Raw genomic sequence first — 55,715 nt, 5'->3', positions numbered from 1 at the left:
TGATACAGATTGCAGAATATATCTGCAAGGAATCGACAAATCCCTTCACTGCTGAGGATGGAGGATATCCTTCCTGTTCCCTCGGTGTACGTTTAAAATCTCGTGATCACTTTACTGTCAACGTCCAATTTAGCAGTATTGGTGCCACAATTACCTCGGTAGAATAATTAATATCATAATTTTTTAAACTTTAGAGATACAGCGCATAAACATGCACTTCAGCCCACCGAGTCCACGCCGACCAGTGTCACCCTGTGCACTAACCTACATACCAAGGACAATTTTACAACTTACCAAAGCCAATTTACCTACAAGCCTGCACGTCTTTGGAATGTGGGTGGAGACCGGAGCACCCGGAGAAAACCCATGCGGCCACAGGTAGAATGTACAAACTCTTTATACACAGCACCCGTGGTCAGGATCGAACCCGGGTTTTTGGTGCTGCAAGGCAGCAACTCTACCGTTGTGCCCCTGTGTCGCCCGACTCTATCTACTCAATACATATTTCCCCATGTGTAAGTGACAGTAGATTGGCACTTTTTCAAATATGGCAAAAAGTTAATTACAAATTTATGTGCACCCCATATTTAGAAACATTTCGGCACCTGTAGCATCCAGCCTATGGCCACTTGATAGATTAACTTTTGCAGGTGTCATTCAGAAAACATTTTGACTTATGAAATTGCTGAAAACTAACTGTAAAAAAGCCGTTCCTCATTGAATCTCCAGTTAATTCCCTGAGAAAGAATCCCGCTGTCTGAAGGCTGCTTCAACTCAAACACTTATCAGTTAGTAGAGAAAAAAACTGAATGAAACAAACGCCAAAACATTGGTCTGCTATTTTCACCACAAATTCATGGTTTATTGATCAAAAATAATTAGTTAGCAGAGAATTTTAAATTTCTGCAATTCCTTCATTACCAAATATGTGTCTTGACTCTTCATATCTTCGCAGGTGGATGACTATCTCTGAACATTTGGCTTCTGTTATTTTCCACATCGCGAAGAAGTACTGCAAAGCAAGGGGAAAACACATACACACGTCTTTAATAATTCACTTTTCTCAAGAAAGGCTCGACTTTGGCATCATTGCATCAGGTCTATTCTCTTAAATGCTACTTACGCTCCACGTGGCAGGCTGCTCTGGAAGGCTAGATCGCATGGGATCGAAGGATAGCTGAATGGATAGCAAATTGGCTCCATGGAAGGAAACAGAGGGTGATATGGTTTTGCAGATAGTGAAGATGGTTGTGGAAAATTGCAGCAGGATTTGGATCAATTGGCCAGGTGGGCGGAGGAATGGTTGATGGAATTTAATACAGAAAAGTGTGAGGTGTTGCATTTTGGGAGGTCGAACAAGAGCAAAACCTGCACAGTATATGGTAGGCCTCTGGGTAGTGTTGTAGAGCAAAGGGATCTAGGAAGATGCATGGTTCCTTGAAAGTCGAGTCACATGTATTGTAGATAAGGTGTCAAAAAGGCTTTTTGGCACTTTGGCCTTCATCTGTCAGAGTATTGAGTATAGAAGATGGGAGGTCATGTTGCATTTGTATAAGACACTGGTGAGATCGCATTTAGAATATTGTGTTCAGTTCTGGGCACCATGGTATAGGAAAGATATTGTCAAGCTTGAAAGGGTTCAGAAATGATTTACGAGGATGTTGCCAGGACTAGAGGGTGTGAGCTACAGGGAGAAATTGAGTAAGCTGGGTCTCTATTCCATGGAGCGCAGGAAGATGAGGGGAGATCTTATAGAGGGATATAAAATCACGAGAAGAATAGATTGGGTGGATGCACAGAGTTTTTGCCCAGAATAGAGGAATCAAGGACTAGAGGACATAAGTTCAAGGTGAAGGGGAAAAGACTGAATAGGAATCTGAGAGTTAACTTTTTTACACAAAGGGTGGTGGGTGTATGGAACAAGCTGCCAGAGGAGGTAGTTGAGGCTGGGATTATCCCATCGTTTAAGAAACTGTTAGACAGGTACACAGTAAGTACAGGTTTGGAGGGATATGGACCAAGCGTAGGCAAGTGGGACTAGTGTAGCTGGGACATTGTTTGCCGCTGAAAGTTGCAACACGAGTAGATAGAGTGGTAAAGCATGCTTGCTTTCATCAGTCGGGGCACTGAATATGAAAGTCAGTTTGTCATGTTGCAGCTTTGTAAAACTTTGATTAGGCTACATTTGGGACATTATGTGCAGTTCTCGTCACCTCATTACAGGAAGGATCTGGAGGCTTTGGAGAAGGGATTCTCTAGAATGTTGCCTGAATTGGAGACTATATACTACAGAGATTGGACAAACTTGGATTGTTTTCTCTGGAGTATCAGAGGCTGAGAGGTGACTTAATAGAAGTATATAAAATGATGAAAGGCAGAGAGTCAGATTCTTTCTCCCAGGATCGAAATGTCAAATGCTAGATAGCACGGCTTTAAGGTGAGAGGAGGAAAGTTTAAAGGTCGGCAACCTACGGCCCTTCGGACGAATGCGGCCCGTAACCCGAAACCTCCGGCCCGCAGGCGTATTTTTTTCCCTGTAATCATCCGGCCCGCAGACTTCCGTCATCTCCGGTACCTCTCGAGCCAGAGTTTGCTGCGCCCAAGCGTGGTGATGCAAGGACACAAGGAGGCCTGCGCTAGGGGCCACAATGGTGGAGACAGTGAGCGCAGCCGCACACCTTCTGTGTCTGGGCTTCACTGTCGGTATCGGGGTTGTCAATAGGCCGGGGACGAGTGAGTATGAGTATTTGAGCCACTGCCTTCAGGACAGAGCCAAGGTAATAGTCCGTGGGTGCTCCATGTTCGTGAGCACGCGTAACTAGGGGCGAGTGCTCTGGGTGGCGTCCTCGAAGGGGCAGGATCTATGTGAACACGTGATTTGTTGCCTGCCATCCGGGGCGGGATGGGGTCGGGATCCATGTGTACCAAGAAATTGTGTGTCCCCTGTCCCCCTCATGTTTTGATAGCGATTTCCGTGCCTTGGAACAGTGAGCGCAATATCATTGGGCTAAAGGCCCTGTTCCATTTGCTGCATTACCTATGTTCTATGTTCTAAGAGTAGCCATTTGATTGTTCCTACAATAACATGTTCATAAACTCTAGGAGCAGAATTAGACCATTTGACCCATCGAGTTTACTTCACCATTCAATCATGGCTGATCCATCTTTTCTTCTCAAACCCATTCTCCTGCCTTCTCCCCATAACCCCTGACATGTTATGGTATCAAGTAGAGGGCAGGCTATTTTAGATCATGCAATGTGTAGCAAGACAGGAGTAATCTATGAACCCAAACACATAATAAATGATGCACGCGAAAAGTTTGACCGCGGCATGAAGAATTCCAAAAAATCAGCTTGGGGGTGAGATATTTAAGTTCTCAATTAGTGTTGTTTCTCAGGACCAACAGCCTTAGCAGAGGAGGAGCCAGAACAGTTTTAAAGTTCACGAGCAGGTAAGTGTGTCCTGTTTTTCAGGACTGACAGCCACATCCACAGAAAGTTTGTCCAGCTGCTGTTCCTCTTAGAAAGCATGGATCGGTTGGACAGGCTGAGGAGCATACAGGAGGCAGAGAGGGTTTATGAACAGGAGTTACAGTACATGGCCACACTAAATGTTTAATCAGAGAGAGGGGTGACCACCAGGAGAGGCAGGTAGTGCAGACGTCTCCTGTGGCTATCTCCCCCCCACTGTCTTATTTTAGTGTTTTTGAGGGTGATGGCCTGTCAGGGGCAAGTAGTGGGAGCAAAAGACACAAAGTGCCACCAGATAATTACAGGCCAGTGTGTATTACATTAAAGGGAGGGAACCAATTAGAATTACAAATTCTAAGGGGGCAGTGTTTATCTTCAGTGGGAAAAGTGGAAATTGATCTGCAATATAGAGGCCCAAGAGATTGCAGATGCTGGCATCTGGAGTAAAACAAACGAGAGGCTGGAGGAACTCAGTGGGTCAGGCAGGGAAACGGACAAGGGGCCAAATCTCATTTCAGTCAGTCGTGCAGCATAGAAACAGGCCCATTTAACCCAACCCATACAAAATCATGAGAGGAGTACATCAGGTAGACACACAGAGTCTCATGCCCAGAGTAGGGGAATCGAGAACCAGAGGGCATAGGTTTAAAGTGAGGGGGGAAAGATTTAATGGGAACCCGAGGGGTAACATTTTTACACAAAGGGTGCTGGGTATATGGAACAAGCTGCTGGAGGAGCTGGAGGTAGTTGAGGCAGATACTATCGCAACACTGAAGAAACATTTAGACAGATACATGGACAGGACATGTTTAGAGGGATAAGGGTTAAACGCAGGCAGGTGGGGCTAGTGTAGATGGGACATGTTGACAGGTGTGGGCAAATTGGCCTAAAGGACCTATTTCCACTCTGTAAGACTCTATAACTCATCTATGCCGAGCAAGATGCCCATTTAAGCTAGTCCCATGTGCCCGCGTTTGGCCATTATCCCACTTATTAATCCCTTAATTCGGGAAAAAACAGTATGAGAAATCCAGTTTCACAAATTTTATTGTGTGTTTTGAAGAGCTAATCGGGCATATCAGTGAGTGCAGGATTCATATTGTCTGCATGGACTCAGGAAAGCATATTTTTTAATATAAGGTTGTGCGTGGCGGGCTGGAGCCAATGAGATCCAGAGCAAGCTGGCAAAGTAGACCCAAACTTGGCATAGTAGGAGTAGGAGTGTGGAACAAATTGAACGAGGAATTAAAGCAATGTACAAACATGAATCATTTTAAAATGATATATTAAAAAATAATTTTCAAGGGGTACCGGAGGGGATGGTTGACAAGTGGGGGTTAATGTTTGTCTATTGCTTTACAATTGTTTACTTATGTTTGGTTATTTCATATATGAAGTTTGTATGTGTATAATAGTTGTATGTATATATATGTCTGTAGGTATTTTGGGAAATTGCCTGGGGTAGTATTATTATTAATTAATTGATTTTTAAATATGGTAGAAGTGTTGGGGAAAAGGGGTGAGATTTAATAAGTTATTCTTCTTCTCACTCCTTTTCGAGCTTGTACAGACACAGAGTTGGACATTGGAAATTTGCTTTTTGTTCTTTTCATTGCTTGTAAATATTGATTGTAATGTCCAATTGTTTGATAATTTCGATTTTGTTACTATTAATGTCTTTAATGTCTTTACTTGTTCGGAATAAGAAAAAAAACAAAAAAAACAAACAAACTTGGCATAGAGATAGGAGGCGGAGCGTGTTGGGAGTGGGTTATTTTTCTGATTGGAATGTATGAGCAATTGTGTACTCCAGGGATCAGCATAGAGGCCTTTGATATTTGTGATATACATTAATGACGGATGTGAATGTTGAAGGTATGATAAGGTAGTTTGCAAATGATACGAAAAGTGGTATTTTGTAGATAGCGAGGAAGGCTGTCTAAGACTACAGTATGATATAGATCAGCTGGAAGGTTGGGTGGAACAATGGCAAATTGAATTTAATCCTGAGAAATATAACCATATAACCATATAACAATTACAGCACGGAAACAGGCCATCTCGGCCCTACAAGTCCGTGCCAAACAACTTTTTTTTCCCTTAGTCCCACCCGCCTGCACTCATACCATAACCCTCCATTCCCTTCTCATCCATATGCCTATCCAATTTATTTTTAAATGATACAAACGAACCTGCCTCCACCACTTCCACTGGAAGCTCATTCCACACCGCTACCACTCTCTGAGTAAAGAACTCCCTCCTTTCTTAAAATGCATATCTCCAGATTCAGGGACAGTTTCTTCCCAGCTGTTATCAGGCAACTGAACCATCCTATCACCATCTAGAGTGTGGTCCTGACCTATTCTTTTCTCCTAGAGATGCTGCCTGACCCGCTGAGTTACTCCAGTATTTTGTGTTCATCTTTGGCGTAAATAAGCATCTGCAGTTCCTACCTACCCATTCTCCTGCCTATCTCTCTCTCTCTCTCTCTATACCCTTTGATGCTCTTTCCCAAAGACGCGGGTCCCGCTGAGTTTTTATTAATCATTTTTGCACTATTGTTTGTTCATTCTCTTCAATGTTCTAAATATCCTAACAGAAAAATCCATCAACTTAGTTTAAATACATCCACGGCTCTAGTTATTCAATTTGCTGGGGCACTGGTCCCAGCCCGACTCTAGGGAAGCCCAAACCAATGCAACAGCTCCCCTTTTTTGCCAATTTTGGATGCCCCATGCAGAGAAATCTATGTCACTCACTGGTCTCGAGCCGCTTTTTTATCACATTTATCCTGTGCCAAAATTTACATGGTACCGTAACTAAACAGAATTGTTAAAGACCAGGTACTTACTGTCCAACATGGTCCTTCCCAAAATTTTCTTCTCTATCGTTTTCTTTACCTCTCCCATCAGCCAAGGCAGGAACACATTCTCCACATCTAATAAAGAGCCAAGAGTGTTTTATTGTCATGTGTTCCAAAACAGAACAATGAAATTCTTACTCGCAGAAGCTTTACAGGTTTGTAAACATAGTATTCAGTAAAAATGAAGTTATGTACAGCATGTTAGCAGGTACAGAAACAAACCCCAGAGATTAAGAAAATACTTAGTAACACTTAAAAGACACAACTAAAGTGATTATTTGAAATTTGTGTACTTTCACCCGAGGTAAAAATTTAGATGGGCTTTCTCTCAAAGCGTCAGCATTACACTGTCTTATCAGATGCAAGAAGTGAAATATTGGAAGTGGCACACCTTTTTGTACCACTTTTAGCCTTAGGGCATTAAACGCTGCACATTCATCCTTATCTCCCACGTTGGTGAAGGACATCATAATTCACTAATGAATGCAAATTAAAAATATCACTGGCAAAAATTGGGGCTGCACAATGGCGCAGCGGTAGAGTGGCTGGCTTACAGCGCTAGAGACCTGCATTCAATCTTGACCTCGGGTGCTGTCTGAACGGAATTTGTACGTTCTTTACTGTGATTACGTGGATGTCCTCGTGGTGCTGTAGTCTCCTCCCGCATCCCAAAGAAATGCGAGTTTATAGGTTAATTGGCTTCTCTAAAATTGTAAATTGCCCCTAGTATGTGGGATAGTACTAGTGCATGGGATGATTGCTGGTCATTGCTGACAGAGTGGGCTGAAGGGCCTATTTCCACACTATATCTATAAAATGTCTAAAATAAAATGAATAAATGATCAGGAGGAAGAGTGGTACATGAAGGATATTTCAGTTTTAAGAATGCAGATAATCCCTCAAGGTGTATATCCTTTTATTTTTATATATTGAGAAAAAAATATAAAACATTCTCTCAATATTTTATTTAGAGAGAATAAAAGATTGATTATTCTCCTGATTTCTGAACTGAACATTTGCAGGTGGATTTGCATTAAAATTTACAGCATTCTGATGGCTTGGTTGTGATTATGTATAGTCTTTTCTTTGACTGGACAGCACCCAAACACTGTACCTTGTTACATGTGACAATAATAAATTAAACATTAGAGCAGTGGGACAAGTCAAGATGCTGAGAGAATGGGTGCCCGAGGAGTAAGGGGATAGACCAAAGGGAAAACTAATGCACAGCCTAAATCCATTTCAACTGTGTTATTGCAAAGCTTTATATAATTGCAAAATAAATCAAGGACAAACCTCTCTCCACTGGGTCGTAGAAGTAACCATTATCCCGAAGCGTACTGAAGACTATGGGGATTAGATCAGCCAGGTAATTCTGGGCAAATGCACGTGCCGCAATCTTATCTGCAGTTTCTTTCTCTTTGTTCAACACATCTTGTTGTTGTATCATACGATGTTTCTGTAAAATACAACAATGTGAAAGTGAAAACTCTAATGCAGGTCCACCACCGATTTTACGGCACCCATGGTTCCAGAGCTTAGTCGGATTATCAACAGAGATCACAGCTTCCGAGAGGAGTTGAATGCTACTGGAACGATCAGCCTAGGCTGACGGGGGGGGCAAGATACCAGCCGCAAAGTCGGCCTCGGAAGTTGGCTATGGGAACAGATCTGTCTGCTCCGACTGTGCCGGAGTTCCAGGGCCCTTAGCTGCAGGGGAAAAATCTGACTCGCAAAATCGGATGTTCGGCCACAGAAGTTGGCAACGGGAACGGATCTGCCGGCTCCAGCAAGGCCATAGTTCCAGCCGCAGACATTCCGGTGAGGTCGAGATCAGCCCACTCACCCAGTCTAGGCGCAAAATTCTGGTGAGGGGAGACTTCCGGAGGTGGGATTTTGTAATCTTGTGTGGATTACAGGAGGTGCCGGACCATCAGATGCCGGAAAATCAATGGTTTTCCGGACCTGCAATGAATGTGGGAAATAAAGGGAATGATATTTGTCAGGGTTATCTGAATTTTTACAAATATTTTGTGAAGTTTAGTGGCATAACGTGGCAAGGTGATCTCACAATACTGGGGCATAGATTTACATCATAATTCCCTGATATTGCCATATCAGTGCGTGATATACAGACAGTAGTCACTTATTAAATGCAGAGTAGTCAGTCTTGTGCAGTAGGATTGCTTTAACATTTTCAGCATCAAGTTTTGTAAGAAACTTACAAAATTCTTAAGGGGTTGGACAGGCTAGATGCAGGAAGATTGTTCCCGATGTTAGGGAAGTCCAGGACAAGGGGTCACAGCTTAAGGATAAGGGGGAAATCCTTTAAAACCGAGATGAGAAGAACTTTTTTCACACAGAGAGTGGTGAATCTCTGGAACTCTCTGCCACAGAGGGTAGTTGAGGCCAGTTCATTGGCTATATTTAAGAGGGAGTTAGATGTGGCCCTTGTGGCTAAGGGGATCAGGGGGTATAGAGAGAAGGCAGGTACGGGATACTGAGTTGGATGATCAGCCATGATCATATTGAATGGCGGTGCAGGCTCGAAGGGCCGAATGGCCTACTCCTGCACCTAATTTCTATGTTTCTAAGTTGATCCCTCATCATATACAGACCACCAGCGGGACATTTACCTCACACACATACTCAGATAAAAGGAAGAGCAGAATTCCTTGAAAATATTTAAATCTCCTCACCTACTCAAATGAATCCCTGGCTGCGAATCATCGAAATGGAGAAGAAAAGCTGAGATGTGTTGTGCACCTCGTCTTTCTTGCTGAGCACATTTGGAAGTCCAGTGAAAACGATAAAAGAACCACACCGCCTCACATATCACAACCCTATCAGAAATCTCCTGCCACAACTGTGGCAGTTTGTTGTTCCCACATTGGCCTCATCACATGCGAATAACTTATCCTTGATGCCAAGGGATTAGTTCAGAAGATGATTGTTAGTGTCATCTGCCACCATCCCTTATACCAAATTACTATTTCTCCTACTTCAATTTCAAACGTTTCAAGTTCAAGTTCACATTTATTGTCACACCAAACTAAGTGGATCCCGTTGGGTCGTCAAACAGGAGGCCTGGTTCCCCATTGCAACCTGTTCCACAACACAATATTCCACCACTCACGCCTATCCCACTTCCCATGATATCCACCCCTCCCTGTTCTCCTCTGCCTCAACACCCCCCTCTCCCACCTTGCCCATCACCCCAGACCACTTCTACCCCCCTCCCTATCCCCGTGCACTCCACCACCCCTCTACCCCACTCCATCCCTCTCTTCCCCCCCTTACTGCCTCCCTCTCTCCCCCCTTCCTCCCTCATCCCTCTCTCCCCTGCATCCCCCCTCCCTCCATCTTCTCTCATAGAAACATAGACATAGAAATTAGGTGCAGGAGTAGGCCATTCGGCCCTTCGAGCCTGCACCGCCATTCAATATGATCATGGCTGATCATCCAACTCAGTATCCCGTACCTGCCTTCTCTCCATACCCCCTGATCCCCTTAGCCACAAGGGCCACATCTAACTCCCTCTTAAATATAGCCAATGAACTGGCCTCAACTACCCTCTGTGGCAGAGAGTTCCAGAGATTCACCACTCTCTGCGTGAAAAAAGTTCTTCTCATCTCGGTTTTAAAGGATTTCCCCTTTATCCTTAAGCTGTGACCCCTTGTCCTGGACTTCCCTAACATCGGGAACAATCTTCCTGCATCTAGCCTGTCCAACCCCTTAAGAATTTTGTAAGTTTCTATAAGATCCCCTCTCAATCTTCTAAATTCTCCCCCCCCCCCCTCCCCCCGTGCCGTGGGCCGGGCTCCCTCTCTCTGTAATGGTGCGGTGCGTTAGGGCCGCTCCTAGAGTCCGCGCCTGCGGACAGGAGTCACTGGAGCGCTGCCCTTCCCTGGACCCGCAGTGTCCCTCACCAGCGCATAGACAGCGGGGCTCGGTGCTGCTCACCGCCCCCCCACCATCTCCCTCTACCACCCCATCTCCTTCCTTCCCATTTAGCTCATCTCCCCTCACTCCCATACCCTGCCCCAGCACCTACCCAGGTCATAGAACAGTGCCAGGGACTCGGCCTGGTTCTCGGACTCGGCCAGGCCCGGCCATGGCTGTAGGCGGCCGAATCACATGCGGACCTGGGCCTCAATGGAGCCAGGCTCGCTGTGCTGGGGGCGGGGTAAGCTGCCCAGAGCAGGAAGCGGAGGCTGTGCTACAGGATGGAGGAGGCCAGATGGCCCCTGAGGCGCTGGTACACCTTGACCCAGGCCCCGGGCTTGGGCACGACTCCACCCCTCAGCTCGGCCGCCGCCTGGGCTCCAGTCCACGCCCCGACTTCATCCAGCCGATTGACAGCGGACAGGGCCAATCAGTGCAATGATGGTGCTGGCGACGCCCCTTCCTGACTGACACGAGAGGAGACCAATCTGCGTGGCGGCGACTGACAGCAATCTGCGCGTGCGTGTTTAAAATTTTTGTTTTTAATCGTAATAATTTTTACAATATACCATCGATTGGAATGAAACTTGTTGCACTCGCAGCACAGGAGAAAGGTGAGTAAGTTGGCAAAAAATAGTGCGATCACATACCGTTTTTGTTATCTTCCGGTTTGGCGGTCACCCTATTTGCGCAAAAACGGTTCATGATAACACCACAATTTTTCGCCAGCTTACTCACCGTTCTCTTGTGCTGCGATTGCACCAGGTTTTGTCCTGATTGGTTGAATGTTGTAAAAGTTAGCGAGGTTTAAAAATCTTAAAAAACGTTTGTGCGCAGATTGATCTCTTCTCCTGCCTTCCGGCGCCACGTGGATTAGTCTCTTCTCCTGTTGCTCCCCGGATGGTCAGCCCCTTCCTGTGCCTCCCCGGATGGTCCGCCCCTTCCACCCCCCCCTCCCCCGTGATGCCCCCCTCTCTAACCCCCGTCTTTTCTCCGAGCTCTCTCCCCCTTGCACACACACCCCTCTCCTGCCCACACCCCCCTCCCGCCCACATCCCCCTGCCCAAACATCCCCCCCGCCCTCATCCCCCCTCGCACACACACCCACTCCCCACCCACACGCACCCCCCTCCACACAGACCCCCCCTCACACACACACTCCCACACACACACACTGACCCCCACCCCCGTCCCCACAAGCCCCCTTCCCCCGACACACCCCCCCCACACACATGCCCCCCCACACACACCCCCCGCCACCCCCACAACCCCCCCTCACCCACAATCCACCCCCTCCCCCACAACCACTCCCTCCCCCACAAATCCTCCTCCCCTACACACACCCCTCCCGCCCCCATAACCCACCCCCTCACCCCCATATTTCATATCCCTTGATGGTCATAGAGTCATACAGCGTGGAAACAGGCCCTTTGGCCCAACTTGCCAACACCAACCAACATGTCCCATCTGCCTGTATTTTGCACGTATCCGTCTAAACCTATCCTATCCATGTACCTATCTTAAACGTCGCGATAGTCCCTGCCGCAACTACCTCCTCTGGCTCGTTTCATACACCCACCACGCTCTGTCCCTCAGGTTCCTATTAAATCTGGTCCCTCTCACCTTAAACCTGTGTCCTCTGGTTCTCGATTCCTCTACTCGGGGCAAGAGACGCAGTGCGTCTACCCAATCTATTCCTCTCATGATTTTGTATACCTCTTTAAGATCACCCCACATCCTCTTGCGTTCCAAGGAACAGTCCTAGCCTGCTCAACCTCTACCTATAGCTCAGACCCTCAAGTCCTAGCAACATTCTCGTAAATCTTCTCTGCTTGTAGTTTATACTGATTTTCCATTTTCTCCCTCTTAATTGATTTTTCAGTCACCTTTTGCCAATCAATCATTGGTCCACATCAACTCAGGCTAGTAGAGTTAACACCATTTCAACTTAAAAACCTTACCGGTTAACTACAAAGATAATTAATTTCCAAATTATCGGCATGCCTTGATCAACAGTGACAGGATATGCATTCTCTCTATGAGTTTCGACTGGAGTGAGCAATACCTTTTCTTCTCGGTAACGTCTCTCCCTCTCTTCCATGCGCTGCACTTCTGCAAGCTCCGCATTGCGAATCTCTTCAAACTCACGTTGGAGAGCACGCAGATTCGCCAGCTCCTCCTCCTCCAAAACCTCCAGCAGAGCTTGCTCAATGGTTTTCCCCACCAGCACTTCCAGCATTGGTTTCACTTCAATGTCAAAGTCAAAGAGCTGAAAAAAAGAAGAGCGTTCAATCACCTTTAGCCTTTAGATCTACAGCGCAGAAACAGGCCTTTCGGCTACCGAGTCTGCGCCGACCAGCAATCACCCCGTACCCTAGTGCTATCCTACTCAAACGAGAGACAATTTACAATTAATAGAAGCCAATTAACCTACAAACCTGCACGTCTTTTGAGTGTGGGAGGGAAACCAGAGCACCCGGAGAAAACCCAGGCGGTCACAGGGAGAACGTACAAACTCTGTAGAGACAGAACCCGTATTCAGGATCAAACCCGGGTCTCTGGCGCTGTAAAGCAGCAATTCAACCACTGCGCCAATGTGCCGCCCAAAATAAAGCATCAGTAATGAATGCAAAACTCTGATTATTTAATCGGAATGAGTATTGTACGTGCAGCCGGCAAGACCACAATGATGGCATAACCTTCGACAAGATTTGAATACTGGTTGCCTATCCGGTCAGATGACGTGTCATGCTTCTTGACTCCATTTCAAGGCTATGTTCCCACTGGCAGTTTCAAAGCTAAGAAATTCATAACTTCTATGAGCAGAATTAAACCATTCGACCTATCAAGTCTCCTCTGCCATTCAATCATGGCTGATCTATGTTTCCCTCTCAACCCCATTCTCCTGCCTTGACCCCTAACACCCTTACTGATCAAGAATCTGTCAATCTCTGCTTTGAAAATATCCATTGACTTGGCCTCCACAGCCGTCTGTGGCAATGAAATCCACAGATTCACCACTCTCTGACTAAAGAAATTCCTCATCTCCTTTCTGAAGGTACATCCTTTTATTCTGAGGCTATGGCCTTTGATCCTAGACTCTCGCACTAGTGAAAGCATCCACTTCACTATTTGGCAAGCTTCAATGAGGTCCCACCTCATCCTTCTAATGTGCAGCGAGTACAGGCCCAGTACTTTGAGACGCTCATCATCTGTTAACCCATTCATTCCTGGGATCATTCTGCTACACTTCCACTGGACATCCTGTAGCTTTTGTCCACTGCTTTTTATCCAAATTACCTGACAATATCATGACACAAAATGCTGAAGTAACTCAGCAGATCAGGCAGCAACTCTGGAGAAAAGAAATTTATGTTTCGGGTCTGGACCCTTCTCCGGATTGATTGGAGAGATGGGAGGTGGGGGGAGAAACAAGAAAAGACCTGAACAAATCAGGGCCAGCAACACATGACCTCAGGCAGGGAGGTTCTCTGATCGACTGATTGTTGGCTAGAGAGGGTGCGATTCCAAGAGGGATACATCATTGCGTGCTGTGGAACTGGTTAACTGACTTTAATGGAGGAAGGGTATTTTTAATTCTTTTCTTCACTACTCCCAGTCATCACTAACTGGCCATTTTAACGTGATTACGTGCTGACAGGCAGGATACCAGGATGATGACCCATAACTAGTGCAATCGTGGATGCATTGGAGATAATTTTCCAATGTTCTCTCGACTCTGGATCAGTTCCTGTGGACTGGAGGGTAGCCAATGTAACTCCACTTTTTAAGAAAGCAGGGAATTACAGACCAGTTAGCCTTACATCGGTAGTGGAGAAGATGTTGGAGTTGATTATTAAAGATAATGTAGCAGCGCATTTGGAAAGCAGTGATGGGATCGGTCAGTCAGCATGGATTTATGATGGGGAAATCTTACTTGACTAATCTTTTGGAATTTTTTGAGGATGTAACAAGTAGAATGGATAACGGAGAGCCAGTGGATGTGGTGTATCTGGACTTTCAAAAAGCCTTTGACAAGGTGCCACATAATAGATTGGTGTGCAAAATTAGAGCACATGATATTGGAGGTAGGGTGACATGGATTGAGAGCTGGTTGGCAGACAGGAAGCAAGGAGTAGGAATTAACGGGCCCTTTTCACAATGGTAGGTAGTGACTAGTGGGGTGCCGCAAGGCTTGGTGCTGGGACCCCAGTTGTTTACAATATATATTAACGATTTAGACAAGGGAATTAAATGTAACATCTCTATGTTTGTGGACGACACAAAGCTGGGTGGCAGTGTGAGCTGCGAGGAGGATGCTATGAGGCTGCAGGATTACTTCGATAGGTTGGGTGAGTGGGCAGAAGTATGGCAGATGCAGTATAATATGGATAAATATGAGGTTATCCACTTTGGTGGCAAGAACAGCAAGGTGTGAATGGTGTCTGAATGGTGTCAGATTAGGAGGAGGGGAGGTGCAATGAGACCTGGGTGTCCTTGTACATCAATCACCGAAAGTAAGCAAGAAAGCCAATTGGCCTTCATCGCAAGAGGATTTGAGTTTAGGTGCAAGAATGTCCCATTGCAGTTGTACAGGGCCCTGGTGAGACCGCATCTGGAGTATTGTGTGCACTTTTGGTCTCCTAATTTGTGGAAGGACATTATTGCTATTGAGGGAGTGCAGCGTAGGTTCACCAGTTTAATTCTCGGGATGGCGGGACTGACGTATGATGAAAGAATGGGTTGACTGGGCTTGTATTCGCTGGAATTTAGGATGTGAGGGGATCATATAGAAACATAAAATTCTTAGAAGATTGGAGAGGGTAGATGCAGGAAAAATATTCCCGATGTTGGGGGAGTCCAGAACCAGGGGTCACCAGGGGTCACACAATAAGTGGTCGGCCATTTAGGGCTGAGATGAGGAAAAACTTTTTCACCCAGTGAGTTGTGAATCTGTGGAATTCTCTGCCACAGAAGACAGTGGAGGCCAATTCACTGGATGTTTTCAAGAGAGTGTTAGATTTAGCTCTTAGGGCTAAGGGAATCAAGGGGGAAAAAAGCCGGAATGGAGTTCTGATTTTGGATGATCAACCGTGATCATATTGAATGGCGGTGCTGGCTCAAATGGCCGAATGGCCTATTCCTGCACCTATTTTCTATGTATCTATGATGGTGACCATTCGGTCCATCGTGCTCAACTAACTTCCAACACTGAAGTGCGCTTCTGACCAGCACTAAACCAACATTCTATACGCTATGTATATCATACCTCTCCTTCCTCGATCTGTGTTGCTACATCCTTGCCTGATTTTCCAGGGATAAAAAGAGGTGTCGGAGGCTTATCCAAAAAGGCATCTGTTTGAGTATCAACATCGACTTCCTCTATCCGATCGCTGAGTTCTTCCAGGTACAATTCTGATCAGTACAAATATGAAAATTAACTTTGAACTTTTTTATTAAAGTTAATAATGAGGCAAACTTGATATTCATATCAGACCTGTTTTATATCAGTCTCCTCACTTTGATTATTTTAAATTGCATTTTGGCATTGAAGAGACTTTTGGATAGGTTAATGGAAATGCTGGGAATGGAGGGATATGGATATGTGCAGTTAGATGAGAGATGGTCTTGACATCATGTTCAGCACAGTCATGGTGGGCCAAAGTGCCTGTTCTAGTGCTGCTCTGTTCCATGTTCTACGTTCTATTTCCTCAGGTGCACATCACCTAATTATCAACTGATTAGGAATAGTCAGAGGTAGGATATCAGGGGGTGTGACTATTCTATGGAACAAGAAGCTTGACTCATCAATAAATTGATGCTGATTGGTGTATTGCAATACACTTTGCTCATAACGACAAGGAATTTATTATCCTGAATGTGTATACACCCTATGAATGCCATCAGAATGAGGATGAATATTAAAATAGGCTTGCTTTCATCTATTTCTTTATTCAAAACAATATTTAATCTAGTGTATATGTCATTTGGGATATGAATGCAGATATCTCAGACAGGAACTCATTATTTGCCCATCACATGGCTCAATTCTGTCAAGATAATAATTTTATATTGTCAAGCAAATTGCTTTTACCTACAGATAGTTATACATATTAGTGAGGCCTGGCACACTACGTCATGGCTGGGTCATTGTATTAGTCCAGCTGATGCACATGCCTCATTGGGGTGTATGAGCATTCGGTATGGTGCAGCAATGACTGATCATATACATGTTGCTATGTCAATAAATGTTGACCATCCACCTGTGGTATACAGAGATGGAAATAGTTTTAACACAGAAAAACTGGACTGGTCAACCCTCACAAAGGAAGACATCTTCAATTATCATGCTCATACAGATAAATCCTTAAGCAATATTCATCTACCTAAAGATGCAATAATGTGTAGCAATGTTAATTGTAAGGATATGAAGCAGAGGAGAGATATCTGCTCCATGTATAATTATATAGTAAGTGCTTTATACATAGGCAGTAAGCCCTACTACAAGCATAAAAATAAGACACATAACATCAAGCCTGCCTGGAATAGATTTGTAGCTGAGTATCATGCTGAAGCCCGTGAAGCCACTAAATCATGGGCTATGGCAGGTAGACCTAGACAGGGGCCTGTGTTTTGGAGTACAAGAAGCTCACTAATGCAAGATATAAGTATGCTGTTCGCTTCATCTGTAAAAATGAGCAAGCTATGGGGGCTGATTCCATGGCTAAGAAGCTGCTAAGTAACAATGATACTGATTTTTGGAAAGAAGCGAGAGCTCTTAACAGCTGCAAAACATCTCTACCGTGCACTGTAGATAGAATCTCCGGAACAGCTAATATCGCGGAGTTATGGTGACAACATTATAGTATTTATTCAACTGTGTCCAAGGTGATTTGTATAGGGTGGACAATATTGAGAGTAATGACTCAATGGTGATTATGTCACATGAGGTGTATCAGGCCTTGAACAAGCAATCCAACAACAAAGCAAGTGGCTTAGATCATATTTCTGTTGAACATCTTAAGTATGTGAGTATGAGGTTAGCTCCTCTCCTTGCTATTTGTTTTACTGGCTTGATGATTCATGGCCTGTTACCAGACTCAATGTTGTCTGTTCTGCTCATGCTGGTCATTAAGGCCAAAGCTGGTAAAGTAGGCAGCCTAAATAATTACAGGTCCATAGCTTTAGCCAGCATATTGTCAAAAGTCCTATAAAGACTTCTGCTGGATAGAGTGAATGAGTTTGTTAACTCCAGAGATAACCAGTTTGGTTTTAAAGCTAAACATGGCACTGACTTGTGCATATATGCCCTAAAGGAGATTGTAGGGGTGGAAGATTGCAACCTTCACGTGGTCCGCCCTGTTTCGACTAATGCAATCAACTAGACGTGCACAAACAGAAGATCAAATAGAACAAGTTGTCCTACAACTTTAAGCTGTGCATGCCACACAAAAGAAGAAGAACAAATATAGAGGTAAAAACTCATCAATTCTTATGTGCGTTATTGATGCTTCCAAAGCCTATTATATTGATGATCTGCCCAAGCAATTGAAAGCCTGTAATACTGGGTGCATGATTGGTAATATTTTAGTGAACCATATTATGTATGCAGATGATCTTGTGGTCTTTAGTCCATCTAGCGCTGGTCTCCAGCAGCTCCTTACTATATGTTCTGTGTATGGTGTGGAATATGATATCAAATATAATGCTGGCAAGGGTGCTGTTATGATCTGTAGAACCAAAGAGGATAAATGTCTAACATTTCCTGATTTTAAATTGTCTGACAATAATCTTAGTGTATGTAATAAAGTCAAATATCTTGGACATTTTATTACAGAATGACAGATGAGGATATTTATAGGCAACGACCTTTGCTGTATGTACAGGCGAATATTCTCTTACGTAAGTTTGGTGTGTGTACAGATGTGGTGAAGATGTCTCTGTTTAGAGCATATTGTACACCACTGTATACTGCACACCTGTGGTCATACTACAGAAATACAAGTTTACAGAGACTAAAGGTGGCGTATAATGATACAATGAGAATACTGCTCAGGAAACCTAGATGGTGTACTGCTAGTGAAATGTTTGTGGCTGCAGGAGTCAGAACCTTAGAAGCTATCCCAAGAAATCACATGTATAAATTTATTTGCAGGATTAATGACTCTGAAAATGTAATTATCTTGGTCTTATCAAACATAAGGTTTAACACTACACGCTACCAATCCCAGTTGTCGAGGCATTGGTATAGTTGTCTCGTTGTAGGACACTGATCTTTCTTTTTATTCTGGATTTTAAATCATGTATTGTGTTTTTGTATATAATTTATGATGCTCTTATAAGTAATTTACTTAGCTTTTACATGTATTTTATGGTGTTTTTACATGCAATGTATTTTATGTAATGCCGTCTCTTGTCTGGACCTTGATTCTGAAATAAAGTTTAATATTTATACCTGGAGTTAGAAATAAACCTGTCCTTGTCAACCAACATGAACTTATACTGTGTGCATCTCCAGAAGCCACTGGGTAGCTTGCACAATAGTCCACAATAGTCCAGTGAAACCTCCTCTTTTTTAAATCTGAATTATCGATTTCAGTTGTATTGTTGATGCTGCACTGAATCAGTTAGTTTAGTTTACTGTTCCGTGTACCAAGCTTTTGTTGCGTGCTAACCAGTCAGTGTAAAGACTATACATGATTACAATCGAGCTATCCACAATGTACAGATGAAGGGAATTATAGATCAATTACTATTGCTGATTTGATCCATGTCTGGTTTTGCTATTGCTGACCCGATCTGTAATCCATGTCGGGTTTCCACTATGCCATCTCGTGGAATGTGAGCAGCCATACTTCTCAGTTGAATGTACGACTTTGAGCCTACAGTACTTATGTATATGGTTCCTGTATGTATTCTTATTAAAGTAATGATGAAGTTTTATGGTATCAATAGTACTTTAGACAGGAATCACATAACAGATCAGCACAAGCACAGGACTGAAACTCAGATCCGCTCACGCATTAGTAGAACCAGACCAAATCAGGAGGTACTAATGTTTGAACAAAAATATGAGGGAAGTTGCTAGGCTTGTGAGAGAAAATAAAGGCATAAGTAAATAAGGGGAGGTGGCACACTGGCCTGCATTTGGCCCTTATCCCTCTAAACATATCATATCACTGTATCTGTCCAAATGATTTTTAAACGTTGTTATTCTACTGGAAAAGGAGGACAAAAGAGAAAAATGAAGGTAGTGTACACAGTAGATTTGCAGGACTGGTGGTAGAAAGCAATTAATACACACGGGTATTTTTTTTGGCTCTGACTATGATGATTGACATGTTTATAAAAAAAACAGTATGAATGAATAAATGATACTGTCATTAAAGATACTGGTCACTTTAAACATTCACTTTAAACAAGAAAGGTCCAGACCCAAAAAGTCACTTACGCATGTTCTACAGTGATGCTGCCTGCCCTGCTCAGTTACCACAGTACTTTGTGTCTTGTTTCCAAACAATTTCCCACCTGCTGTAGTTGTTGGATGTGCCACTACATGGTGCTGCAGCACCACCTCCACTGCCCATTCACTCCACTACAGCTAACTAAACCTCTATTCATGCTCACCACAATAAATGCACCATCAATGTTTTACACTTACTACGTTCTCAGATTCCACTCATTTCACAGTAAGTCACACTTCAGTTCCCAACTCTCCGAAATCCATCTCTCTGGATAGGGTAGACAGATCATTTTTCCCCAGGTTGGAAATGTCAAAGACTAAAAGGCATATGTAAGTGTCTGAAGAAGGGTCTTGACCCGAAACGACACCCATTCCTTCTCTCCAGAGATGCTGCCAGACCCGATGAGTTACTCCAGCATTTTGTGTCTACCTTGGCATAACGTTAAAGTTAGAGGGGCAAAGTTTAAAGGAGATGTGAAGGGCAAATATTTTTAGACAAGGTGGATGCCTGGATCATGCTGCCGGGGTTGGAGGTGGTAGCAGATACGATAGTGACATTGAAAAACGTTTAGATAGGCACATGCATATGCAGGGAATGGAGGGATATGGATCACAGGCAGGTAGAGGACATTAGTTTAATTTGGCATAATAATTGGTACAGACATTGTGGACCAAAGGGCCTGTCTCAGTGTGCACTGTTCTATGCTCTATGTCCCCTCGACCATTCGAGCCGTTTCCAACCTGCCAACTCTCTAATTCCAGGTTGCCAACATGCAACTCATCTTAAAATTCAAAATATGCACTCAAAGTTCCAAGACTGAAATCTCTCCTCATATTGTTTCAAATCCAGCACAGACCTCAAATGCCAACATTCCTAGTATCTATAAATTAGCCTCTCCAGTGTTCCAGGAATTGTCCACCAACCACTCTGGTCCTAAGACCCCGGGGCAGTTTTGAGGTCCTAGCCGTTCCCAGGTTTGCTACAAGACTTCCAATTCACAAACAATTTTGGAGATCTGCTGGTGTCTTGAATGAAAATTCACGTTTTGCAATGTTTCTCATCCTTGTTTTTCAAGAAACAGACACAGAATGCTAGGCAGGCGGCACAGCGCCAGAAAACCAGGATCGTTCCGACATTGCAACTTCTAGTTCTGTACTCTCCAGCCATCCATACATCTAGTTAGTCTGTATCTGATAGAATCTTATTTCTATGAGATCTACCCTCCTTCTGTGCATGTGAATGTTGGCCTAACTCACCAAACTCTATCCATACGTCAGGTATGCCATCCCAGCGGACCTTTCTTCATTGACTGAGCAGAGCAAATTGCACATAAACCTTGGGTAAAATCTCAGCAAGACAGATCTACCAAGACCCTCTTGCAACAAAGACTATTGTACCATTTGCCTTCTGAAATGCTTACCACACCAGAGCACTTGTTTCAGTAACCAGTGCACAAGGATGCCCAGAAGTCTTTACTTCTTTTACAGTCCATTATCATTGAGATAATAACCGGGCTTATGTCCTAAGAACTGAAGTGAATAACCCACACATTTATTCTTGTCGAAACGATGTCTGCCCACTCACCCGACCTGTCTAAACTACATGGGAGCCTTTGTCCTTCCTACTCACAACTGACATCCTTCTTCCACCATGCATCCACCACCTCCACCAGACTAATATTTTCCATTTGAAACACACACAGTGTGTGTAAATCTTTCATAATACCAAAGAGTAAAGAATCAAGAAATTAAAATCTGTAGTTCAGCATGAAATGTATTAGTTTATACTCAGAGTGAAGTTGACAGCAGTAGCCAGCCAGTAAGGAAATAAATGTTATTTTGAATTGATCCTTCCCAGTCATACCTGTTTGTACCTCTATATGTATCCTTCCATCCAGAGGGAGTGGAGTTGTGGTCCGCAACTGTGCTTTAGCTCTTCTCCGGGCAACTGCCCTCCTCTGTATTTCTTGCTGTCGCTGGATCTCAATAGGGTCAGGCTGGCCTGTCTATTGGTGTAGAAAAATGGGAGAGAGTACAATTTTTACAGCAACACTGTTACAGTACACATTAATGGAGCACAGTGACACTGAGCATATCTATGAACTTAAAATACATTTCTCAGATATTTTCGGTTCAGGTTTATTATTGTCATGTGTACCGAGATATATCCTTGCAATAAACTAGCATCTGCAGTTCCTTGTTTCTATAAATTAGATATGCCATACATAAATACAATCAAGTGAAACTCCAGTACAATAGGTAAAGCAAAGGTGCAAATATTGAGATATAGTTCTCAGCATTGTCGCGCATGAGTTCCATAGACAAAGTCCAATGTCCGCAATGAGGTAAAGGTGAATCGAACGGTAACCTAGCTTGCGGAAGGACCGTTCAGTGTGGAGCAGAGGGGAAGAAGCTGTTCCTGAGTCTGGTGGAGCACATATTTTAACCACTCAATATTAATTATTCCTGTTTGTCTTAAAATTGTGCCTTACTGATCAATGGAAGCATCAACACTTTACAAACCTGAGGATCCACATTGGGATCACTTTTAAAAAACCCCACAATTATTACCAAACCATATCACGCTGAAATTGTACAAGGCTTTTCTACCAATTTGTTTAATTCTTCAACGGCCTCAGCTCACTAACTCAGGTCCCTGTGTAACAGAGATTTGATTGTGGCTGTTTAACACAAGGGGCGGCACGATGACTAGTGTAGCTGGGAAATGTTGAGCCGAAGGGCCTGTTTCCACGCTACATCATTCTATGACTCTATGATGGCACTGCGGTAGAATTGCTGCCTCACAGACCTGGGTTCGATCCTGACTACAGGTGCTGTCTGTATGGAGTTTGTACATTCTCCCCATGAGCACGTGGGTTTTAACCATATAACCATATAACAATTACAGCACGGAAACAGGCCATCTCGGCCCTACAAGTCCGTGCTGAACAACTTTTTTCCCTTAGTCCCACCTGCCTGCACTCATACCATAACCCTCCATTCCCTTCTCATCCATATGCCTATCGAATTTATTTTTAAATGATACCAACGAACCTGCCTCCACCACTGGAAGCTCATTCCACACCGCTACCACTCTCTGAGTAAAGAAGTTCCACCTCATGTTACCCCTAAACTTCTGTCCCTTAATTCTGAAGTCTTGTCCTCTTGTTTGAATCTTCCCTATTCTCAAAGGGAAAAGCTGATCCACATCAACTCTGTCTATCCCTCTCATCATTTTAAAGACCTCTATCAGATCCCCCCTTAACCTTCTGTGCGCCAGAGAATAAAGACCTAACTTATTCAACCTTTCTCTGTAACTTAGTTGTTGAAACCCAGGCAACATTCTAGTAAATCTCCTCTGTACTCTCTCTATTTTGTTGACATCCTTCCTATAATTGGGCGACCAAAATTGTACACCATACTCCAGATTTGGTCTCACCAATGCCTTGTACAATTTTAACATTAGATCCCAGCTTCTATACTCAATGCTCTGATTTATAAAGCCTAGCATACCAAAAGCTTTCTTTACCACCCTATCTATATGAGATTCCACCTTCAAGGAATTATGCACGGTTATTCCCAGATCCCTCTGTTCAACTGTATTCTTCAATTCCCTATCATTTACCATGTACGTCCTATTTTGATTTGTCCTGCCAAGGTGTAGCACCTCACATTTATCAGCATTAAACTCCATCTGCCATCTTTCAGCCCATTTTTCCAAATGGCCTAAATCACTCTGTAGACTTTGGAAATCCTCTTCATTATCCACAACACCCCCTATCTTGGTATCATCTGTATACTTACTAATCCCAGTTTTCACTGGGTACTCTGGTTTCCTACCACATTTCAAACACACACAGGTTTGTAGGTTAATTGGCTACGGTAAAATGGTAAATTGTCCCTCAGGTGTAGGATAGTGTTAATGTATGAGGATCACTGGTTGGTGCAGACTCGGTGGGGCAAAAGGCATGTTTCCTCATTTAGTTTAAACTCATTAAAAACGTTAATAAATAAGTGTAAGATAGAAACAGGGCGGAATGATGGCACAACTGCTGGTGCTGCGACTATACAAATGCAGACATTAAAAACAGAAAATACTGTAAATCCTCAGCGGGTCAGGCAACTTTTCAGATCTGTATCCCTAGGTTACTGAGCTGATCTAGACAAAATAGATAATTCTGGATTGCAGAGAAAGTGTGGGAGGTGAAATTATTTTTTAATGCAGAAGATGGAAATACTCAGCAATCAGGCCACAACTGTGGGAACAGAAATAGAGTTAATGTTTTAGTTCAAATAAACTATTTTTCTTTGCACAAGAGCTGGGTTTGAACAGCATCTCAGGTCTGACTGGAGCTTGCACATTCCCCCTGTGAAGCTAAGAGTTTTCCCTAAAGGCTTCAGTTTCCTCCTAACATTTAGGATTGAAATAGAGACAAAAAGCTGGAGTAACTCAACGGGACGGGCAGCATCTCTGGAGAGAAGGAATGGGTGATGTTTTGGGTCGAGACCTTTTGAATTGGAACCCTTCGTCAGGCCACTTAAATCAACGTTTGGGTTAGATCAATTGCAGTTTTTACTGTTAAGTCTTTCTGAGCTTGCCTTAAATCTGTCAGCTATCAGTGGCAAAAGAATCAAAACAAAGTTAAGCCTCGAGGTGCTGGAGGAACTCAGCGGGCCAGGCAGCATCCCTGGAGAACATGGATCGGTTTCAGGTTGCAACATCTGAAGAAGGGAGTCTTTCCTTGGTCAACCAGCATCTGCAGTTCCTTGCCTGAAGAAGGGTCTCAACTCGAAACGTCGCCCATTCCTTCTCTCCAGAGATGCTGCCTGTCCCGCTGAGTTACTCCAGCATGTTGTGTCTATCTTTGATTTAAACCAGCATCTGCAGTTCTTTCCTACACATCTGCAGTTCCTTGTTTCCAATCAAAAATTAGTTGTTGGGTGGATGTAAAAGAATACGTTGCAGGGATATATGAAAAAGAGGGGAATGAGATTAATGGGAATGCTCTGCAAGAACAGCTTGATTCTTTGTTACCCACGTACCCAGAAAATAGTTACTATTTTTCTTTACATTGATGTTCTCAATCCATCTGTAATTATCGGACTCGTACACAATTAAGGTACAGCACATCTTTATTAAACTCCACAGTATTGGATATGCAGTACATTACATGTTCAAGCTGCTGCATCTGTAGTGGCCATTTGGCCTGCTTTGCATGTCACTGATGATGGCATGTGCCTTTAAATTTTAGACCGCCCGTTATATTGTGGGTGGGATTTATGACGTGTTTTTGGGCGTGTTTGGAGCTTAGATGCTTGCGCAGAAGTTTTGTTTTTAGATTAGTTTGGAGAGACGATGGAGAAGGCCAACCCTTTGACCATGCCAATGTTAGGGAGACACAAGGAGTTTTGTAATGTTGCAAGTCGGAATTCAAGGAAGATTGCAGTAATGAGTCGGAAGAAACTTGGATGTATCTTACTGTTTACCATCAACAATAAAGCATTTATTCATCAAAAGACTGTGTGTTGAAGCTTTATGAGTGAAGAAGCTCTGAAGGTCTCTGTGGAAGCTTGCATGCGTATCGAAGATATTCCCCTTATCCATTCTCATCCAAATAGCGGCTATAGAATTTGTTTCTCGAAAGATAAGGAAAATCTTCCGCTACAGCATCTACTGTCTGATGTAGGCGAGTTCCTAATATTATAAAACATGTACTAGGTGGGGCAACTACTAACAAACACTCTAATTGGCTAACATGCAATAGCCAATCTACACCATCTTTCCACTACTTTCCTAAACTCATTCATTATATTATAGTTATCATCCTGATCCGTTTATGTGGTTTCTCAATGAAATGTATGTTAATTTCCTCTATTTAACCATTCATGGCAAGTTTGTTATTTTTAGAAACATTTGTGATTTCCCTATTGAATGCTGCCACTGTTCTGCATCTGTCAATTTTCTTGTCCACTTCTGAAAAGATGAAAGAGAGAACTCAGCTTAAATTCACACATGATAATACACACCTGCTGGTTTTAAACATGGCTTTGAGCACTAGTTGTGGAAGATGGAGATGTTATTTGGAATTCCCTGTACTGTGAACAGAATTCTATTTAATCAAAATTAAAATTGGCAACTGTAATAAGTAATACTAACTATAAAGCCATAGTACTAAAAAGCTATGGACTACTCTAATATTTACTCTGCCATTTGATCATGGCAGATCTACTCAACCACATTATCCTGCCATCCCCCTGTAACCTTTGACGCTCTTACTTATCAGGAACCTATTAATCTCCACTTTAAAAATACCTACCAACTGTATCACAGTATGGTATGGCAACTGCTCTGTCTCCGACCGGTAAGCACCGCAGAGGGTGGTGAAAATTGCATCACCGGTTCCTCACTCCCCTCCATTGAGTCTGTCCAAAGCAAGCGTTGTCTGCGAAGGGCGCTCAGCATCGTCAAGGACTGCTCTCACCCCAACCACAGACTGTTTACCCTCCTACCATCCAGGAGGCGCTACAGGTCTCTCCGTTGCTGGACCAGCAGGTACAGGAACAGCTTCTTCCCTGCGGCTGTTACATTACTCAACACTGTACCTCGGTGATTGCCAATCACCCCCCCCCCCTCATATTCTATGTCGCTCTTCTAGGGAGATGCTAACTGCATTTCGTTGTCTCTGTACTGTACACTGCACAATGACAATAAAGTTTGAATCTGAATCAATGTCTTGGCCTTCACAGCCATCTGAGGCAATGAATTCCACAGATCACCACCGTTAACGTATGTTCAAGTTCGCGTTTATTGTCATATCCACCAATTAAGGTACAGTGAAATTTGAGTTACCATACTAAGTGAAAAGCAACAATACACATAGCTACATAAAATAAAGTTTAACATAAACTTGAATCCACATTCCTCACTGATGGAAGGCAATAAAGTTCAGTCATCTTCCTCCTTTGTTCACCTGTGGTCGGGGCTGAACCTTCCACAGTTCGCCGCTGCCGACGATCTGATGTTCAAGCCCGCGCGTCGGGATGAACAAAATTCTGGCTTCGGGACGGATCGAACTCTCCATGGCTTGGAGCTCCCGAGTCGGCCTCTTCTTACCGGAGAACGCGGCTTCACGGTGTTAAAGTCCACAGGCCCCGCGGTCACCCTTTCACTGGCGTTCCTCGGCAAAGGATCGCAGGCTCCACTATGGTAATGGCTAATTTTCACGGGGCGACTTGACGCAAGATGTAGCCAGAGTGGAGTGGTCGTGGTCTAGCACGATATCACACGATATAACGGGGGTAGAGTAAAGAGTTCCCACGGCACTCGGCAATTCTGTCATTTGTGCGAGTGGCTTGTCCGTCTCCCGATCTTTCCCGTTAATCGTGAATGAACATCGTGGACTGTAGTGTAGTTAATCACGTGGCACAAATGATGTTACTTTGTTGTCACACACTATATTGGTTTTTTTCACCCGAGCTCTTTAATGAGCTGAAGAATAATCTGTGTTTTTTTAGACAAATGTTGTTTGGTGTGATGCACCTTCTCTCAATATGTGCAAGAAGTCGTCTTTTTATTTTGTCAAATATGAATCAACACTGTATCTCACATTGACCGTGATGATTGTGTTATTTTATGATCTACTGAGAGGTGAAACTTTCAGTCTGAAGAAGGCTCTCGACCCGAAACGCCACCCGTTCCTTCTCTCCAGAGATGCTGCCTGTCCCGCTGAGTTGCTCCAAGCAACTGGTGTCTATCTTCAAAAAGGACTGACCAGGACTGCCTCTCTCTCTCTCTCTCTCTCTCTCCCTCCCTCTCTCTCACACAGGCATGAATGGATGAACTCCGCGGGCCAGGCAGCATCTACGGAGGGAAATGGACAGGCGACCCATTCTTCAGGCTGCCTTATGTCTCTCCCCCCCCTCACCCCAACTCCCACCCACACACACGAATGCTGGAGAAACTCAGCGGGTGCAGCGGGGCCGAAACGTTGTCTATTTCCTTTGTTCCATAGATGCTGCTGCACCCGCTGAGTTTCTCCAGCATTCGCGTGTGTGGGTGGGAGTTGGGGGGGGGGGGAGAGACATAAGGCAGCCTGAAGAATGGGTCGCCTGTCCATTTCCCTCCGTAAATGCTGCCTGGCCCGCGGAGTTCCTCCATTAATGCCTGTGTGAGAGGGAGGGAGGGAGGGAGAGAGAGAGAGAGAGAGAGAGAGAGAGAGAGGCACACACAAGGTGGATGCGAAATCTCACCTGCCTGTTTCAGTGACAGACACCCACCGCCAGTAAATGAAGACACCCCCATCTGTCTCCCCCTCCTCTCCCTCGACTCCCCCACTTTCCCTCCCAACTCCAGTCCCGTCCCGACCCCCTGGGAAACTGAAGGTTTCCCGCTGTAATTAAAGAGTTCCCACGGTGGACTGTAAAACTGGGACCCTGGTTCTGGACTCCCCCAACATCGGGAACATTCTTCCTCCATCTAGCCTGTTCAATCCCGTAGATACGATTAGGCAGGTATCTAGTTATTTAATTCAATTAATGATTTCTATCGCCCAGCCTCTCATCTTTCAATCGGGTTCGGCCAGGAAGGAACTGCAGATGCTGGATTAAAACGAAGATAGACACAACATGTAGCTCAGCTGGACAAGCAGCATATCAGAAGGGTCTCGACCCGAAATGTCACCCATTCCTTCTCCCCAAAGATGCTGCCTGCCGTCGAACTCATTCTCTTTAAACCGGCATCTGCTGTTCCTTCCGACACATACACAAGAAATAAGCAACTTTTCGGGCCGAAACGTTGCCTATTTCCTTCGTTCCATAGATGCTGCTGCACCCGCTGAGTTTCTCCAGCATTTGTGTGTGTGTGTGGGAGTTGGGGGGGGTAGAGAGATAAGGCAGCCTGAGGAAAGGCTCGCCTGTCAATTTCCCTCCGTAGATGCTGCCTGGCCCGCGGAGTTCCTCCAGTTAGAAACTGCTTTCAGCCAAAAAGAGACACACTGACATTAATGAACTGCTTGTTAGCTAGTTTTATTAGATTTGTATGTAAATAGCAAACTGGCTGGATTCACTCTATCCAACTTCCGGGTTCACCGTTCGCAGGAGTTCCCACGGTGACCGCAAGAGTTACTACGGATATCGCACTGGCCACTACGTTCATAAAATGTTGCAATGCTCAACCACAAGTGTACAAGTCACTCTTGGACAAATTCAAACATGTTTGAATTTTCTCCCGAGTACCCAAGTTACACGATTACCTGCCGTTAGCGCCACGGTGGTCCACGAATGCCGTACTGTTACCGCTCGAGGTTCCCACGATGTTAAACTCTGGTTACCTCTTGCGTCAAGTCGCCCCGTGAAAAGGGGGTTTAAGTCTGCAAAAGGCTGAAGCTCAGAGCCGGTTTTCAGGAAAGGCTGCACCACTCCACGTTGTTAAGCCGCAGGGGGGGATGGAGATGCGACTCGGAGAAAAATTGCATCTCCGTCGAGGTGAGTGACTGAAAAAGGTTACCCCGATTTCCCCACCCCCCACCATCTCTCACATAAAACAAACCAAGAAACACTAAATCATACTTTTAAAACATACTTAAATTAATAAAAACAGAGAGGGGACTGACAGACTGTTGGTGAGGCAGCCACAGCGGTGACGCCAACCGATGGATAGAAACTGTTGAATTGTAAGCTGGAATCATGCTCTACAGGCTTACCACAGGGAGGGTATGCTGTGCGTATGTGTTTCCTCGCACCACCCTTCTGTCGTACATGATGTTTCCATAATATCCTGCCGTACATCTGAAAAATAAAGGATTGAGTTGTTAGCACGAGTTTAGAATGACATGAGATTCCATAAATTGTATTCATAATTTGTTACAAATAGAAAGAACAGTAACTAAACAATGACAGTGGCAGAATGTGATATGTAGTTAAAATAAACCATGGCATTGGGATGACTAGGGAGCTTCAAACCAAATTGTCATGGTTCGGTACGCCAGCAGTTTTAGATTTTATGGCAATAGGAGGGACACAAGGCACTGAACAATGGAGAATAGCTTCAAAGTAAACTTCCACGGGTAGGAGGACAGTACAGTAGATGACAGTACACTGGTGCAGTTGGAAGAGGCATTGTCTCACAGCTCCAGAGAGCTGGTTTTGATCTTGACCTTGTCTGTGTGGATTTTGCACATTCTGCCTGTGACTGTGTGGATTTCTTGCGTGTGCTTTTCCACAAAGACGCACAGTTTTTTGGGTTAATTAGACTCTCAAAAATTGCCCCTAATGTGCAGGGAGTGGATGCAAAATTGCAATAATATGGAACTAGTGTGAATAGGTGATTAATGCTTGGTGGCACTCAGTATGCCAAAGAACCTGTTTTCATACTGTATCTAAAAAAATGTTTTAATGCCTCATAACTTTTGTAAAAAGGGCCACAATAAACCATGGACATGGGTAAACAGATCCAGGTGCAAACTGAAACATGACAACAAGAAATGGGGACAATTTCTGTGTTAAATTAACATCTACCTAAACCACGAGTGTAGGAACAGGGATATATTTTTTTTAATTTAGTTTAGGTTAGTTTTGAGATACAGCGTGGAAACAGTCCCTGCGGCCCACCGAGTCTGCGTCAATCAACTATCACCCGTACATCCAACATTCAAGCGACAATTTTTACAGCAGCCAATAAACCTTTAAAGCATAAAATCATGTGATAGGGGCAGAATTAGGCCATTCAGCCCATCAACCACATACCACAGGGACACAGAGAGTCAAAGTAATTTGCAAGAGCAGGGTAGGTCATTCTATTGTTATAATGTTTTAAATGTTGTTATATTATAGTACCCGCCTTATCTACCCCACTCCCTTTATCCCTTCACGCCTCCATCCCCCACCCTTTTCCCCTTACCGCTTCTATGCCTTCACCCCCCATCCCTCACCTCCCTCCATCCCTTGTTCAGCTTCCTCCTCACCCCCTCCACTCCCCCCATCCCTCCTCTCCACTCCACTCACTGATCTTCCTGCCGGTATTTCTTCCTCCCTTGCAGGGCCCTGGGGTGACTGGAGAAAGTGTAGGTGCCGCCGGTGCCGCCACCAGCGCCGCCGCCATCCTGCTGCGCTACCACGCTCGTCATGTTGCTGAGGAGCCGCCGCCTGCAGCCCGCAGCCCGGCCCCGGCCCTTGGTAACCACCACTCGCCTGTCGCCCTGGCAACCGTTGCCATCGCCGACCACGACCGGACGTGACGTCGCGTTCTCCAGCGGACGAGAGGCTGCGGCCTGACGTCACCATACATGTGTACCAAAGATCTTTGATGTGTACAACCAAAGATCTTAGAGCTCTATGACCAACTTCCACAAGGTTGGACACAACATAGATACATAGACACATAGATACAAATACATAGATACATAGACACATAGATAATATGTGCAAGAGTAGGCCATTCGGCCTTTCGAGCCAGCACCGCCATTCACTGTGATCATGGTTTCACTAGCCCTAAGTTAAGTATCTCACTCATTTGAATGCATCCAGTGAATTGGCCTCCACTGCCTGAGGCAGAGAATTCCACAGACTCACAAATCTCTGGGAGAAAAAGTTTTTCCTCATCTTAGTTCGAAATGACCTACGCCTTATTCTTAAACTGTGACCCCCTGGTTCTGGACTCTCCCAACATCCGGAACATGTTTCCTGCATCTAGCGTGTCCAATCCCTTAATTATTTTATATGTTTCTATAAGATCCCCTCTCAACCTTCTAAATTCCAGCCCAGTCGTTCTATTCTTTCATCATAGGACAGTCCTGCCATCCCAGGAATTAACCTCGTGAACCTACGTTGCACTGCCTCAATAGCAAGAATGTCCTTGTTCAAATTAGGAGACCAAAGCTGCACAGGTGTGGTCTCACCAGGGCTCTGTACAAGTACAGAAGGACCGCTTTGCTCTTATACACAAATCCGCTTAATATTAAGGCCAACATGCTATTAGCTTTCTTCACTGCCTGCTGTACGTGCATGCTTACTTTCAGTGACTGATGTACAAGGACACCCTGTTCTCGTTGTACTTCCCCTTTTCCTAATCTGACACCATTCAGATAATAATCTGCCTTCTTGCTCTTGCCACCAAAGTGGATAGCCTCACATTTATCCACATTATACTGCATCTGTTATACATCTGCCCACTTACCTAACCTATCCAAATCACCCTGCATCCTCATGACATCTTCTTCACACTTCACACTGCCACCCAGCTTTGTGTCATCTGCAAATTTGCTAATGTTACTTTTAATTCCTTCATCTAAATCATTAATATATATTGTGCATAGCTGCGGTCCCAGCACCGAGCCTTGCGGCACCCCACTAGTCACTACCTGCCATTCTGCAAGGGAACCGTTAATTCCTACTCTTTGTTTCCTGTCTACCAAACTATTTTCTATCCATGTCATTACCCTACGCCACCCCCCCCCCCATACCATGTGCTCTAATTTTGCCCACTAATCTCCTGTGTGGGACCTTATCAAAGGCTTTCTGAAAGTCCAGATACACTCCATCCACTGGCTCTCCATTATCCATTTTGATTGTTACATCCTCAAAAAATTCCAGAAGATTATTCAAGCAAGATTTCCACTTCGTAAATCCATGCTGACTTGGACCGATCCTGTTACTGCTATTCAAATGCACCGCTATTACACCTTTAATAATTCACTCCAGCATCTTCCCCAGGCTGAAGAAGGGTTTTGGCCCGAAACGTCGCCTATTTTCTTCGCTCCATAGATGCTGCTGCACCCGCTGAGTTTCTCCAGCAATTTTGTGTACCTACATTCTTCCCCAGGCTAACCTGTTTTCTCTCTCCCTCATTTCTGAAAAAGTGGGATAACATTAGCTACCCTCCAATCCACAGGAACTGATCCAGAATCTATAGAACATTGGAAAATGATCACCAATGCCCAGCACTTCAACTCCTCTTCCCATTCTGAATTTGACCTTTCTGTCCTGGGCCTCCATTGCCAGAGTGAGGCCCAGCGCAAATTGGAGGAATAACACCTCATATTTCCCTTGGCTAGTTTACTTTTCTCTATAGATGCAACCTCACCAGCTGAGTTTCTCCAGCATTTTTTGCCTACTTTCGATTCTTCCAACATCTGCAGTTCCTTCTTAACCAATGCATCCACAATATCTAGAGCCACCTCCTTGAGTACCCTGGGATGTAGACCATCTGGCCCTGAGGATTTATCAGCCTTCAGTTCCATCAGTCTACCCAACACCATTTCCTGACTAATGTGAATTTCCTTCAGTTCCGCCATCACCCTAGATCCTCTATTCCCTAGTACATCTGGGAGAGTGTTTGTGTCTTCCTTAGTGAAGACAGAACCAAATTACCTGTTCAACTTATCTGCCATATGAATAGACAGGAGCTCTGAACAAGGCTCTCTCATTCCTTCTCTTCAGAGATGCTGCCTATTCCGCTGAGTTACTCCAGCATTTTGTGTCTATTTATAGGCAAGGTTTGGAAGGATTTGAGGCCAAATGGAGGCAAATGGGGCCAGCTCAGAATGGCACGGTCAGTATGTGTAAAAAGGAACTGCAGATGCTGGTTTAAACCGAAGGTGGACACAAAAAGTTGGAGTCATTCAGCGGGACAGGCAGCATCTCTGGAGAGAAGGAATGGGCTATGGATGAGGGAAATGAGAGATAGAGACGGTGATGTGGAGAAATAAAGAACAATGAGTGAAAGATATGCAAAAAAAGTAATGATGATAAAGGAAACAGGCCATTGTAACCTGTTTGTAGGGAGAAAATGAGAAGTTTGTTCCTCGCACCTTACAACTATGCCCACTGGTCTCTGACATTTCCAACCTGAAGAAAACCATCAGGCTATCGAACACTACAAACTATAACTAAACTACAAACTGCCTTGATTGCACTAGGGACTTTGGGGTTTGATTTTGTATTATATTGTTTTTTTAATTGGAGTGCTTTTTGTTATTTATACTCTACTGAGTACTATGTTTGCATATCTGTTGCGCTACTACAAGAAATAATTTTGTTCCATTTCAGACGTATCACTATAAAACATTCTTGAAATTGCAGAAAGTCACGAGCGCAGCCCAGTCCATTACACATGTACATTACTCTGGCAGCAAGGTTGGCACAGCAGTAGAGTTGTTGCACTTACAGCACCAGAGACCCGGGTTCGACCCTGACTACGGGTGCTGTCTGTATGGAGTTTGTACGTTCTCCCTGTGACCCACGTGGGTTTTCTCTGGGTGCTCAGTTTCTTCCCACACTCCAAAGACGTACAAGTTTATCGGTTAATTGGCTTCTGTAAATTGTCCCTAGAGTGCAGGATAGTGCTTGTGTGCGGGGGTGATCAGTGTTCGGCATGGCCAAAGGGGCCGTTTCCAAGCTGTATCTCTAAAGTCTAAAGGCAGTCCTGATTTGCGGCATCTCCCACCAATATGAACAAGTCTGCCTGACAACACCAACAACACTGAATACTCTTATCAAACTTCTATCAGCCCACGGTTTGGTTGCAAAGTTCGGTAACTTGAATACCCAGAAACGAAGGAGGCTGCAAGTGGTGGTGGACACTGCGCAGCCCATCACGGGTGCTGACCACCCCACCGCCAAAATGATCTACAGGAAGCCATCAAAAAAGACAACTAATATCAAAGACTCACATCAACCTGGCCACGCTCTCATCTTGTTACTATGCTATTTGTTTACATATTTCGGCCTGCATTATTATGGTTTAGATACCAAGTATTACTACTAATTTATTATATTATTAATTTTGTATATTTATTTGTTGTGTGGTTGCCTGTAAAAATACACCAATCAGAATGTTATTGTTCCGTTCCTAGTGCACATGTTAATTGAACACTCTTGACACTCGACTGTTGTTAATCCTTCATTACTACTGTGTCCAAATCTTGGAAGTTCCCACTGCATACTTCTGGAGGAGAACCTTCATCAGAGGTACGGCAACAGTTCAAGATGACATCTCACTATTACCTTCTCAGGGGCAATTAAGAAATGGTTAATAAGTGTCAGCCTTGGCTGCGGTCCCCACACCCCAAAGAATTAATAAATGAAAACAAAACTGTCTTGAAGTTTCCTCACAGGAATCGATCAAGGATAGTTGGCAGGGTTCGCCTACTGTATGCTTCTGACATGAAGGAGCAGCACATGGGCTAGCATCCTTACCTCAGAATTAAAGGATTTTTTAGGAAGATGAGGAGAAATTTCTTTAGTCAGAGGGTGGTGAATCTGTGGAATTCTTTGCCACAGAAGGCTATGGAGATCATCAGTGGATATTTTTAAGGCAGATATATAGATTCTTGATTAGTACAGGTGTCAGAGGTTATGGGAAGAAGGCAGGAGAATGGGGGTTAGGAGGGAGAGATAGATCAGCCATGATTTAATGGCGGAGTAGACCTGATGGGCTGAATGGCCTAACTCTATTTCTATCACTTATGACCTTACCAATTATTGAGGCACCTATCGTACAATAGGAGGCGGCCCAGTGGCACAGCGGTAGAGATGCTGCCTGAGATCCGGGTTTGATTGTGACTATGGGTGCTGTCTGTGTGGAGTCTGCACGTTCTCCCTTTAACCATGTGGGTTTCCTCTGGGTGCTCCAGTTTTCACCCACATCCCAAAGACATGCAGGTTTGTAGGTTAATTGGCTTCTGTAAATTGTCCCGAGTGTGTGGGACAGAACTAGTGTAAGGCTGATCGCTGGTTGGTGGGGACTCGTGGACTGAAGAGCCCGTTTCCATGCTGTATCTCTAAAAAACTACCCCATCAATGTGATCATTCCCTTTTTATTTCTAAATTCTACTCATATAGCCTCGTTAGTTTTAGTTTTAGAGATACAGCATGGAAGCAGGCCCTTTCATCCACCGAGTCCACGCTGACTCATTGATCATCCGTTTGCACTAGTTCTATGTTATCCCACTTTCTCATCCACTGCAGCAGCCAATTCACCAAAGAACCTGCCTATCTTTGGGATGTGGGAGGAAACCGGGACACCCAGAGGTAACCCACATAGTCATGGCAGAACGTGCAATCTCCGCATAGACAGCATCCAAGGTCAGGATTGAACCAGGGACTCGGGCTCCATGAAGCTACAGCTGCACCACTGAACTATACGAATCCCCAATCAGAAAATCTCAGAGGCAATGTTACTTAATGGTTCTATTTTATTCCATTAGACTATATACAACCATAACGGAAGACATCATGGAACAGAACAGCTTTTATGTTGTCCTAGTGCATTAACAGAATATTAACAACATGGTTTATAGTTTGCGCAAATGTTACACATAAGACTCTTTAGCATGCTGAAAGTCTTTGTAGCCCACAAAGGCTTGAGTGGACCACATTTGATGCGTGCTTCTGCCTGCAGACTCTGACATAGCTCTCCCTCTGTAACATTGTGCTTTTTCAGGTCTTGTGAGATGCACAACATGCTCAGAACAATTGTGCAGAGCTTCAGACTGATAAAAAACTCTGGTTTGTTCATCACAGGAATCAAGATCGAGCTGATGTTCATGTGAAGGATAGAGCAGCTCGTCTGTTAACGAACAAGGTCTGTCTCTCTGTCCGGCGACTAACTTGCCACCAAATCTCATGTGTTCTTTCCGCTGCAACTGACTTTTCATGTTTCTCACTGTCATTTGCTTCGTTGAAGGAATAGATGGATAACTTTCTTCAATAGCTTGAGTATAAGAAGGGGGGCTGCGGCGTTTTTTACTGTCAACCTGTTGAAACACTTCATCTACAGACATGACGCGAGTCCTGAATCTGGCAGTTCCACTGTCTTCAACTTGGGCCTCAGGGACCGTCTGACAGGCCGGCACCTTCTCTCTCAGCGTGTTATCCTTGAAATATTCTTGGTTTGTATGAAGTGTCCTCGATGGGCCCCAGCTGTAAGTCTTTGTTAGAGGTTTCTTGGCTCTTTCTTTAGTGCTTTTAACATAACTATTTGAGTCTGGCATTGCATTAGTTTGAAGTTTAGTTGAATGGTCTGGAAAGACATAATTCTCCTGACAACAAGTAGGGGAAACAAGCGGGGAGCAAATAAAAACGGAGTTCTCCGACATGTTTGAACATGAGCTAGTCAGAGAAGAAACTGAAGAAGCCTTTGAAGAGGAGGCAGTAGAAAGCTCAGAGTGTGAACTGACATTAAAGTTGCCCGGCCTGGTGTGAATGACGTGTCTCGTAAAGCTTTCCTCAGATACCTGTTTGTTCATTTGATGCTGATTGAAATCCACATCAAACGGTACTGAACAATCATCATGGCTTCTTGCAAGTAATCCCTGCCCGTTGATCTTTCTCGGGTTGAAGGCAACAGCTAATGTCGGCTCAGAGCTGCGTCTATTAACTCTCATGGTTCGCTGTCCAGTTGCAAGTCCGGATGGATGGGCTGTTACGTTTGGTCTAAAAGTTGCTCTGCCATCAATTGATTCATTGCTACAAGAAGCTGTGGCCCTAGCGGTTACGTCTGTTTGACAGTCCTGCCTTCTCGCCATCCTCAGCATTTCCTGGCTCATCGACAGTCGGCAAGAGCTGGAGTTTGCTCTTTGCCATTTTTCATTCTCTCCCTCTTTCCAGTCATCCTGGTCAGTGCTGTCGTAGGCAGAGTCGTTTTGGTGAGATGGGGACATGTCTGTAAAGAAAGTGACAATCACTTCAGTCACGGTTCCCACATTGGACTCACCCGTCACCTCAAAGCCCACATAGCCGGAGTAGAGACAACACATCCTTGATCAGGAGGGCGTCAGATTAATTTACACGAGACGCGACTGACAGTTCACTGCTTTATTATTTGCAATAACTTGTCAGACAAGGAGAACTGTCAAGCAAGAGACTGTTCTCCAGACTGAATAGCGTGCAGCTTTTTTATATCACTTTTGATAGCATAAATGTAAGGTCAGTGACGTAAACTTGTTTGCAGGGTTAACTATTCTGAGGCAGAATCTACGGCACTGAAACCATGTCCACACTCCACCTGTGCCCATCTGTATTAATCCCATCACCTGATCATTAAATCTGCTTTCACCACCTCCACTGGTAAATTCCAAATATCAGCCACTCCATGTAAAATAAATATTTCCCCTCAAATCCTCTGAACTTCTTCCTTTCGCCTTAAACCTCTTGTTGTTGATACAAAAGATTGACTATCTACCCCATTATCTCTTGGCATTGTCCAATCCCTCCTCTCTTCCAGTTCCGCCCCACAACAATCAGTCTGAAGAAGGGTCCAGACTCAAAACATCACATAGATTCATAGAAAATAGTTGCAGGAGTAGGCCATTCAGCCCTTTGAGCCTGCACCGCCATTCAATATGATCATGGCTGATCGCCCAACTCAGTATCCTGTACCTGCCTTCTCTACATACCCCCTGATCCCTTTAGCCACAAGGGCCACATCTAACTCCCTCTTAAATATAGCCAATGAACTGGCCTCAACTACCTTCTGTGGCAGAGAATTCCAGAGATTCACTACTCTCAGTGTGAAAAATGCTACCTATCCATGTTCTCGCTGAGAAGCTGCCTGACACACTGAGTTAATCCAGAACTTTTTGCCTTCTATCTCTCTTGAATGCTATCTTCCTATATCTGATCATGATTCATATGGCCATGAAACAAAACCGTTCTTCAGGCCTTGAGCATACAGTCTAGGTTGACAATTGAGTGGGGATAATGAATCCATGTTACAATGTGAATAAGGAGTGAGATATTGAACAGTGTGTCTGAGAGAATTTAAACAATATATAAGCATTGATCAAAGAAAAATAAAAGCATTTCTTTGAAAGAGGAGTCCTTGCAAGAGGCAAGATGGGAGGAGGTGTAGTCCAAATAACTAGCCAACATTTCTGCATTGGGAAGCAAAATCATTGTTTTCTCTGTAAAGTCTGGCTGTGAGGTTTGCCCAATGCATGTTAATAGCTACCCTTGATGTAACTCATTGGTTGTAAACTACATTGTAAGATCTTGAAGTATATAAATGCGTTCATTTTAAATGTGACGCATATGCATGTTCTACTTACCCAGGTTGTCGGTGTTTTCAGATAGCCCTTGTGCTGGTTCACCGAGAAGTGTGGTTGTCTCATTACCAAATATCGGGCAACAGTTCTCGATCAGAAACTGCGTCAGAGACACAACCTGTAGTGAAAATGGATTTGATCACTGCGTGATAGTTGTGTCAGAATCAATATTCAGAATAAATGTTACAAACTTTCAAATTGTATTTTTTCTGTTCATAAGATCATATGTTACAGGAACAGAATTAGGCCATTTGGCCCATCATGTCTACTGCGCCATTCAATCGTGGCTGATCTATCTTTCCATCTCAACCCCATTCTCCTGCTTTCTCCCCATAACCCCTGACACCCTTACTAATCAAAAATCTGTCAATCTCTGCCTGAAAAATATCCATTGACTTGGCCTCCACAGTCGTCTATGGCAAAGAATTCCACAGATTCACCACCCTCTGACTAAATAAATTCCTCCTCATCTCCTTTCTCCTTTTATTCTGAGGCTGTGCCCTCTGGTCCTAGACTCTCCCACTAGTGGAACCAACCTCTCCACATTCACTCTATCCATGCCTTTCACTATTTGCTAATCTCAAAATCTTCTCCACCTTTCTCTGGAACGTCAGAGGTTTTCTCTGGAACGTCTGATGTTGAGGGGAGACTTGATAGCAGTTTATAAAATCATGCGAGGCATAGATAGGGTAGACAATCCGAACCATTCCTCCCAGGGTGGAAATTTCCAACACCAAAAGACAAAGCTATAAGTTGAGAGTGGGGAGGTTTAATGGAGATGTGCGGATCAAGTTTTTTTACACAGAGTGGTGGGAGCTTGGAGTGCATTGTCATGGGTGGTGGTGGAGGCAGATACGATAGTGCCATTTAAGAGGCTTTTAGATAGACACATGGAAATGGTAGGGAATATAAGGATATGTACAGGCAGATGAGATCAGTTGAACTTGGATCATATTGAGCATGATCATTGTGGGCCAATGGGCCTGTTACTATGCTGTACTGTTCTATGTTCTATCTAGAGAGGTTAACAGCATGCAAGGTGTATTTATTTACCTTTGCAGTTACTTCTTTCTGCAGTGCATCCAGTGGTGGTTTGTTGGGCCAGAGCATATTTGGGCCAATGCAAATAGCAAGATTGTAGGCATCCATCCTGTTCACCTCCGAGTGCTTATTAATGTAGTGGAGCAGACAAAACACATAGCGAAGTAAGAGGCAGTTGTGGGTTGGAAGTTTTGCCAGAAGCCTAAAGCAAAAGTAAAAAGTTCCTGCTATATTAGTTACAGTTACAATTTCTTCATTACTCAATTCAGTACTTCCTCCAAGACACTGAAGTTCTCTAAACTTTTTTTTTTTTTTGGCAGGAAATCCCCCAGCAATGGACTTTCAGCTGCTCTGAACAAAGTCATCTTAATGATGATTTTAATAGTTAGCTAGAACATGTGGTACTGGAGAAAGAATGTGCAGAATGACATCTACATTTGTATCATGGTCAACACACACAACGGCTTTAGTGATTGTGTGATTTCTTCAAGAAATTAGCGAGCCGTTATCTATAATGCTGTTGCTTATTTTTGGAAATATTTTAAAATTTGGCAGATGTCTTTGGTTTTGGTTGTTGCGATTCAGATAATATGCCGGTTTACAACATTTGGTTGCACTACAAAGGTCTTTTTTTTTTTTAAGTGTCTCTTTAAGTTGTATTGCATATCATGCTGCTGTTTTATTTGATGCCAATCAACAAAATATAATGATTACAACATGAAACATTACAGTTATATTCATGGACAGCCAAGATTGATTTGAAATATATTTTGGTATCATAGACACATGAACAAATGATAAAAGGGAAGCAAATTAGTAGACCCCAGATGATTTCACTATTAGAACACAAAGTACCCGAGGATTGAGTTTGTGCTCCTGTTTTGTTCATGTTCATAAGTTCTAGGAGCAGAATTAGGTCATTCAGCCCATCAAGTCTACTCCGCCATTCAATCAGGCTGATCTATCTTACCCTCTCAACCCCATTCTCATGCCTTCTCCCCATAACCACTGACACCAATACTAATCAAGAATCTGTCACTCTCCGCCTTAAAAATATCCATTTGCGGCCTCCACAGCCATCTGTTGCAATGTATTCCACAGATTCACCCCCTCCTCTGACTCAAGAAATTCATCCTCATCTCCTTTCTAAAGGTACTTCCTTTTATTCTGAGGCTATAGCCTCTGGTTCTTGACTCTCCCATTAGTGGAAACATCCTCTCCTCATCCACTCTATCTAGGCCTTTCACTGTTTGGTAAGTTTCAATGAGGGATCCCCTCATCCTTCTAACTTTTAACTTCTAACCTTTGTAACTGTAAACATTCACTGAGAGGTGCAGCATACATCAGGATGATACTCACTGTTTGATCTCTGCAATTCTTTCTTCAGAGGGCACTTTTTCCATAACCACCATCCAGCTGTCGTATAGTTCGGTCGCCAGGACGCTGTTTGGGATTCTCCGTAGGAAATTCTGCATTAGACACATTCAGAATTAGTCAATGAGGCCGCAAGTAACTGATATTAAATCGTCAAACGCTTCCCAGCTCTGCAAACCCTGTTTAGAGTTTGAATTTATTCTACCTTGAAGACAGCAGCCAACTGGTTGACGGGTTCTTCCTCCAAGAACACTTCCTTTCCCGTGTTTAGTTTTTCAATTAGTTCCTTGCAGGTCTTTACATTTGCCGACTTTCGAAATATTCCAACTGAAGAGGGTCCTTTCTGGAGCAGGACAGTCAGGATATCCTAGAGCAAAACACAACACGAAAAGGAAACTATTATTACAAGAAATTATTTGCTCAGAAAGGCAGCTTTCGATAGACTATTTCTCAATCTCATGACTCTCTGAAACCAAGTTTGCAACCAAGCCATGCAGGGAAAAAGCAATTCTTTGCAACAGTTCCACTATCACTATTACTTTAAACATATTAATTTTGTTTCTCTGTGGAACCGGTTCTAATACACAAAGTCCAACCTGAAAATTGCATAGAATGGAGAGATTTGAACCATGTGCAGGCAAAATGAGATTAGATTAGATTATCTTGGCATCATGTTCGGCATGGACATTGTGGGCTATGGGACCTGTATTGTTCCACCGAGTTAGAAGAAAGGATCCCGGCCTGAACCTTATCCGTGAACTCTAGAGATGCTGCCTGACATGCTGAGTTACACCAGCACTGTGTTCTACGCAGGATTGCAGCACCCACAGTCTCTTGTGTCTACACTGTACTGTTCTATGAATATGTAGCTGGTGCCAATCTTTAGTAGTCATACCACATGGTAACAAACCATTCAGCCCAACTTGCCCACACTGACCAACATGCCCCATCTACACTAGTCCCACCTGCCCGTAATTGGTCCATAGTCCTCTGAACCTATCTTATCCATGTAACTGGCCGGACGTCTCTTAAACATTATGATATTCCCTGCCTCAACTATCTCTTCTGGCAGCTCATTCCATATAGGTTACTGTCAACTTACCAGGATTGGCTTGCTGAGAACATCTTTGTGATCACAAACGTCTTTAAGAGGCCGATCAAAAAGGCCGTCATTCTTGGAAGAATGGGATTCACTGCGTGCTGAGTTTTTACGGAAAGGCCACGTTCCCTTTGGTTTGTTTTTCTTGCAGTGCTTCAATCTGGCATCTGATTCAAATGAAAGAAAAGGAAATGTCATCATAGCCGTGAATGAAATATAACAGGGAGGGTGTAATTTTAACAACTGAGTTCAATAGCAATTTTAGTTTCGTTTAGAGATACAATGCGGGAACAGGCCCTTCAGCCCACCGAATCGATGCCAACCAGCGATCTCAGTACACTGGTAGAACTCCTCTTAAAATTGCTTCTGCTTTTCAAAAGCAGCTTCACCCAACGTACCTCAAGAGTGACACAGTGCTGGAGTTGCTCAGCAGGTCAGGCAGCATCTCAGGAGAATATGAATAGGTGATGTTTCGGGTCAGATTGTTCTTCAGACTTTACCAGCCTGAAGAAGGGCCCTAACCTGAAATGTCACATGTCAATTTTCTCCCAAGATGCTGCCTGACCCGCTGAGCTACTCCAGCACTCTGTCTTCTTTTGTAAATCAGCATCTGCAATGCCTTGTTTCTACATCTCTGAAGGTACCTTGAGAGTGTTGGACTTGACAGCAAGATTTCTCTGATGGCTTGAAAGGCTTTCCTTCCATGTTGCATGTTGACAAATCACACTTTGCCTGTTCTTTGCGCAATTGGTTTGTCTTGATGCTGAATGTACACTGATGATCTACAAAGACAATAAAAAGTATGATTAGAATACAATGCCACAATCTAAAAGAACAAGTTTCTTTTTTTTTTCTTTCCGTCTGCCCACAATTGCAATTTGGAACAATCTGTGGCACAATCTACAGAGCTGTGCACATGCCAGCCTTAGCTCGAATGTAGCATTTCCTAGAAAAGAAATCTGCTGATAAGCTAATTATGTCTAATTCTCACCACGTTAGAGAGGAAATGAACAATAGCAATAAAAATTCAAATAAAACACTCTTCATTTATAAAATGCATGCCCAATCAGCTTCTGTTTGAAATGGGAACTTGTGCATTGGAACCAGGAAGCTCATCTTAATGTAATTGATAGCATTTGCACGTGAAGGGGGATTTCGACCACAAGCCTAAGCATCTGGAGATGTGAAAGTAAAATGAAAAAATAGATGTGAAAGTATGTCTACATCATCCAAATACATGCAAAAGCACAGACAGAAAATAGACGGGGAAAGTACATGGGGAATAGATTCGGGAAAGTACGACCCCCAAATATTAAAAAAACGTATTAAATATTTCCATTGTTCTCCTTTGTTAATTTCTATTAACAAATGGAATAACAAAAACATACTGTAGGATAAAGATACCAATCTCTAAAGACGTACAATGTTGTCTTTAAAATTCTACTCTTTCTTAGCGAAACGAGGAACTGCAGATGCTGGTTTACAAAACAATGCCGCAAAGTACTGGAGTAAATCGATGGGTCAAGCAGCATCTCTGCAGAACATGGATAGGCGACAATTCGGGTCGGGAATAAAGAAGGGTCCCGACCCGAAACATCATCTATCAATGTTGTTCAGGGATGCTGCCTGACCCATTGAGTTACTCCAGCACTCAGTGTCTATCTTTGATAGTTGGTTTCAAGCCAGTAACCAAGTACCCACTCTCACTGATAGATTAAAAATAATTAATTAAAAAAGAGGCGGCATTCTGGCACAGCGTGTAGGACTGTTGATTCACAGCACCAGAGACCCAGGTTCGATCCTGACCTCGGGTGCTGCCTCACAGTTTTCCCTGTGACCACGTGGGTTTCCTCAAGGTGCTCCAGTTTCCTCCCACATCCCAAAGATGTGCGGGGATTGTAGGTTAATCACATCTGTAAAGAAAATAGCCCCTAGTGTGTAGGGAGTGGACGCAAAAGTGAGATAACATGGAAATAATGTTAACGGGTGATCGATAGTTGGCGTGGACTCAGTGAGATGAAGGGCATGTTTACATGCTGTAACTTTCAATCAATCTATTTCAATGATACGTTAGCTTAAAGGAGAGGTTGAGGAGGCTCTTGACGGTCTGTTTGTAACTGGCTAAACCACAGGCTCATACATCTGGCGGGAGAATACGCTGGTTTACTTTCAAACTCACCAATCAGGGAAGAAGCCAAGTTCTTGCTGTTTGACAGCACCAGTTGGAGGTTCTCAGTATCTGTCTAAAAATACAAACAAGATGCAGTGAGATACTGGCCTGACTCATCACAAGTACAACTAGTCATTTAATAGTAACGCCAATCTCTTGTTTTCACATGTAGTTACATTTACACCTCAGTTTCATTCATCAAAGTTTAATCAACATAACTAAAACATAAATGTATCAAATAAATTCTAAAATGATCTAATTACAAGCCAGGTATATTGCCGGCAATATTTCCATTCCCCGTTGCAAAATAATAAGAGAGTGGTCTTGAGCTACCATCTATCTCATTGGAGACCCTCAGACTATCTTTAATCGGACTTTACCTGACACTAAATGTTATTCATTTTATTCTGTATCTGTACATGGCTCAATTGTGACCTTGTACAGTTTTTCCACTGACTGGACAGCATGTGACAAAGTATTTCGCTATATCTCGGTACACGTTACAATAATATAATAAACTTAACTAAAAATATCTAAATTATTTTCATCATAGACAAATGCCTGTCCATTCCAGGCCCTGCAAGAGATATTTATTACATTAATTCCACTGATCACTCACCAGCTCTGCTGGTTCTGTTAGTAGTGTCTTTACCACCTCACCAGGTGGTTCCATGTTGCTTACGGTTAGTGTTTTAGACTGTGAAGATAAAAGTATTTTAGTCACGAATAAGCATGCATTCAAATACATCTGAAAACCCAGAAACTAGAAAACGGCAGGTGCTAACTTTCAATTTTGTTTCCACCCCCTCATATCTATCTCCCCACTACGCAGCTGGCTTTGCCTCATTGCTGGCTGCCCCACATGGCCCACTGCTGCTGTGTCAAGCCTATAGGTAGCACAAACGTGGGTAAGTCAATGTTTCTCTACTTGTTGGGATCAATCCTGAAAGATCCATCTATAATCGCAGCCACACACATACATGCACCATCATACATTAACACATGGAATAACAGAAACATACTATACCATCCTCCTTAGACTGATAAGGTTTTCTACAATTGGCCTTTAAAATATATTTAATCATACATCAACCTCCACTATGTGTAATACATTATGATACATCTGCACATTGTGTAATATACGATCATACATATACACCATTGTGTAATATACGATCATACATATACACTGTGTGTAATACACTGTCATACATCTACACTATGTATAAACCTTTTTATACATCTACACTACGTATAATACACATTCATCTATACTATGATAATACACTATTATTAAACATCTAAAACCCTTGTTATACATCCACACTACATCTACGTGCAAACACACATAATCTTACTTCTCATATAATACACCATTAAATGTCCAAATTACAAACCAATATAGGTCCCACATATCTGTGAAAGACTATCAACCTCTATTTCTCTCTCCACAGATGCTGTCTGATCTGCTGATTATCCCCAGAATCTTCCAAGTTCACATTTCTGGCTTCCACATACAATGCATGATATAATGACTCCCATTTACACAAGTACACTTTACTGGATTCACACCATTACACGTCTAATACAATGCTACGCTCTCATACACTAAAATCATGACACTCAGGCATTATTATCCCCACATAAATGCACATGCATGTTTACATTGCTATGTCCAATACATACTAAAAGTGGATTTACACACCCAGTTACAAACCTACAATCCACGTGTACACACACACGCACACACACACTAAATGTCTGTCTTTCAGCTCAGTAATGACAATGGAGCAATACAATCTTAATCCCACAGCGTACACTATGAATTTATATTGTTGACCATATTTGTTTTGCTTTTCAGATAAAATTACATTTCAGAAAATTGCAGCGAGCTGGCATCTATAGATTTCTTAACCCGTAACTTCTAGTTTGTTATTTTAGAGCCAAAGGCATATCTTCCGAATGAGCCACTCAGATTTATTTCTTCCTGTTACATTGGTTCAGTGTGACCCTTTCATAAGCATACACTAAAATCACTTTTACTTCAGTTACCAAGAAAATATCGTACATTTGCAGCAGGATAACTCTGCAGCTAAGGCTGAAAGTCAGTTGATTCAATTTAACAGTCTGATTATATTTATTTACATATTTACAACTCACCAGAACAGAGTTACTTAAAACCTTCATTAATCCAATCAGCAGTGCAAAGTTAAGGTCTTTATTTTCTTTTTTTTTTGTTATTGTTGGGTCGCCTAAATACAAGAAATCAAAAGCTGTCATCCTCAGGCTTCATACACCCATTTGCTTTCAATCAAAATGATGGTACATAAGAATAAAACACAAGCTAACGTACATGGTCCCATGCTTTTTATTATCTAAATACATGCTCCCCACCACCCCCTCGGCAGCTAAAATGCACCACGTAGAGACTATTAATATAGAGGACTCATGGGTTCAAGGATAAGGGAGCTCTTGGTCAAGTTTTCTTTACCATTTGGACATGATCAAGGTATTTCAGCAACAACGGCAAAAACAATATTTAGTTGGCACATTTAAACATCCTTGGCCACTTTACAGGACAGATTATTAAAATCTGATAAACAAGACACGCCAAAAAAATATTGGTAGGAAGGAACTACAGATGCTAGTTTATACCAACGGTAGACACAAAATGCTTGAGTAACACAGTGGGTCAGGCAGCATCTCTGGAGAAAAAGAATAGGTAACATTTTGTGTCTGAAGAAGTTTTCTGACTTGTTTCTGACCCGAAATGTCACGTGTTCTTTTTCTCCAGTGATGCTGCCTGACCCGCTGAGTTACTCCAGCATTTTGCGTCTATCTTCCAAAGAACTAGCAGGACAGATGGCCAAAACTTGACCAAAGATGCTGGCATTAAGAAGGGACTTAAAGGGGCAACTAGAAGAGGCAGGCAGGTTTGGGGAGGAAAGAGTGAAAGGTCCAGGATCTTGGAGTGTTTTCCAACCATTAGTTAAGTAACTAATCTGCAAATGGGCAGGACTGCCAGCAGTAACTAATTGTGTACCACAATTATTTTACAGAGTTAAAGTCATGCAGCATGAAAGCAGTCCTTCTGTCCCAACTAATCTATGCTGAACATGTTGTCTATCTGAGCTAGTCCCATTTGTCTGCGTTTGGTGCACACCACTCTAAATATTTTCTATACATGTAACTGTTTAAATGTTGAAATCGTACAGCTTCCTCTGGCAGCTCATTTCATATACCCACTACTATGGGTGATAAAATTGCCCCTCAGATGCCTTTTACATTTTTCTCCTCTCGCCTTAAACATATGATCTCTAGTTTTAGAACACAGGACAGTACAGCACAAGAACAGGTCCATCAGTTCACAATATTTATGCCCAACATGATGCCAAGATAAACTAACCTCATCTCATCCATATCCATGTGTCCACCTAAAAGCCTCTTAAACACCACCATCGTATGTCTACACCACCAGTCCGCAGTGTATTCCAGGCACCCACCACTCTCTGTTTAAAAAGACTTGGGCCTGCACATCTCCTTTACATTTTGCCCCTCTCACCTTCAAGCTGTGTGCTCTAGTCTTTGACATTTCCACCCTGTGAGCAAGGTTCAGACTGTCTACGCCTCTCATAATTTGATACCATTCTACCAGGTCTTCCTTCTGATGTTCCAGAGAAAACAATCCGTTGTCCAACCTCTTCTCATAGTTCTCTGGAGAACATGGATAGGTGACGTTTTGGGTTGGGACCCTTCTTCAGACTATTTCCCGATCTGAAACGTTGCCTATCCATGTTCCCCAGAAATGCTGCTTGATCTGCTGAGTTACTCCAGCGTTTTGTGTCTGTCTTTGGTATAAACTGGCATCTGCAGTTCCTTTTTATTACACTCCTTGTAGTTAATACCCCAAACTCCAATATTAATCAAATAATAATTCTATGACTGTGGACTTAATGAATGTAAATGTGCTTACCCGTGAAGGTTACTGTGCCACAGTATCAATACTCCAGGTGAAATGCATGTAAAATGAGCGCCATTACCAACCACACGTATACAACTCCAATGAGCAGAGCAATTTTATCAGCACATCTACTCCACACACACACTATATAAAGAGGCTGTAGGCAGGTGGAAACACTCAGGGAACGGAAATTGCATCACGGCATGTTTCTGCACAGTTTTGGCGAGAAAATAACTTCCTCTTTCCAAATAAGGCCAGCACCCTGTGACATTCTCTCCCACGATGACTGGAAAAAGTGAGATGTAATGGCACTGTGTATTTAAGAGCCAGTTATTAACTAGCAAAGATGAAACAAAAAAAACACCTCTGAGAAACTACATTGATACTTTGTACTGCCTGTCGTTTCACTGACACAGTGGCTGGAAATTTCTGCAAGTTGCTGCTGTCCCAATCTAGTGACTTCGAGAGGAGTTCTTGCAAAAACATGGGAGTAGTTCCCAGAAATGTCCTGGCCCCGTTGCATTAAAAACTTATAGTTAAAAGAATAACACGGCTGCAGTTTTAACACGGGTGTCATAACCTTGTTATTTGCAGGTTCAAACTCTATTAAGGAAAGCTGTGAAAATAAGTTGTCATTTCGGTCATTTGTGAAAAATGACCACAAATACTCTAGGCTGGGACCTAATAACTAAGTCATCTACACAATAAAGGGCTATGGGATATTCTCAGAGCTTGAAACAATGCACCATCAGACTCAGGACAGCTTCTTCCACTCTTTATCAGGCCTCTGAACAATCCTTCCATAAGCTATGGTACTGTCCAATACACCCGAGCGTGCATATTTCCGAAGATCTTTCCTGGTCCCAGCACTGATGCAATCGTAAAGAAGGCACATCAGCGCCTCTACTTCCTGAGAAGATTATGGAGAGTCGGTATGTCAAGGAGGACTCTCTCAAACATCTACAGGTGCATCGTGGCTTGGTTCGGTAATTTGAACGTCTAGGAGCGGAAAAGATTGCAGAAAGTTGTAACTACTGCCCAGTCCATCATCGGCTCTGACCTCCCCGCCATCGAAGGGATCTATCGCAGTTGCTGCCTCAAAAAGGCTGCCTGCATCATCAAAGACCCACACCCACATCCTGGCCACACACTCATCTCTCCGCTGCCATCGGGAAGAAGGTACAGGAGCTTGAAATCTGGAACATCCAGGTTCAGAAACAGCTTCTTTCCCACAGCCATCAGGCTATTAAACGCGCCATCAAACAAACTCCGAACAATAACAGCCTATTGCACTTTATCTGTTTATTTACTGTGCATATATATATTTTATATATATGGTCTATGGTATATAGACACACTGAACTTTTATCTCCTGTTCCGTATTATGTTTACATATTATGTGTGCTGCAGCAAGCAAGAATTTCACTGTCATATCTGGGACACATGACAATAAAACTCTTTTGACTCTTGACCTCTACCTCATTGCGGACATTGGACTGTCTATGGAACTGGTGCGCTACAATGGAGAGAACTATACTGTACTCACTAATTAGTGAGTGGTCCTTACCGCCCATCTTTGGAAACCTTCAAACAATCGTTAATCGGACTTTACCTTGCACTAAGCATTATATCCTTTATCCTCAATCTGTACATGGAACAAAAAAACTTTGCACTGTACCTCGGTACACGTGACAATAATAAATAAACTATATTCTGCACTCTGTATCTTCCTCTTTGCTAATAATAATAATCTTATTTATATAGCACATTTTCAGTCAACTTGCATTGACCCCAAAGTGCTTCACATAATTACATTACATTACACACAGGCAAAGGTGGGTGAAGCGTCTTGCCCCAAGGACACAACGACAGTATGCACTCCAAGCGGGATTCGAACCGGGATACCTTCCGGTCACCAGCCGAACACTTAGCCCATTGTGCCATCTGTCGTTGCTCTACCCATTGTACTGGAGTTTGACTTGATTGTATTTTTGTGTAGTATTATCCGCTCTGATTGGATAGCACGCAAGCTAAGCTTTCCACTATACATGTGACAACAATAAATCTGAACCTTGCGTGTGTTGGAAGCGAGATTCTGACCATCCAGGCAGGATCTGACAAGGAGGGATCCTCTCTCCGTCAAATTAAGTCACACATGGGTTTCTGGTTGTTTGGGTGTCATGGAAACCAGTAAGCAGCCAGCATGGGTGTGGTACATGTGCCATGTTATTGTGCAGCTGGGCACGAAATGAGGAAGGGCGCTAAATATTCACCATGATTAAGTGTCGCGGGGTGTTTAATCAATGACATCACAAGACATAGTGTTTTAGTAGTATAGATGGTTAAAAGAAGTAGGCATACAGGGCCTAATCCCACTTATTCTTTGGAGAGCAGGTAGATGAGAGGTGATCTTAAGAGGAGTAAAAGATCATGAGGGAAATAGATAGGGCAAATGAATAGAGTCGGGGATTCGAGAACCAGAGGACAGAGTTTTAAGAAGTGGGGGAAAAATATTAATAGGAACCTGAGGGGCAACATTTTCCACACAGAGGGTTGTGGGCATGTGGTTTAATTTATTATTGTCACGTGTACCGAGGTGCAGTGAAAAGCTTTTTGTTGTGTGCTATCCAGTCAGCGAAAAGACCATACATGATTACAATCAAGTCATCCACAGAGTACAGATACAGGATAAAGGAAATCATGTTTTGTGCAAGATAAAGTCCAGTAAAGTCCGATTAAAGATAGTCCGAGGTCTCCAATGAGGTAGATGGGAGGTCAGGACCACTCTCTAGTTGGTGAGTATAGGATAGTTCTCAGCATTGTAATTATTAGTTCCAAAGACAAAGTCCAATGTCCGAAATGGGGTTGGAATGAGCTGCCAAAGGAGGTATGTGAGGCACGTACCATAACAACATTTAAAAGACATGTGGCCAGATACATGGATAGGGAAGTTTAGAGGGATATGGGCCAAACACAGGTAGGTGGCATTTGTGTGTATATATGGGACATCTTGGTCTGCATGGGCATATTGGCCAAAAGGCCTGCTTCCGTGCCTATGACCCTATCACCATCTTGCAGAAAGAGAGTGAGGTAGCAGCTCGACAGATGTAGTCTTCTTCTTGCGTATGGCGTGCACAGACTAAAGTTGTGTCAACCTGTTCTACTTGATCTATTTGTTTGTGCACGTCGGGTTGATTTCATCAGTCGAAACAGGTTGGACCACTTGAAGGTTGCAATCTCCCACCCCGACAGATGTAGTGAATTATGTCAACTGCCAGATGTTGACAACATCTGCTTTTAGGACAGCCCTGCCAAATTGGACCTGGGTGATGGAGCTAATGCCATTTGTAAGGCAGACAAGGAGAGTCAAGTGTTAAGTGTTAAATGCCACTGAAAGCATCTTCGCCCCAAACTAAATGGATAGTTTGACCCTTCCAAGGCAGTTGCTGATCTTTTACCTGTGTGTATGCAGACTTTAAGAGGTGATGAGATTCTACAGGGAGTAGCATTCTTGGAGTTTGTGTTGACTTAAAAGCCTCAGCAATGCCCTATTGCTGCAACAAATATGCCTCAGATGTCAGAATACAGCAGGAATTAGAGAGGGTGGGTGGAAGGATTGAATAGGAGCCTGAAGGGTAACTTTTATTTTTACACAAAGGGTGCTGGGTATATGGAACAAGCTACTGAAGGAGGAAGTTGAGGCAAGTACTATCATAACTTTTAAGAGACATTTGGACAAGTACATGGGCTGGACAGGTTTAATGGGATAAGCCAAGCTCTGGCAGGTGGGACTAGTGTAGATGGGCATGTTGGTCGGCGTGGGCAAGTTGTGCCGAAGAGCCTGTTTCCTCACTGTATGACTATGAAAGGCAGATGGAGTGGTCGAGACTTGGAGGAGAAAGTAGGAGGTGCGTGGTTTACACCATCTGCAGCTCATACCAGAAACATGCGTGGGACGAGGAGCTGAGTGATACGAGGAGGAAGATCAGATACCTGAGAATGTCATGAATGGTTTCATCCTCACTGTTGGACCAGGCGTAGCCTCAGCAGCGTGGACAGTCCCAGCACCCCCGCAGTGGGGGTGGGCTGAGGTGTTTGGGCTGCCTCCATCGGCTTGTGTGTTGATGGGTGTTTGGGTGACGTGTTGCTGGCAGTGTGCACGCAGTGTGGGTGTGAAGCTTGCAACAGTGTGTGTAGCAGAGGTATCTGAACGTTGGAGGTATGAGTGTGACTGATATACATCATTATTAGTTAGCAGCTTAGTAGTGTGACGAGAGAGAGAGAGAGAGAGAAACATAGAAACATAGAAACATAGAAATTAGGTGCAGGAGTAGGCCATTCGGCCCTTCGAGCCTGCACCGCCATTCAATATGATCATGGCTGATCATCCAACTCAGTATCCCGTACATGCCTTCTCTCCATACCCCCTGATCCCCTTAGCCACAAGGGCCACATCTAACTCCCTCTTAAATATAGCCAATGAACTGGCCTCAACTACCCTCTGTGGCAGAGAGTTCCAGAGATTCACCACTCTCTGCGTGAAAAAAGTTCTTCTCATCTCGGTTTTAAAGGATTTCCCCTTTATCCTTAAGCTGTGACCCCTTGTCCTGGACTTCCCCAACATCGGGAACAATCTTCCTGCATCTAGCCTGTCCAACCCCTTAAGAATTTTGTAAGTTTCTATAAGATCCCCTCTCAATCTTCTAAATTCTAGAGAGTATAAACCAAGTCTATCCAGTCTTTCTTCATAAGACAGTCCTGACATCCCAGGAATCAGTCTGGTGAACCGACTCTGCACTCCCTCTATGGCAATAATGTCCTTCCTCAGATTTGGAGACCAAAACTGTACGCAATACTCCAGGTGTGGTCTCACCAAGACCCTGTACAACTGCAGTAGAACCTCTCTGCTCCTATACTCAAATCCTTTTGCAATGAAAGCTAACATACCATTCGCTTTCTTTACTGCCTGCCGCACCTGCATGCCTACCTTCAATGACTGGTGTACCATGACACCCAGGTCTCGCTGCATCTCCCCCCTTTCCCAATCGGCCATCAGAGAGAGAGAGAGAGAGAGAGAGAGAGAGAGAGAGAGGGGGGGGAGGAAGAGAGAGGGAGAGGGGAGAGAGACAGAGAGGGGGGAGGGGGAGAGAGGGGTGTACGAGCAAAGCAATTATTTCCATTCTCTGCCCTTCCCCCGTGTATCTTTCCACCCTTCCCCCTTTCCGAGTATCGAAGTTGGGAGGTCATGTTGCCATTATGCAAGATGATGGTGAGGCTGCAATTGGAATATTATGCCCATGTTATAGGAAAAATTTTGTCAAGTTGGAAAGGGTGCAGAGAAGATTTATGAGACTGTTGACAGGACTCGAGGGACTGAGCTATAGGGAGAGGTTGAGCAGGCTGGGACACTATTCCTTGGTGCGCAGGAGGATGAGGGTTGATCTTATAGAGGTGTACAAGATTATGAGGAATAGATCAGGTAGATGCATAGACTCTCTTGCTCACAATTGGGGAATCGAGAACCGGAGGACATAGGTTTAAGGTGAAGGGGGAAAGATATAATAGGAATCTTAGGGGTTATTTTTTTTTTTTAAAAGGGGTGTTGGATGAATGGAATGAGCTGCCAGAGGAGGTAATTGAGGCAGGTACTATTGCAATGCTTGAAACATTTAGTCATGTACATGGATAGGACAGGTTAAGAGGGATATGGGCTAACGGTGGGTAGGTGGGACTAGTGTAGATGGGGCATGTTGGTCTGTGTGGGCGTTAGGCTGAAGGGCCTGTTTCCACACTGTATGACTCTACTACAAGGCACAGATTTTCTCAATTTGCATCAAGCTCATCGCCAGAATTTGCAATTATTAAAAGTAACACATCGAAAATTTAGTAATGGTCAGATAATATGTTCTCAGATAAGTTTTCATCTCAGCCTCAAAATGTGATTATTGCTTTAAAATCATTGTGCAGCATGAATTTTGTTCAAAGTATAGGTTGTCATTTGCTTTTTTACTACTACTATTGGAATCAAAGGCGGCACTTTGGCACAGCTGACAGAGTTGCTGCCTCACTGCGCCAGAGACCTGGGTTAGATCCTAATCTCAGTTTCTGTCTGTACCGAGTTTGCACATTCTTCCTGTGACCACATGGGATTAGAAACATAGAAACATAGAAAATAGGTGCAGGAGTAGGCCATTTGGCTCTTCGAGCCTGCACCGCCATTCAATATAATCATGGCTGATCATCCAACTCAGTATCCTGTACCTGCCTTCTCTCCATACCCCCTGATCCCTTTAGCCACAAGGGCCACATCTAACTCCCTCTTAAATATAGGCAATGAACTGGCCTCAACTACCTTCTGTGGCAGAGAATTCCAGAGATTTACCACGCTCTGTGTGAAAAATGTTTTTCTCATCTCAGTCCTAAAAGATTTCCCTCTTATCCTTAAGCTGTGACCCCTTGTTCTGTACTTGCCCAACATCGGGAACAATCTTCCTGCATCTAGCCTGTACAAACCCTTAAGAATTTTGTAATTTTCTATAAGATCCCCCCTCAATCTTCTAAATTCTAGCGAGTACAAGCCGAGTCTATCCAGTCTTTCTTCATATGAAAGTCCTGACATCCCAGGAATCAGTCTAGTGAACCTTCTCTGTACTCCCTCTATGGCAAGGATGTCTTTCCTCAGATTAGGAGACCAAAACTGTACGCAATACTCCAGGTGTGGTTTCACCAAGACCCTGTACAACTGCAGTAGAACCTCCCTGCTCCTATACTCAAATCCTTTTGCTATGAATGTTAACATACCATTGGCTTTCTCCACTGCCCATTCCTCCGGGTGCTCCGGTTTCCTCCCAAATACCAAAGATGTGAGTGTATGTATGTTAATTTGTCTCTGCGAATTGACCCATAATGTGTAGGGAGTGGATGTGAAAGTGGGATAACAGAACTGGTGTGAGTGGGTGATCGATAGTTGGCGTGCACTCGGTGGACAGACGAGCCTGTTTCCACGCCTTATCTTTGAATCAATCAAGGCAGCTCCCAGCGAGCGCTGTGCACTTATACGGTACCGGGGCAGGCCGCTGGCATGGAGCCTACCTGGACTGGGGCCGGCTGAGCGAGGAGGAATGTCGGTGAGTGGAGGGCCGGGAAGCGAGGAGGGCAGTCAGAGAGGAGGGAGGAGATGAGTGGAAGGCCGCAGAGCGAGGGGGGCCGGAGAGGGAAGAGGGTCAGAGTGTGAGTGCCGAGGATGGGCCCACATTCACACCAGTTCTGTTATCCCACTTTCACATCC

At 43.7% G+C, this 55,715-nt stretch overlaps 2 protein-coding genes across 3 annotated transcripts; both read right to left on the bottom strand.

Annotated features, from left to right (window-relative positions):
- Positions 1-835: 835 nt before the first annotated feature.
- On the bottom strand, positions 836-31,006 carry rsph3 (radial spoke head 3). The gene is made up of 8 exons (XM_055639512.1): positions 30,744-31,006; positions 29,444-29,528; positions 21,607-21,748; positions 15,549-15,694; positions 12,345-12,548; positions 7,631-7,793; positions 6,323-6,409; positions 836-1,012 (listed from the first exon to the last, which is right to left on the bottom strand). The coding sequence occupies exons 1-8, from the start codon at positions 30,863-30,865 to the stop codon at positions 942-944; spliced, it is 1,020 nt and encodes a 339-aa protein (XP_055495487.1). The 5' UTR covers positions 30,866-31,006; the 3' UTR covers positions 836-941.
- A 3,929-nt stretch (positions 31,007-34,935) lies between these two features.
- On the bottom strand, positions 34,936-52,671 carry LOC129699579 (T-cell activation Rho GTPase-activating protein-like). Of its 2 annotated transcripts, XM_055639511.1 has the most exons (11): positions 48,440-52,671; positions 46,627-46,718; positions 45,086-45,163; positions 44,476-44,539; positions 42,941-43,078; positions 42,300-42,463; positions 41,403-41,564; positions 41,183-41,292; positions 39,836-40,025; positions 38,786-38,900; positions 34,936-37,401 (listed from the first exon to the last, which is right to left on the bottom strand). In XM_055639511.1, exons 2-11 carry the CDS (start codon positions 46,651-46,653, stop codon positions 36,050-36,052), a joined length of 2,400 nt encoding a protein of 799 aa, XP_055495486.1. In that variant the 5' UTR covers positions 46,654-46,718; positions 48,440-52,671; the 3' UTR covers positions 34,936-36,049. The 2 variants fall into 2 exon arrangements, with proteins under 2 accessions (XP_055495486.1, XP_055495485.1); XM_055639510.1 differs by lacking the exon at positions 48,440-52,671 and having other exon boundaries at positions 46,627-47,269.
- Between the last annotated feature and the right edge of the window lie 3,044 nt (positions 52,672-55,715).

The sequence above is a fragment of the Leucoraja erinacea genome, chromosome 8, assembly GCF_028641065.1.
Source record: "Leucoraja erinacea ecotype New England chromosome 8, Leri_hhj_1, whole genome shotgun sequence".
NCBI classification, from domain to species: domain Eukaryota; kingdom Metazoa; phylum Chordata; class Chondrichthyes; order Rajiformes; family Rajidae; genus Leucoraja; species Leucoraja erinaceus.
The sequence above is the reverse complement of the archived record's forward strand: the minus strand, read 5'-3'. Positions and strand labels throughout refer to the sequence as shown.

Bases quoted from the DNA above. Each gene is read 5' to 3' on its own strand.
- rsph3 (XM_055639512.1), bottom strand. From the start codon at position 30,865: ATGACGAGCGTGGTAGCGCAGCAGGATGGCGGCGGCGCTGGTGGCGGC. The intron at 21,749-29,443 runs GTAAGCCTGTAG...CTACACCAATAG, and splicing joins CACAGCATACCCTCCCTGTG to ACAGGCCAGCCTGACCCTAT. The intron at 6,410-7,630 runs GTTTGTCCTTGA...GCTCTTTATTAG, and splicing joins CTACGACCCAGTGGAGAGAG to ATGTGGAGAATGTGTTCCTG.
- LOC129699579 (XM_055639510.1), bottom strand. From the start codon at position 46,746: ATGACAGCTTTTGATTTCTTGTATTTAGGCGACCCAACAATAACAAAA. The intron at 41,565-42,299 runs GTAAGTTGACAG...GTTTTGCTCTAG, and splicing joins TTCTCAGCAAGCCAATCCTG to GATATCCTGACTGTCCTGCT. The intron at 37,402-38,785 runs GTAAGTAGAACA...CTTTCTTTACAG, and splicing joins TGAAAACACCGACAACCTGG to ACATGTCCCCATCTCACCAA.